Source organism: Mirounga leonina, unplaced genomic scaffold, assembly GCF_011800145.1.
Source record: "Mirounga leonina isolate KUSES-001 unplaced genomic scaffold, KU_Mleo_1.0 Mir_95, whole genome shotgun sequence".
Classification (NCBI taxonomy): Eukaryota; Metazoa; Chordata; class Mammalia; order Carnivora; family Phocidae; genus Mirounga; species Mirounga leonina.
The window spans coordinates 10508599-10580687 of record NW_023270865.1 but is presented as its reverse complement, the minus strand read 5'-3'; positions in this window follow the sequence as shown (position 1 = coordinate 10580687).

Here is a 72089-nt window from a genome sequence, read left to right as displayed (position 1 = left end):
TCGAGTGCCTCTTAGCTCATAATTATCTTTGAGAGTCATGTTTTCAGTTGTATTCCCATACCAAAATAAAAGAGCTTTCCAAGTTTCCTTAGTATGTTTCCACTGGTGAAATACTCATCGAAATAGTTTCAAAAATTGGTTTCCTTTCTTATTTTAAATAGTATTTTTGTTATATACCTTTATTTGGTAGATAAAGTAACTGCCAAATTCAGAATTCCACTTTTAAATTTATCCAGATCCTTCATTTTCTGATTGAAAGCTACAAAAATGTTAACTATCTAGGGAAGCCAGTTGTCCACCAATCCCCATCATCCTCTCTCCCTTAATGAGCTCTTAATTTGGGGAGATGGCAATGTATTCAGCTAAAATTCAACACTTCCTAACCTCTGTTATAAAGCAGGGATGGCCAACGATAGGTCAGAACATGTCTTTGGGAGGTTTCTGAGAATGCCTTTTAAAAGGGCTTATGCCCTTTTAAAAGGGCTTGGCCCTTGCCTGGCGTTGGCTGGAATTCCAGCGTTCATTCTTGTGACCATGAGGTGATCTTGAAGATGGAAGTCACAAGCTAATGAAACCAGAACACAGACACAAAAGCTTGGGTTCCTATGACTGTGACAGTCCTGAACTGCATAATGTTATATATGAGAAAACTAACCCACTATTTTGCAAAGGCACTCTTTTCTTGGGTCAGTTCTCCATGCCAACAGAAACAGACTTTCAGAGCCAAAGTGGGTCCTTACAGTGACCTATAAGGGCACTATTTGATGTGGTTTCCCCCCTTCCCCTCCTATATCTTCCTGACCTTATCTCCTACCATTCTCTTCTGCATATACTATATTCCAGCCCCATGGCCTCTTCATTATGCACATCAGGTACACTCCAACCTCCACGGCTTTGCACTTGCTGCTCCCCTACCTGGAGCACCACTGCCTTACAAATTTGCCTAGCAAGTTCTTTCCCATCCTCCAAGCTCTTACTCAAAATCCCCTTCCCAGTGCTTCTTCCCTAGTCTCCCCTTCACTTCAGCCTCCTATCCCCTGACATTTTAGATCTCCTTTTCCTTAAACAGCAGGAAATGGCCACATTTGAAAGTTTAAGTCAAGAGGGAGACAACACATATTTCCAAGAGCGAAGGGATAAAGAATAAAGTAGGGAAATGTAGAAAGATGATAGGCAAAGAGCTCAATTAGAGGCGACTACTGCAGTCAAAGGGATGGATGTGCTTTTCTTGAGAGCAGGAATGAAAATACCTAGAGATTGAATGCCAGACAGATTTTGTGGTGGCTAGGATGGAAGTAGAGGGGACTCGATTTGGACAGCCCTAACCTTCTAAGAATAGGATGCAGGCAATCTGCTGAGTGTGGAGGAGGAAGTAGAGGGGGAAGGATGGAGTGAGGGATGGAATGTTCTCTGACACCTGCCACTATAGGAAAGGGAAATAATGAAGAACTGAATGAAAACTGGCAGTGAACATTTCTGAAAGCCCAAGTTGAAGTAGATATGGGAATGAGACTAATCAAGCCAACTGCCATGGCTTTATTTTGTTTCTCATAATTCCTGGAAGCTCAGAAGTAGGAGTGGGAAATAAACAAGAACAGGTGGTCAGCTTTCCCCAGGGTCAGTAAATGGTAAGGTGGGCACGGTGGAAAGATGATGTGGTCATGTTTGAGTAGGTTGTAAAGTGACTGAAAATGGCATTCAAGTTAGAGAAGGCAAGTGGAGCTAGAAGGAAGATAGTAGTTGGGTTGTGAAGGCAGGACATGCCCTAAAATCCCAGGGTGTTCCCTGACCATAGACTCCACCTTTTCATTCCACTTCTGCCTGTATCATACATAAAGTTTATATTCAAGGACTCAGAGCATTTTTTAACCCATGTACCATTTGGCCTGATATATAAATATGACCCAGCTGAAAACCTCTAGGTCAAGGTTTATGATGCCCACTCTCAGGTACTCCTTTCAGGAAAGATGATGACAGGTCATCAGTGTGAACTTTAGTGTGTGGCTGGAGGAGAAATGCTGCTTGTTTCTGCTCAGTTCTAAGTGTGTGACCTTCACTTTAGCTCTTGTTGCTCCCACCTCTTCTTTTTGTTCATGTGCTTCATACAATACCAAGACAGAGAGGTTGGGAGTTGGGGGTTTGGGATCTGGAGTCTGCCATCTGGTATCCAATTCAGTTCCAGCACTACCTAGCCATGTGATCTAGGGCAAGGAACTTTTCCTCTCTCCAAACTGATGTTTTCATCTGTGAAATGGGGTCGAAGTGAGCACACACCACGTAGGATTGTTATGAGAACTGGTGAATTATCTGTAAAGCACCTAGAATGGAGCCTGGCACATAAAACATGATTAATTAGCTATGATGATGATGATGGTGCTGATTAATTCAGTAACTATAAGAAGTCAATCAAAGTGCATAAGGAACACACCCATCATTTTCTAGAGTTGGAGTGGGACTTTTGTCCCCTGAGCATGAGCAGGGTATAGTTAGTTATTAAAATTATAAACTATACAAGTTTTTAATTAGTAGTACATCAATAAATGTCTGGCCTAAGGCTTTAAACATGGTACCTTCCCATGAAACAAACATAAGCTTCTAAGAGACATCTAAATTGTCCAATGGCCTTTAACAATTTTCAGATAAAAAATAATTGATTCTCAATTTGAATCATGGTAGTTTCACTGTAGAAAACATGGGAAATAAATAAAGCAAAAATATGAAAATAAGACCTGTAATTCCACTATCCACATATAATCATGAATAGCTACAAGTAACCAAGGATGCCTTAACCTTTGTGAGCCCTTTTCCACATGTATACACCTCTGTCTTCCAATTTAAAGGAATTTATTGCAAATATTAAAATGCCTAGAAATCCAAGCCAGGGCAACTAAAGAGAAACAAATGCTGTTGCTTGTACTCATTAAGAATTTGCACGTGGAGGGAAAAAATATCAGAGAGATTCTTAAAAAATGCTGAATCCAGAATGAACAGGAGAAGGATGTTCAGCCCGCACATAAATTTCCTTTATTGTTCTTTTTTCCTTTGTCATGTCTGAAGATTTCTCAGCTTTCATGTGTAGTTTATATGGTTTAAGTCAGACTTTTAGGATGGATGTAAGGTAACTTGGTGTTCAAACAAAGAAATTATAAAGAGCCTGGTTGTACTGGGCTCTGGTTTTCTCTCAAGCCTGTAATATAAATATCAACCCATCCAACTTGAATGGATAAATATCATGACCTTTTAAATAGGGATGAGAGAAATCTACTGTAGTATATTATTCATATTATATAGATCACTATAACCAGAGCTGTTCAATTCTGCATCTACAAATGATTTGCTGGAGCATGTACTTAGTTTTCTTTTTAAAAAGGTTTTATTTATTTATTTGAGAGAGAGAGAGAGGGTGAGAGAGCACAAGCTGGGGGGAGACACAGAGGGAGAAGCAGACTCCCCGCTGAGCAGGGAGCCCAATGTGGGGCTCAGTCTCAGGACCCTGAGATCATGACCTGAGCCGAAGGCAGATACTTAACTGACTGAGCCACCCACAAGCCTCTCTACTTAGTTTTCTAAATATGACATCATGTGGTTCCGATTCTATGAGAGCTATGTTACAACTATATAAATTGCAGGTAACTGGAAGCAATGTGATAGAATTCTTGTCTGTACACATGTAAACGAATTCTAATATTAACTCCTGAAACTGGTTGTGACACATCTCCAGCTTCCTCATTAATGAGTTAAAAAAAATCTGTAACATGTGTTCAATTTTACACCTGTATGAGAGCCACAATTTTACTTTTTTCTTTTCTGAAAAATTATCCTTTGACCAGGTGATTTCTATCTGCAGGAACAATCCAGGATAGATGTTTTTCTTTGGTGGTCTCTCTTCCTGAGTTGGCCAGTGGTGGAAGAGGTTGACACTGTTCCTTACTCATAATCTCATTTTAACTGCATTATTTAAAAGTTATAGCTCCTTGACATTTGCAATGTGCAGGTAAAATGCCTCCTGACTTTTCCACAATGGTATACAATTTTCTCAAACACTTTCTCTTTGTTGGCTTACTTCTGCAGAAAATTAGGTTGGTTGAGTGTCTTAGCTTGGGTTACCAACTGGTATGGTAAAAAAATACCATAGACTGGGTGGCTTAAACAATACATACTTATTTCTCACGGTTTTGGAGGCTGGGAATGAGTGATCAGGGTGGCAGCATGGTCAGATTCTGGTGAGGGCCCTCTTCCCGGCTTGGAGACAGCTCACCCTCTCACGGTGTTCACATAAAGCCAAGAGAGGACTCTGGTCTCTTCGTCTCTAATATGGGCACCAATCCCAACATGAGGTCCCATCCCTAAGACTTCTTCCAAATTCAGTTACCTCTCATAGGCCCCACCTCCAAATACTGCCACACTAGGGCGTCACATTCAGTGTGAAGCCAAATACATACATTTGGTATATATCACATTCTCAAAGATCTCTATAGTTAGAGATGTAAATTTCCTCTTTGACCTAGGAGTAGTTTAGAAGATTTTTGGTTGTATTATAATCACTTACCTTTATTATTTTCGTCTTTTGAGCTTTCATATATATTTGTTCTTACATTACTAAAATTAATGCATTGTGAGTTAGAAAAAGTTCTGCTGATGGGACTGTATTGTGAACTTCTTTACAGTCACAAATATGATCATTTTAAGCCAGGTGAAAATAAATATGCCATCCATAGGTTATAAAATATATTGTTACATATTTTAAGCATCTAAATATTTCTCAAATGCCCCTATCTCTACCTTACCAACTTAACCATTCCACATAATTCAGAGTTCTGCTCTTTCTTTCTTCTCTTTGAAGATTGATTGATTGATATATACTTCACAGAACTGGTTTATATGATTGCGGAGTTGGCAAGCTCAAAATCTAGAAGGAAGACAGGTAGGCTGGAAATTCAGGTTATGTTGTAGTCTTAAATCCAAAATATGCAAGGCCGGTTAGGAGTTTGGGAACTCAAGCAGGGTTTCCTTCCTTCCTTCCTTCCTTCCTTCCTTCCTTCCTTCCTTCCTTTTCCCTCCCTCTTTTTTAAGATTTTATTTATTTATTTATTTGAGAGTGAGAGTGAGCAAGAAAGAGAGAGAAAGAGCACTCACAAGCTGGAGGAGAGGCAGAGGGAGAGGGAGAAGCAGACTCCCTGCCTGATGAGGGGCTTGATCCTAGGACCCTGGGATCATGACCTGAGCTGAAGGCAGACGCTTCACTGACTGAGCCACCCAGGTGCCCCTCAAGCAGGGTTTCTACGTTACAGGTTTGAGTCAGAATTCCTTCTTCTTGGGAAACTTTAGTTTTGCACTTATGGCCTTCAATTGATTGGATGGGGCTCACTGCTTTACTTAACATCAACTGACTATAAGTGAAAATCATAGCTACAAAATACGTTCACAGCAACATCTAGACTGTTTGACTAAAGAACTGGGTGCCATAATATAGCCAAGTTGATGCATAAAACATCATACTCCCTCAACTAGGACAGAACCCCTAGGAAATGTTTTCTGGCTACTTTATCTTCCAAACATTAAGAGTCATTAAAACATTAAAACATAATGAAAATTGCTTTAATTTTTTAAATATGTATTGCACGTTTCTTTTTTTATGAACATTAATCTATGGTATTTTATGTGGGTATAGCTTGTCTCTGCCTCTTTGGCTGCTATTCTGTGACATTAGTAAGTGACTTGTGGTTCCCTTGGAGCCTATTATATTTCTTCTCTCTCCTATGCTTCACTATGTCCATCGCTGGGGGCTCACAGCAATCCAGGCAAGAAGGAAAATCAAGACCTGGTTAGGCTTCAGCCTGAGCTGTGTGGGCTCTTGTCCAGCGTCACCAGGAATTTTGTTTTGGAAGTGTTTTAGGCAGTGGCTAATATTAATAAAATGCCTTTCCTTTCCACTTTTCCTATTAATCATCGCTAGCCTTAGTGAAAAAGCCAAATAGGAGGATTCTTAGCTTCCTGGAATAAAATATCATCAAACATCACCAGATTGAACCCAGATTCCTAATGACCCATTTCATTTCCTAACTCTACATAAGTCATTTGTATTTGCAACTGAATCGATTTTCTTTATTTCTAACTACAATGTGCCTAAAGCCTTTAGTAAGTACTTAAAGCATAGTTACCACTTAGTCAATTTTTTAGAATTATCACTTCATCCTTAAATACAATAAATATTAGAATATCATTTAGCTCTTGAAAAAATTATTATATATTATAGCCCCTCAAATAATTACTGTAGTGCTGGAATTTGGGCTCTGCAGTTTCTTAGACGTTTCTAGTTTACCTGAGGGTCACCCACAAATGAAGTGAAATTACTTAGACAAGAACCCCTATGAAGAGGATTTACAATTATGCACCTTTAGTGGACTTTTCAGTGTTGCCACATTGCATTGTTTGCCCTTTTGATTGTATACCATTAGACATTCCACAACTTGCCACACAAACTTCTTGCTTGTTACACTAAGACTCAACAAAGTTCGAGTTACTTTGATGACTTTAAGCAGGTTACAGCAAAAGAAAATAAAATGTCTAAAATATGACACAGTGTAAAGAAAAAGATTTTGAAGTCCATGAATGCATGTTTCATGGATGTCAAGCTGTTTACAAGTTTGAAAGTAATGATAACTATGATGCTTTACATTGATAAAGAACAATTTCTAACATTTATTTTGTTTTGTGACTTAAATATATTCATGTAACTATTTAAATGTGTCATACATTTCTATTTTTATGAATGTTATTCGATGATATTTTAGGTCGGTGTGGCTCATCTCTGCCACAATTACAGGTAAATGATGAAAAACAATTGGAAATACCTTTTAAAGTATTGCAGTTAGAAAGAATAGTAATAAAAGTATAAATTTGTGGTTGCTATGTTTCTTTATTGATAGAATAAATCTAAATTCAAGATTGAACAATTAGTTTTGATCATTGCAGCACATAGTTTTTCAAATGAATTAGAAAAAATTGATTTCAAATTTCTCAGGCAGTGACAGATAATATACTAGTTACTTATATCTGACCTAAAATATGAAGTGAGTTAAAATAAAAATTTTATAGCCTGAGTCAGTATAATCTCACCCACAAAATAGGTTAGTGTTTTCATGTATGATTTAATCAGAACACCAAAGGCATAAGGTATCACATATTATCAAGGTTTTATTTTACTCAGGGTGAGACAAAATGTCAGTAATAATATTTTAAGGTACTGTGAAACATGCAAAGTCTGTCTTTTTTTCTCTCCTCCCATTTGACATCTCAAATCAGGTAACTTTTATTATTATTATTATTATTATTATTATTATTATTATTATTATTATTATTATTTTGAGAGAGAGAGAGGGAGAGCATGTGAGCAGGGAGGGGCAGAGGGAGAAGGAGAGAGAAAATCTTAAACAGGTTCCATGCTCAGTGTGGAGCCCAATGCAGGGCCTGATCTCATGACCCTGAGGTCAGGACCTGAGCCAAAATCAAGAGTCAGATGCTTGGGGCACCTGAGTGGCTTAGTCATTAAGTGTCTATCTTCGGCTCAGGTCATGATCCCAGGGTCCTGGGATTGAGCCCTGCATCGGGCTCCCTGCTCGACGGGGAGCCTGCTTCTCCCTCTCACACTCCCCATGCTTGTGTTCCCTCTCTCTCTCTCTCTCTGTCAAATAAATAAATAAATAAAATCTTAAAAAAAAAAAGATGCTTAACAGACTGAGTCACCCAGGTGCCTCTCAAATCAGGCAACTTAGAGTGAAGGTCTTGGGTTAATGTCATTCACAATAGCCTTGGATATTCATTTCATCACTCACTTAAATGAAAATGGTAACTTACTTCTGCATAATCCTTTAAAAGGTAATAAATGCTTCATGTAATTTGTCTGGTTTGGTCTACAGAAGGATCCTAGGACAGTGCAGCATGGTGATCAATGGCACAACTGGTGCTGAAATCCCTGGACTTGAACCTTCACTTGTCTTCTCCCTTCCCTATGTGACCATGGGCAAGTAGCTCAACTGCAGTTTCCTTACCTGTAACTGGGGGGGGGGGGCGCCTCAAAGAAGTGAGGACTGAGTTGGTGGTTGTGAGTTGCTTGGAGCGCCCCCTGGCTGTAGCAGGCACCACCCCAGCCTCTGCTGCCCTTGTTCTGCACAGGAGGAGCTCCAGGCTCAGAGAAATTACGTGCTTTTTTCAAAGTGCTTTTTCCTTTCCTTTTTGGAAAGGTAGCTCTTCGTTGTGAAACAAAGAGAAAAGAGCTGATGAGTGCAACAAAGAACAATGAATAATTAAGGAATTGTGCTGAAGTTTAAGTCATTTTCAAGAATCATTTGTATAAGAAAAGCTTTCTGTCTTATTTACTTCTGGAATAATTTGACTTCTTACATAGCCTTGGGAGGCATACAATTACAAAAGAGCTAATACTTAAATGCACCAGCAAAAAAGAAAGTACATTTCTATTTTCTATCTATGATATCAAAAGACTTTCCTTAATGATGGATTATTCCTGTGATAAGGGTATTTAATACACATAGATATATTTTTAATGTTTTATTCTTAATTTGGGGACTATAGCTGATGTTTACTATATAAACTACTCAGATACATTTTTTTCCCATTTCAATTCAGGTATATAATGTTTGTGTTCCCTCCAAATTCATATATTGAAATCCTAACCTCCAAGGTGGCTGGGACTATGGGAGGTGATTAGGTTAGAAGGGTGGAGCCCTCATGATGGGATTAGTGTCTTTGTAAAAGAGAGGCTGCCAGCTCTCTAGGCCCTTCCACTTTTGAGAACATAGGGGCCCTTGCATCTGGGAATCAGGAATCAGCCTCTCACCAGACATCGAACCTGCTGGTGCCATGATCTGGGATTTCCAACCTCCAGAACTGTGAGAAATAAATGCTAAGCCACCCTGTCTATGGTAGTTTGTTATAGCAGCCTGAATGGACTAATGCACAGAAGTGAGACTTTCCCCCTCTTTTTGAGGGTTACTTTAAGATGGAATGAAATAGTTGGGTATTAGAAAATTTGAACTGCTAGACAACTTTTCTATAAGCCTTCAAACTGACTTCAGTCATAGGGCAGTTTATGGTCATAATAAGAGCTTCTTTTTTGAAATATAATGACAACAGGTGGGGAAAGATTGGAAGGCAGCAAGAAGAAGGGGTGTGTGGGGGGGGAGTTGTCCGGTTTTATTTAAACTCTTATCTTCTCAATTTCTAAATTCCCTAAAGTTTGGCTCAACTTCTTACCTGTTCTCAGTCTATGAGTCTGCCTTGGCTAAAATTTTTAGTATTTTTGCGTCTTACGTACTAATTAATAAATAATATATGTATATCACACACCTATACATATGCATATACCCATATGCATATATACATATACAGACCCACCCTCTGATGGGGGCTTCAGTCACTGTCTTGACTGGCCCTCCGACCTGAGTGACTTCACAACGACTCTGTTTCACAGCACCCCTGCTCATGCCAGGATCTGTCTTCCTTCTACGCCATTTGCTTTGGTGCGCCGGTATCCCCGCTCTTCGAACGTCTGCCTACTCCACTTGCATTTTACACAAGGCCTGCGTTAGTAACGTCCCCTTATCCGCGGGTTCGCTGTCTGTCGCTGGCTTCAGATACTCGCGCTCAGCCGTGGCCCGGAAGCAGATGCTCCCCTTCTGACGCAGCGTCGGAAGGTCAGTAGTAACCTCACGCTGCGTGTCAGCGCCTGCGCATTTTCCTCACTTCCTCTCGTGGCCTGGGCGTTGTATCACCTCACGTCACCAGAAGAAGGGTGAGTACAGTACGTTAATCTTTTACCGCTGTTGATCTGCTGTGCTTAACTTATAAGTAAAACTTTGGGGAAAAAACACAGTATACAGAGGTTTCGGTCCTCCCTGTGGTTTCGGGCATTAACTGGGGCCTTTGAATGTATTCCCCGCAGGTAAGGGGGGACTGTTGTTCTTGTTTTTGCCAACTGAAAGAAATCCGAGGAGGCTCACCCCCTGGACGGTGAGAGGTGGAAAGCGCCAACAGCGTGCAGCCTTGGTTGGTCTTGCCGCGAGCCTTGCAGAGCAGTGGGCATGCGAGCAAGGGGCTCCTTCCCCGGGAACCACGCTCAGCGTCCTAGCCTCCAGCCTCAGAGCCTTGACCTGTGACCGTGAGCATCTGGGCTTTGTCTCCATTTATTTTGTGCGTCCGTTAGCAAGATGTGTCCGCAGGTATCAGAAAACCCTGAAGGAGGTTATTTTTGGGGTCTGAGAATGCTCAAAAGTTTTTCCATAGAAATTACCGGTACTTGCGTCTTTCCTTATGTCATTTTGGGTTAGGAAAGGTTCACTGGAATACTCTACTGTGAGATAGCTGGGGAAACCTCTAGTTGTTCCCTCATCGGAATGCTTTTTCTCTCCGTGTCCTCCTCCTCTCCTGACCCTGTGCACGGGGCTCCTGATCTTCTCCTTTGGACTCCTCTTTCAGTCCCTGCCTCGGATCTCGTTTTGGCTTTGAATTATGCAGGGCTTTCTGCTTAACCATTCCAAACATACCCATCTTTCCCCTCCACTCACACTAAAGCCTAGGTCAGTGAAGACCACAAATGTACTACCACTATGTTAAATACTCAGTGATTATTACCTGAAAGAATAAATTTCATCCAGGCCATTTCAAATGATGCAAAGGAAACAACTTTGAATCAGGATAATTTTAGCCTTGCAATCTATTAACTACAACCTATCTTTTGACTTTAACCATCCAACCACCCACCTATCTATCTTTTCTCCTATGTATCTGAAAGGCACTGAAACCTCTCATTTGACACCCTATGTAAAATACTGCGTCCAGATGTGCTCACATTTATAACTGCTTTTTTTGATATAATTCTTTACTTACTATCTAATTCTCATTGGACTGTAGCTCCATGAAGGCAGAGATAATGGGTATTTTATTCACTACTGTGTTCCTCATATCTACCAGAACCAAGGAAAGAAGGAAGACAGGAAGGAAGGCAAGCAAGCAGAAAGGAAAGAATGAGAAATCTCCAGTCTACTGCTAAAGCTTCAAAGGCCATTATCCCCTTAGCCGTATGATTTGATTTTTCTTTGTAGACTGCACTAATATTTCCAAACAAAATTGCTTTTAAAATTTAACACCAAGAGCAATTTCCATTTCAAAATTGTGCCAGTTATTGGAAATGTCTTCAGTGGTGTTACAAATGGTCTTGAAGCTTCCCCGAATGTGCTAGGCATTTAGTAATGGGTGTCTGTGACTGTTTTCTAAAAATTACTTATCTAGTTTCTCTAAACAAAAAAAGGACGGAGAAAAAAAAAGGCCTGGAGGAGTAATCATCATTCTGCGTGTAAAATAAGTGCAGCAAATAGCTCTACAAAATAATATTTTTCAAAGAGTCTTTTTGTTTTGTTTAATATTCCAGAACCTTCCAACTGAGAATTAGAAGAAACTGCCATAGCGAGGAAAGTTGGGTAAAATTATTTCAGGACCAAACCACAAATGCAGGAAAAAGAAATGGAGGAGATCCATAGACGTATACATCCTAAACAAGGAAGTATGCATAGATATCAAACTCTTTTTCTGGCCTATAATGAGACAGGTTCCTCCCAAGGCAGTCGTCAAACAGAAGGCTTACCCAGGTGTGCTGGAAACAACTTTCCATTATTACTGTCCAGAGTATCCAGAAACATTTATTGTGAAATGTTTCTCCTAATTCTTGTGATCTGTGAAATCAGACAGATTTCCTCACTTCTGTTAAAGAAGTTTCCCTCTACTCCTGGATGCTGGGAGATGATTCAACTATGCTAGTGTTTGTTCTACCCATGAGGTCTTGCAGGTAACCCTTTCAGCGGGGCCTCTCAACTTTGAGTGGGGAGCTCTTTAAAAATCAGAGTCAAAGCTTCACCCCCTAGACAGTCTGTTTCAATAATTCTAGAGTGGGGGGTCCAGGAACTTGTTTTTATTTTGTTTTATTTTTAAGGTTCCATAAGTGATTCAGTTGGATCACCCCAGGTAAACCTTATATGGACATAGCACTATGGTCCTTAGCCCTTGAGAGAAGCTGTATATACCTAAGCGTTATTGGTCCAATTATATCAGCAGAGACTTAAACTGTTTAGCATACTTGCTGTTTCTTCTTGGAGTAAAAAAAAAATACCTCCCTCCTTCCCTATTTTCTAGTGTAGTCTTTCCTTCTTTCTCCTCTTCCCCAGAGCCCTGTGTCCCTTCCGCCTCACAGATCTCAGATATTTTAACTTTACTAAGCAGTCTGATCACCCCAATTCCTCTGATTTTGTTCAGTACATTTCCCTATGCATCTCATCCTGACATCTTTTCCCTTTCCAATAGCTCTCAACCTCCAATAAGTTCCCCTTTTTCCTCAACTAATTTGCCTTCAGGACCATCAGCCTTCATTGTCTGAGAGCCCTGACTTCACAGTGTTTCTGTCCTTCATGGCATTGTGTTTCCTTGAATCCATGTTTTCCTGCTTTTAAATCCATTTACATTTTCTCATTAGGGAGGACACTGTGAACTCTCTATCACTTTGAGTTGGGTAGGGGAGTGTGATAATGAAGGCTGATAGAGATCAATATTTCTCTCTGTCTTTGCTAATAATCCTCCTAAAACTGTGCTTCCTACATCTGGTTATGATGGTTTCTCTGTGATGGTCTAATCAGAGGACAGAAACCACTCTAGATGGTTAAACAGGAGAAGTTTAATTTAGGGAATTTGTTCTTGGGTAGTGGAAGATCTGAGAAGCCACTTAAGTGGGGGTGGTTGATGCATCAAAAAGATAAGCGACAGCAGGGATCTGTGCTCATAAGGCTGGAGAGATAGTGGGAGGCAGTGGTATGACCAGAACTTGGGACCCAGGCTCACCTTCAGGGAGTGAGAACCATGGCCAGGACATGGTGAATCTGGAGTGACAGGGAAGACACAGCCATGCTGAAGGTGCTGCATGAAGCCGAGCAAGAGAGGGAGAAATTCCTGAGTTCTCTCCTCCTGCCCTCCAGTCTTTGGCCAGTGCCTCTCCCTGGCTGCAGTTACATGGAATCCAGATGCCAAGGGAATCTTGGGAGTGAAATTCCTTAGAAAAAGAATGGAAAATGGATTTTACAGCAAGAGACATACAACTGGCATAGTTTCTGTAGAGGATGATCTCATACAATGTATGAAGTCTCTCTTCTCTATCCAAGAAGTAGTTTTCATATCAAGGTACTTGAATCTATGCCAGTAGATAATAAATGAGGGACTAGAGAATAATAAAACTGAAAAGTAACTGAAGTGACACCAAAGAATAGAGACCTGTAGCTAAGTTCTTACTTCTTCCTCTGTGGTGCCGGACAGAGGCCTATGTCTGTCCCTCTTACAGCTGTCAGGGGTCCTGTCATTATCCTGCAGTAAGGGGAGCAGGCCTGGGGCTGTGGGGAGGGGGGAGTGTGGTGGTCACCACAAGTTTTTTTTTTTTTTTTAAGATTTTATTTATTTATTTAATTGACAGGGAGAGAGAGAGAGAGACAGCATGAGAGGGAACACAAGCAGGGGGAGTGGGAGAGGGAGAAGCAGGCTTCCCGCCAAGCAGGGAGCCCGATGCGGGGCTCGATCCCAGGACCCTGGGATCATGACCTGAGCTGAAGGCAGTCGCTTAACCAACTGAGCCACCCAGGCGCCCCTCACCACAAGTTTTTAACTTCCAGAGGGGGCAGCACCTGGAGGGCAACTCGAGGCAAAGCAGGTAGCAGCAAACTCTCTTGGGAAACTGGAGGCAGACTGTGAGTCCCTGTTCCCTGTTCTCCAGCCCAGTTCTCCTGCTTCAAGCCTATGAAAAGGGAGCTGAGTGTGTAAATCCCAGCTAGCCACAGAAGCCAGAATGGTCCCCTAAAGATATTTATGTGGGAACTAACAAAGGGCACCCAAGAACACTAGACTGCAGAAGGGACCAGACCCACTGAGATGATGCAGACCCCAGGAAGAGCGAAGACAAGCTGTCTCTCACACACACACACACACACACACACACACACACACACACACAGCAACTGTGTTTGATGCAGTTTACGTTTTCGACCCAATGTAATAATGCAGTATCACTGTTTCACGCTAGTGACTCATCACCTTTTCTACTTTCTTGCCTGCCTTTCTATTTTCAGCCCTTTCTAACTTGGGTTTGGTCAATCCTGCCTCTGAAAAAGTCCTCTCAGCATGACCAGCTCACTGCCAAATCCAGTGGTAACTTTTCTCTGGTCAGTTATTTCGGATGACTGTTGAGCAGCGTTGAAACTGCTGAACATTTGTCATCTTTGAAACTTTCCAACTTTCATTTGAGATAATGTGCGCTTTTTTTTCTCCTAAGTTTTGACTACTCTTCTCTGTTTTCTTTCTCTAATTCCCTGTTCATCCTAAATAGCTGTGTTCCCGGGGATTCCAAAATTGGGCTCCAGCCTCCTCCCAGTCCACCCCTCTCTTCTCTTGATATATGCTCCCTGGATGTTCTCACGTATGCATTTAACTCCAGTCCGTATCCTCCCGACTCACATCTCCTTCTTTAGACTAGAAGTATTTCCTGAACGTCAGGCCTGATTTTCCATTTGTCTACACCTGGATGTTGTACCTCAAAGGCAGCACATCCTAAACCAAACCTCTTATTTTCCTTCCTTGAGCAAATTCATGCCTCAAAAAAGTTAACAGTAGCATGTTAACTAGAACATCTACTGGTATCTCTGACTTCCTCCAAGTTGGATTAGCAACTGCCCTCTGTGCTACTGTAACATGAAATGTATTACTTTCAATACTTATTGCAGTGAATTCTGAATTCTGATTTGTCTCTTATCTTCTTTTATCAGACTCTAAATTTATCAGAAGCAGGGACTGTTTATTTTTCATCTCTGAATCCCCAGGGCCCAACTCACTGCACAGCTGATTCTCATCATCTCCTTCCTTTTCAAATATCCTGATCACCCTCCAAAAGAAAATTACACGATTTGTACAATTTGTACAAAGAGTCACTTGTTTGGAGGATTCATGTTATTTTTCATCTTCTTAACTGTGTTTAGAGCAGTTGTTTATGTTCGCTAATTCATTTTAGAGAGTTAGAGAGGTTGGACATAGCTATTTTATTTCCAGCTGCCTGAGGATATGAATTCCAGCCACTTAAGAAATGTGCAGGTTTTGAGCCCCAAGACATCAATTTGTCGAGACTATAAAGTTCATTGTAATGGGGATTGTACATGTTACCTGTACTATATATTATAATGTTGATGTAGAGGAGGAGTAATAACCTTTGACAAGTTTTTGGTTGTTTACCCCAGAGTTTCAGAGATAGATCTTTGATTTTAGCTTTGTTGATTTTTTGAGAGTAAATTTTTATTAACACTTTTTGGAGTGCTTGAAGGAGGATAGTTAATTACAAAAATTTCTTAATTTAAAATTGGTGAGTTTGTATATATATCTCTCTCTCAATATTTCCCCAAGGACTTGACACACTTAATTTGAATTTACTCTTAGTTATATTTTAAGTCTAAAATTTGGATGAATGAAATAACTGAAAAATTAAGTTTAGGTGAAACTTCATAGATTGAGTTTTAGCCTTGGTTTCTTAGAAAATAAATCTGAGGCAAGGATTTAAAGTATTCATGTATTACTTGGGAGGTGCAACACTAAGGCAGTGAGAGTGAGGGGAAAGTAAGCAAAGATGTGAAGGGGTGCATTACCAGACCAGCTGCTGCATCATGAAATGCTGTGAAAAGACACAGCTCGCCCTATAGGTGCATTTCCTCAGCTCCAGAAGACAAAGAAGCCTGTGTGAACACTTGGGAAAAGGAAATCAGCTAGAAAGTTTCGTCCAAAGAGCATGGTGTCCATGATGGGGTAGGATTTTGTTCCCTGCTGTTTCCTTTGGACCATTGCTCAAAGTTCACTCCACAGAGAGTTAATTTCCCTGTACTTTGGGTTGCATTATTCAACTCTGACTGTGGCCATTAAGGATGTCAAAGTCTATCCTGTGAGATAGCATTCCTTTTATTTTCCTGTTTTGTACAAGCTATATATACATCACCAGTGGCCTCATCTGAGCCATGTTGTTTGAATTCCGGAAGCAGGCAGGAGGCACACACTTCAGCCAAGGCTGATGGGCCAAGCTGCTGGTGGTAATAAAAGGCAAAGGACTGGTTGGCCCGAAGGAGAGTCCGGGAGGCAGGAGATGCACACATAACTTGAGGAAGTGGCTAAAATTAGTGTCTAATAGAACTGCTGACTCAAAACTCTCCCCTTCCAAGTTTATAGAAAGGGAAGGGGAGCAGAATACTTCAATACAGAAGTTGCATCAATCATGGACAAGTTGTCAGGAATAAGTCATCACAGATTTTTTTAATTGAGATATGATTGATGTATGATGTATTAGTTTCCGAACAACATAATGATTTGTTATATGTATATATATAGTGAAATGATCATCACAATAAGTCTTGTTAACATCCATCAGCACAGAGTTACAGTTTGTGTGTGTGTGTAATGAGAACTTTTAAGATTTACTCTCATCAATTTCAAAGATATTAATACAACATTATTAATTATAGTCACCATCCTCACAGATATTTTGACTTGGGGTAAAAAGCAGTGAAAGCTACAGTGTCCTCATACCCCACCACTTCCTCCCCCCTCTTTTTTTTTTTTTTAACTCTGGGTATTATGCTTGGAGAAGTCTGGGCTATCCTTTGACAGGAGGTGACTCCATGGAATACCTCCATGACTCTTTGGATGAAACTTTCTAGTGTGATTTCCTTTCCCCAAAGTGTTTTAAGAGAATCTAGGTATCTTGCCACTGGCTTCTACTCTAATAAATATAGGAAACTGGAAAAATTATCAAAGTATAGTTTTTCAGTCATAAGAGTCATGCATAGGAGAGCATTATTCTGAGGACTTCTGATTCTGCTACTTTGCTGAGCTTGAAGTATTGTTTTTAGAGAAATATATGTTCTGGCCCTGAATGAACTTCAGATTTTCTATTTGTCTTTGGTTGGAAAACAGAACTAATAGGAGGTTTTATTTTCATTGGACATTTTGGGAACAGCGTCACCATGGGTAGCTCTCCACAGAGTCACACATAGTCAGTTGGTTCATATGTGCATTCAAGAATAAGCAATCAAAACTTTGGCTAGAACCACTCGTCCAGCCCAGTTCTCCATGTTTGGACTTTGGACACTGACTCCAAGCCTGACTAAGCCTGAGTCAAGGTGTTGGTACTCCTGACAACACCCTTCTTCTGTGGGTAACGTTGGACCACTGGAAGGTATTTTTGAGACTCTTTCCACAAGGTCCAGGAATCCTCTTCCTCTTAACTTTGATCTCTAAACCATTATAATAATCATCTTCTAATAGTTTATTACCTTTGAATTTTCCTCTCTGAATTGCACTTCTCTTCTTTGACTGAAAGAAGTGGTATCTAACCTGTGTCTAAAACTGGGCCGGGAGTGCTCCATACTGTGGGGTAGCTTATGTCCCTCAGGTAACTCAGCAACTCGCTGTCAGTTCCCACAGTGTTGCTGCCTTTCAGCAACTGCCTTTGGGAATCTCTCCTCTGGAATTCCAAATGATCATTTGTGAACAAGAACAGCTGCGTGGAGTTGGTTGATGGACTTCCTGTGGCATTCCACTCTACTTAGAAATAGCCAGTAAGTGAGAGTTCTTTTGATTTCCCTGTTTGTACAGGCTGTATCACTAGTGGCTTCAGCCATATGGCTTGAATCCTGAGATGTACATCTCACCATTTTTAAAGTCAGTGCAGAGTAATATTTTCCCAATATCTTGCTGACAAGGGGCAAGGTTTGATACAACAGCTTTCTTACCTTTCTTCCTGAAAAGACTAGTGCTACAAATTCTTGTCCAGCTTGACAGAAATCAATGAAATTCATTACTAGATATTCACATTTTACCCAACAATGTGAAAAAGCAAATAAATAAAAGTCTATTCAATTTTGTAAGTGCTTTGCAAGCTCTGTCTTGAAAGAAAGATAGAAAGAGGATCGCTTTGATGATTTAAAATTCATTAGGATGTTTCAATCCAGGTTAGTTCGTGGTTTATCATGGAGATTTCAGTTACCTTTACAGTGAATAGCTGAAAATTGTACCATACTCTTAGCCTTTGTAAAAGAGTGAATAGTTTGGTTTTATTGGACATTCATTCCTCTAATACTAGTCTATTTTCTGGCAAGTGTTTTCCCAAGTATTGTGGGGGATAGGACTTGCTATCTGCCTTATAGGGGTAATACTCAGTGTGAGAGAGAAAGGCTGGATGATATAAAGATGATAATGTGCCATTAGGGATGATTAGGCTTGGACACCATAGCAATTATGAATGGACATGGCTTTGCCCTCATTTATTGTTTTCAGCTTATTGAGATATAATTGACTTATAGCATTGTGTAAGTTTAAGGTATACAGTGTGTTGATTTGATACTTATATTTTGTGACATAATTACCACCATAGTGCTAGCTAACATGTTCATCACATCACGTAATTATTATTTCTTTTTTTTTTGTAGTGAGAACCTTGAAGATCTACTCTCTTAGCACCTTTCAAGTATATAATACAATATTATTAACTATAATCACCATGTTGTACATTAAATCCCTAGAACTTACTCATTTTATAATTAGAAGTTTGTACCTTTTGACCACAATCTTCCCTTTACCTTCATTCCCCAGCCCCTGTAACCACCATTTTACTCTGTTTTTATGAGTTCTCCTTTCTTAGACTCTACATACAAGTGATATAATACGGTATTTGTCTTCCTCTGTCAGATTTATTTCACTCAGCATAATGCCCTCAAGTTTCATCCATGTTGTTGCAAATGGCAGGATTTCCTTCTCATGGCTGAGTGATATTTCTCTGTCTGTGTATGTGTGTATATATATAATATGTATGTATATACATGTATTATATATTTCTTTCTATATATTACAGAATATATATATTACAGAATTGTCTCTCTATGTAGTACACGTTCTTTATCCCTTCGTCTGTTGACAGACACTTAAATTGTTTCCATATCTTGGCTATTGTGAATAATGCAATAAACGTGAGAGCGCAGATATCTATTCCAGATCCTGTTTTCATTTCCTTTGGATATGTAAGCAGGAGTGGGATTGCTGGATCATGCATTGCCCTAATTTATTTATTTATTTATTTTCATTTTCTAGAGTTTTTATTTAAATTCCAGTTAGTTAACATACAGTGTAATGTTAGTTTCAGGAGTACAATATAGTGATTCAACCCTTCCGAACAACACCCAGTCCTCATTGCATTGCCCTAAGTTTAGATCTTGAAGGATTCTCCACTGATTGTCTCATTTGGCTAAAGTCGTACAGTAAAATAGTAAACCATTGTCTTAATTAAAAGATAAGTGCTCTCAGAGCTATCTCATAAAGTAGTCATGTACTTGAAAACACAGAAATTACAATGAGTGAATAAATGACTAAGTCAATGAATAATTCATCTTTTCTATTAAGATCATGGCTTCTAAACCTTATCTAGATGTTTGAATGTTGAAAGACCCTCTTTAGGTCAATTCTTTTTCTATTCCTGCAAAATGCACTCATGTTTTCACAAGCAAACTTTAGAGTGTAGTTTTTGCTATTGATTTCGTTTTATTAGCTTCCCCCCCCAATGGGAAATGTAGGGTCTGTGGGGGATTATTTAGGGTCTTCTATCAGCACACAATATTTAAAGTACACTTTGACTTTCATTGGGTCATTTCCAGTTCATCCTTATTCATCCTTGTTATCTTTTACTTAGCTTCTATTCTTGACTCTACTGTCAGTTCCCCACTTCATTTTTCACTGTTTTTGGTTCTTGGATCTATGGTAGAATGCCTTCTGTCTATCTCTAGTACAGAAACAAATCCTGAGGTTTCCCCCTCCTCTCCAAAGAGTCTTTGCTACTAGGAACTACATTGAAATATTTAAAGGCAACAATTACTAATTAAGTGAAAATTTAAAATTTCCTAGAGATAAAGCCGCTGCAGGGGCACCCCAGAGCTGGTTCATGAATTGGCACCACCCAGCCTGCTCTCCTGCCAGCCTTATATACTGGGAGTGTATGGAGAGGAATCAGAATGACTTGGTGCTTCCAAGAATAACATGAAATTACAGATTCAAGATGAAGCAAGAAGACAATTTTTAGATTTAGTGGACTAAATTGTTGCTGGTGTTCATCGAATATAAATGGCTGGGGCTCCAGGTGAAACATTTTTTTTTTTTTGGTAGAAATGATTATTGGGATTTTTAAGACACCTTTGGGTATACATAGTAGATGCTTTTGAGTGGCTGGCATTATGGGTGTTCTTTTTTTTTTTTTTCTTTTTGTTAATCTGAATATTCTGGAATGAAATGCATTGTTTTTATAATAAGAGAAAGTAACACTTTAAATTACAAAACAAAAGCAGTAGGTAAGTTTAAAATATAAATTTTATCAGATATGTCTGCTCTATTCAGCAAAGTTTGTATAATTTTTTTAATTGTACAAATTGGAGGATAATTAATGTTGTCAACCACTAGTTTGTGTTTCTTTTTCTATGACCTTTGTTTAAACTGTTTGTCCATCTTTTCATGTTGCGTATTATAATTTTTTAAAATTAAGGTATTTCTAATAAAAATTTCAGAGAGAAGGAATAAAAAGTGACTAGAAGTTGAAAAAGAGGAGTAGGAAGTAATGCTATGAAATGACATGAAGGGAAAAAAAAAAAGAAATGACACGAAGCATTGCAGAACTTCCCTATGATGCCCTAAAAATTTAGCAGTTTATGGAAAACAAGTTCTCAGGGAATGTATGTTTTCTATAAAGCCATCATTTTAAACTATTCTTTTGATCTATTTAATTTGTCCAACTCTTTTTTAGGGCTTTATATGTATTTTTTTTAAATTTGAGTGTAGTTGACACAATTTACAATAGATTCAGGTGTACAACTTAGTGATTTGACAAGTTTATACATTGTGCTCTGGTCACCACAAGTACAGCCACCATCTGTCCCATTACACAGTTATTACAATATCAGTGACTATTCCTTATACTCTGCTTTTTATTCCCGTGACTTACTCATTCCATAACCGGAGACCTGACTCTCCCTCTCCCTTTCATCCATTTTGCTCAACGCCCCACCCTTCTCCCCTCTGGCAACCATCAGTTTGTCTCTGTATTTATAATTCTCATTCTGCTTTTTGTTCGTTTATTCATTTTTTTTTAAAGATTCTATTTATGAATGGAATCATATGGTATTTATCTTTCTCAGTGTAACTTATTTCACTTAGCATAATATCTTCTAGGTCCATTCATATTGTTGCAAATGGCACGATCTCATCCTTTTTTATGGCCATGCAATATTCCATTTTGTGTGTGTATGTATGATATGTGTGTGTGTGTGTATGTATATGTATATATATATCTGTTTGTCTATTGGTAGACACTTAATCTGCTTCCATGTCTTGGCTCTTGTAAATAATGTTGCAGTAAACACAGGCGTGCATATCTTTTCAAGTTAGTGTTTTCCCTGGTAAATACCCAATAGTGGTATTATTGGATCATACAGTATGTCTATTTTTAATTTTTTTGAGGAACTCATACTGTTTCCCACAGTGGCTGTACCAGATTACATTCCCACCAACAGTGCAAGAGGGTTCCTTTTCCTCCACAACCTCACCAACACTTATTGTTTCTCGACTTGATTTTAGTCATTCTAATGGGTGTGAGGTGATATCTCATTCTGGTTTTGATTTGCATTTCCTTGATGGTTAGTGATGTTGAGCATCTTTTCATGTATCTGTTGGCCTTCTGTACGTCTTCTTTGGAAAAATGTCTATTCAGGTCCTCTGCCCATTTTTAAATCAGATTGCTTGTGTTTTTGGTGTTGAGTTGTACAAGTTCTTTATACATTTTGGATATTAACCCTTTATTGGATATATCATTTGCAAATATCTTCTCTGATTCATTAGGTTATCTTTTTGTTTTTTTGATGGTTTCCTTCGCTGTGCAAAAACTTTTTGTTTTGATGTGGTCCAGTAGTTTATTTTTGCTTTTGTTTCCCTTGCCTTAGGGGATTTATCTTGAAAAATGTTGCTACAGCTGGTATCAGAGAAATTACTGCCTGTGTTCTCTTCTAGGGTTTTTATAGCATCAAGTTTCACATTTAGGTCTTTAATCCATTTTGAATTTATTTTTGTATATGGTGTTAGAAAGTAGTCCAGTTTCATTCTTTTACATGTAACTGTCCAGTATTCTGAGCACCATTACTGAAAAGACTGTCTTTTCCCCATGGTATATTCTTGCCTTCTTTGTCATAGATTAATGGATCATATGAATATGAGTTTATTTCTGGGTCTCTATTCTGTTCTATTGATCTGTGCTTTTTTGTGCCATTATCATATTGTTTTGATTACTACAGCTTTGCATTATATCTTGAAATCTGGAATTGTGATACCTCTAGGTTTGTTCTTCTTTTTCAGGATTGCTTTGGCTATTCTGGGTCTTCTGTGGTTCCATACAAATTTTAGTATTATTTGTTGTAATTTTGTGTTATTATCTGTATTATCCATTGGTATTTTGATAGGGATTGCATTGAATCTGTAGATTGCTTTGGGTAATATGGACATTTTGACAATGTAAGTTCTTCCGATCCATGAGCATGGAATATCTTTCCATTTGTTTGTGTCATTTTCAATTTATTTCATCAGTGTTTTATAGTTTTCAGAGTACAGGTCTTACACCTCTTTGGTTAAGTGTATTCCTAGGTATTTTATTCTTCTTGGTGCAGTTGTAAATTTTATTGTTTTTAAAAGTTTCTCTTTCTGCGACTTTGCTGTTAGTGAATAGAAATGCTACTAATTTGCGGGTATCAATTTTTTATCCTGCCACTTTACTGGATCCATTTATTATTTCTAGTAGTTTTTTGGTGGAATCTTCGGATTTTCTGTGTATAGTATTATGTCATCTGTGAACAGTAGTGACTGTTTAACTTCTTCTTTACCAATATGGTTACCGCTTATATCTTTTTCTTGTCTGATTGCTGTGGCTATAACTTCTAGTACTATGTTGAATAAAAGTGGTGAGAGTGGACATCCTTGTCTTGTTCCTGAAGTTAGATGGAAAGCTCTCAGTTTTTCACCATTGAGGATGATGTTAGCTGTGGGTTTTCCATATGTGGCCTTTATTATGTTGAAGTAAACTCCCTCTAATCCCGTTTTGTTGAGAGTTTTTATTGTACATGCATGTTGTATTTTGTCATATTCTTTTTCTGCATCCATTGAGATGATCATATGATTTTTATTCTTCATTTTGATGTGGTTATGACATTGATTGATTTGCAAATATCGAACCATCCTTCCATCCCAGGAATAAATACCACTTGATCATGGTGAATGATCTTTTTAATGTTTTGTTCTATGCAGTTTGCTAATATTTATTGAGGATTTTTGTGTCTATGTTCATCAGGGATATTGGTCTGTAGTTCTCTTCTTTGTGGTATCTTTGTCTAGTTTTGGTATCAGGGTAATTCTGACTTTGTACGATGTATTTGGAAGCTTTTCTTCCTTTTCTATTTTTTTGGAATTGTTTGAGAAGAATAGGTATTAACTCTTCCTTAAATGTCTGCTAGAATTCATAGTGAATCCATCTGGTCCTGGACTTTTTTTTTTTTTGGTAGTTTTTTGATTACTGATTCAATTTCATTACTTGTAATTGATCTGTTCAGATTTTCTATTACTTCTTGGTTCAGTTTTGGAAGATTGTATGTGTCTAGAAATGTATCCATTTCCTCAAGGTTGCCCAGTTTGTTGGCGTATAATTTTTCATAGTATGCTCTTATAATCTTTGTATTTCCGTGGTGTCAGTTGTTACTTCTCTCTTGTTTCTGATTTTATTTATTTGGGTCCTTTCTCTTTTTTTCTTGATGAATCTGGCTAAAGGTTTGTCAATTTTCTTTATCTTTTCAAAGAACCAACTCTTGGTTTCATTTTTTTTTTTTAAATTTTTTAAAGTCTCTACATTATTTATTTTTGCTCTGATCTTTATTATTTTCTTTCTTCTATTCACCTTGGGCTTTGTGTGTTCTTTTTCTAGTTTCTTTAGGTGTAAGTTTTGATTATTTATTTGAGTTTTTCCTTGTTTCTTGAGGTATTGTTGTATACTTCCCTCTTAGAACTCTTTTCACTGTGTCCCAGAGATTTTGGGCCATTGTGTTTACATTTTCATTTGTCTCCATGGATTTTTAAATTTTTTCTTTGATTTCTTTATTGACCCATTGGTTGTTTAGTAACATGTTATTTAGTTACCACATGTTTATGTTTTTCCCATTTTTTTTTGTGATTTATTTCTAGTTCCATACTATTGTGGTTAGAAAAGTTGCATGGTATGATTTCAGTCTTCTTAAATTCATTGAGGCTTGTTCTATGTCCTAATCTGTGATTAATTCGGGAGAATATTCCATGCGTATTTGAAAAGAATATATGCTCTGTTGTTTTTGGGTGGAATGTTCTGTATATATTTGTTCTGTCCATCCAATTCAATATATTACTCAAAGATATTGTTTCCTTATTGATTTTCTGTTTGGATAATCTGTACGTTGATGTAAGTGGAGAGTTAAAGTCCCCTACTGTTATTGTGTTACTATCAATTTCTATCTTTGTGCCCATTAATATCTGCCTTATGTATTTAGATGCTCCAGTTTTGGGTGCATAGATATTTACAGTTGTTATATCTTCTTGTTGGATTGATTCCTTTATCATTATGCAGTGCCCTTTATTTCTTATTACAGTCTTTATTTTGAAGTCTATTTTGTCTGATATAAATTATTGCTGCTGCAGCTTTTTTTTTTTTTTTTTTGCTTTCATTTACATGGTGAATGTTTTTCCATCCCTTCGCTTTCAGTCTGTATGCGTCTTTAGGTCTGAGGTGAGACTCTTGTAGGCAGCATGTAGATGGGTCTTGTTTTTTTTTATCCATTCCACCACTGTATGTCCTTTGATTGGAGCATTTAGGCTATTTACATTTAAAGTAATTATTGATATGTATATATTTATTGCCATTTTTAAAATTTGTTTTTTGGTTGTTTTTGTAGTTCTTCTTTGTTCCTTTCTTCTCCACTTGCTCTCTTTCTTTGTGATCGATGAGTATGTGTAGTGTTTTATTTGGCTTTCTTTCTCTTTGTGTGTATCTGTCATAGGTTTTGGGTTTGTGGTTACCATGAGGTTCATATATAACATCCTAAATAAATAGCAGTCCATATTAATGTGATGGTCATTTAAGTTTAAACATAAAAGAAAAAACCAGAAAAAGAAAAAAATCTTTCCTTTGTCCCCTTCTCTTCCCTTTTTACTCCTTTCTCTGCATTTTATGTATATGTTGTCATATTTTGCATCTTTTTTTTAAAAAGATTTATTTATGAGGGAGAGAGAGAAGGGGGGAAGGGCAGAGGGAAAGAATCTCAAGCAGACTCCCTGTTGAGCCTGCAGCACAACACAGGGTCTGAGCCTGACCCCCCTTGAGATCAAGCCCCAAGCTGAAACCAAGAGTTGGATGCTCAGCTGAGTAAGCCACCCAGGTGCCCTATATTTTACATCTTTTTATTCATATTTTTCCACTTAATGAAATCTCTTTAACATTTCCTATAAGGCTGATTTAGTGGTGATAAACTCTTTTATCTTTTGTTTGAGAAACTCTTTATCTTTCCTTCAAATCTGAATTATAACCTTGCAGGGTAGAATATTCTTCATTGTAGGTTTTTTTCCTTTCAGTGCTTTGAATATATCATGCCATTCTCTTCTGGGCTGTAAAGTTTCTGCTGAAAAATGAGTTGATAGTCTTATAGGTTTTCCCTTGTCGGTAACTTTTGTTTCTTGCTGCTTTTAAGATTCCCTCTTTATCTTTAAACTTTGACATTTTAATTATTATGTGCCATGATGTGGACCTCCTTCATCTTGTTTGGAGCTCTCTGTGCTTTTTGGATTTGGATGTCTATTTCCCTCCCTGGGTTAGGGAAGTTTTCAGTTATTGTGTCTTCAAATACGTGTTATATACCTTTCCCTCTCTCTTCTTCTTCTCAGAACCCCATAATGAAAATGTTTGTTCTCTTGATGTCCAAGAGATCTCTTAATCTATTTTTATTTTTTCAAATTCTTTTCTCTTTTTGCTGTTCGGCTTGTGTGCTTTCCATTACCCAGTCTTCCAGATCACCAATATGTTCTTCTTCTGCATCCTCTAATCTACTGTCAATTCCTTATAGTGTATGTGTTTTTTAATTTCAGTTATTGTATTCTTCAGCTCTGATCTGTTCTTTTTAATATTTTCTATCTCTTTATAGAGGGTCTCACTGCATTCTTCCATTCTTTTCTCTAATCCAGTATCTTTATGATCATTACTTTAAATTTTTTATCAGGCATATTGCTTGTCTCTGTTTAGTTCTTTTTCTGAGTTTTTGTTGTTGTTGTTATTCTTTCTTTTGGAGCATATTCCTCTGTCTCCCCATTTTGCTTGACTTTCTGTTTTTCTCTTTTGGCCAAATTAAATGCTACCAGTGGAGCTAGTTCCAATTTTTGTTTACTCCAGGTACTAACAATCCATGTTTTATTCTTACACTAAAGGAAAAACCAAGCTTTATTAACCCTTGTGCATCTCTTTTAATCAAGGGTCTGGTGCAGTGGCATCATTCTTTCTCTGGTAAGGAAGTATCAATTCCAGGACCTACCTCCTGCTTCCTTCCCTTCTCTTCCCTTCCCTTCCCTCCTACCCCGAGTCCTGCTGTCCTTTCCCCTTCTCTCCTCCTTTCTCCTCTCCTGGCTCTACAGCTCTCTTATCATCTTTTCCTTGTCTTTTTCCTTTCTGTCCTTCCCTTTTCCTCTGCTTTTTTGTCTCCTTTCTCCTCTCCCCCCTTCTCTACCCTCCTCTCTTGTCTCCCCTTCTCTTCCACCTATTTCTAAAAAAATAGAGGAATTAAAGGAAAAGAAATGAAAAGAAATACAAGTACTAATTATAGGCTTTTTCTGTTACCTGTGAATGAATGGGAAGATTCAGTTACATCCTGATGGAAACTTTTAACCACTTAACTCTATTCTAAACTTCATCCCTGTGACAGAGATTAACTATCCCCAAGATGCTTATTGTCACATTATCTTATTTAACCAGGTCATGAGTTAATTGAACATTATGTTAAAAAGTCAATATATGGTTTTAGTTTTATTTAATCATATGTTAATGATTAATGAACTTTTGTATCATATAAGTTAAAAAGTTCATAGCTTCATAGTTCTCACAACACAATGGGATAAATATCAGAGTGATGAGGTTAATATAGAGTAATTAATATAGGTCAGGCTTGCTCTGGTTTGCTTTAATTCAGAAATTACCTTAAAATGATTGAATTTGTACAATAGTACTTATTTTTTGTTTCAGTCACCATTATAAGCTCTCACTTCCCACACCATCTGTCACTGCAAGAATCGTTTTTTCTCACTACTCTGTACACCCCTGAATCTGGCCCTAGCTCATACTGCTCTCCACTTCCCCAAACTCCCCCACTGTGTGCTCTTGCACAGCCTCTTTCCTGATAATTTCTTTCATCATTTCCCTCCTGACTGAAAACTGGCTATTCTCCAAGGACACCTTTCTGAGAAGGCTATGATTTCTTTGAGCACCTTAGGTACCTCAGGATCTGGTGGAGGGATCACTGTCCTCCTTGCTCTCTTTTGCTGCTTTAATTTTTTTTCTTTTTCTCCTTTAGAAATTTCAGTTCCTTAAAGTGTGGTATATAGGACTTTCCACTCATTTCACATTTTTGTCTCTTTCATCTGCTGGCCTCATTCATTGATGACTTCAGTACCTGGCTTATTGTCTTCTCCTCTGACCATTCCTTCATCTTTCCTCAGGACTTTCCCAACTGTATGGATGATCCATCCAGGTTTTCTCAGTCCACATATATTGTACCTAACTCTCTCTAAACACCAAAAGTGGTGCTTGCCCTGGGCTTGCCCCTGACAGCTGTGTAATGTTCAGAGAAATCTCACAGCTGGGCATTTCAGACTTCAGACTTCAAATTCACACTCTCTGAGAAAACTACCTCGTGTTCTCTCTCTCTCAATTAATTCTAATACCCCCATCCCCTAACCTTTCAGCTGATACGTTCTCATTCTTCACAAAGGAAATGGATTTAGTTGGACAAGAACAATGTTAACTTTCCATTCCTAATTTACTAGCCCACATGGTTTGTAAATACCAGCTCTTCACTTCCTTTTGTAATGAAGTGACCTGCAGGTATGTTGGCTTCTGCCTGAGATCAAACTTGTCCTGTGCTCTGGATCATGTCAACTCTTGATTTCTCAAGAACTTTGTTACCCTCTCACATCTGCCCTCTTCTGTCTCTCCTACTCTCTTTCCAGACCTCTTTTTCTCATCAGTTATTCCTTTTTTACTGGCTCATTGCTCTTATCTTGCAGATATGCCCGTCTTCATTAAAACGTTCTTGTCACCACATTTTCCTCCACCTCTTGACTTCTCTGCTCCCTTAACAGTAATGAATTGCTGTCTGTATGTTCTCATCTCTTATTGTATCTTCAACCCATTCCCATCAGTTTTTCAATACTACCATTCCACTGAAGTCATTATTACATGCCCTCCATCTTTCCAGATCCATGGTCAGTTTTCTATCCTGTGTACAACCACGTATACAACTGCTTAGCAGCATTTGACACTGTTAACCATTTCTTCCTTCTGTAAACTCTTTTTTTTTTTTCTCAGCAATACTACCAGACAAAATGCTAGGATTTTATCCTAGGTTCTTCTTTTCTATTTGTAATATACACCTAATCTATCAAGATGTTTGTTCAGCTCCAGGGGCGCCTGGGTGGTCAGTTGGTTGAGCGACTGCCTTCGGCTCAGGTCATGATCCTGGAGTCCCTGGATCAAGTCCCGCATCGGGCTCCCTGCTCAGCGAGGAGCCTGCTTCTCCCTCTAACCCTCCCCCCTCTCATGTACTCTCTCTCTCTCTCAAATAAATAAATAAATCTTTAAAAAAAAATGTTCAGCTCCAAAAATATATATTTTATCCCGTCCTACGCTGTTCTATCCATGCTAGCCCAGCCTATCCCCCATATCTTATCTCTTCTTGCTATTTTCCACTACTTCTCCTATTTATTTTATAGAAGTAGCAGGTAACCTTCTTATGTGTTTTCCTATTTCCCTTTAGTCCCTTAGAGCCCACTTTCTATACAGCAACCAGAATGATCTAAGATGCAGCTTACATCATATAACTTGTTGGCTTAATACCCCTAACCCCATGATTTCAGTCTGGCCTCTAACCCCAGGCCATGGATGGTAGTGATACTGACACCAGATGGGTTTGGAAAACCCAGGAACAGAGGAGAACCTATTTCCCTGTTTTCAAGGGGAGCTTGGGGAGGTGGCAACATCCCAGAATCTCAGGAATCTCTTGGTGCTGGGACAAAAGCCTAGAAATGGTTGTGTGGTCTTGGGACAAAAGAGCCTTAGAAGCTTAAATCAGTTTCTCAGAGAGACGTGGAAGCCTAATATTTTCCTTATAAAAGAGAGGGACCTGCAAACAGCTGAGAGGCAGTTTGACGGGGAGAGTTCTTGCAGTTAGGAGGAGAAGAATAATCAGTGACCAGCTTGGGCCAGCAACCAGAACAATGATGTTTTAATCCACATTGATATGGGTAGATAACAAAGACCAAACAAGGGCCACAACCCTGCACTGTACACACACACACACACACACACACACTCATGTTTGGCATCGTGAAAGCTCTTACAGAACACAGATGCTACTCTGGGGACTTGGGGACATGGACAAGTTCTTGAATTGGCTGCGATTTAGTTTATACCATCTGGTAGAGTGGGAGATCTAAAACAGAAATTAAATACAGTGTAGAATTAAAGTTAAAAATTTACATTCCATGGGTACATGTATTAGTGGGTTGTTATCTGTACTTGATGTTTTATAAAATTCAGTGATAATATGTATCAATGAAGGTTGAGGGAGAAGACTCTAGTTTTGACTATATCTGTGTGTACTTGGTCTGGCTTTTCTAATACCTTTAGGTTTCATTTTCCTTATCTGCAAAATAAAGACATTGGGCTAAATATATGGTTCCCCTAGGTCCCTCTCCCCCTTATCTAATCAATTACTATCAATGATTTGTTTTAGAAGAGTTATTTCACACCTACTAAGCATAGTATGTATATCTAGATCTAGCCCATTGTCCCATTCATGGTGAGAAACTCTCCTCTAATTACAAAGTTTTACTACTTTCTGATTCTTATTTAAGGGATGTTGATTATATACATGTGCGTGTGCACGTATGTGTGTTTGTGTGTGTGTGTGTAATTGTTAATTCCCTGACCCTTTTTTTTGTGGCCACTTTAATCATCAAGGAAATGAGAAATCAAATGAGTTTGGCTTCAGGGTAGTAAGTATTCCAGCATATGCAATGGAAATGACACCTGTATCTAAATAATCCTTTGAAAACACGTATTTTGGCCCACCTGTATGTTTTAGTCTAGCTTTCAGAATAGATTGCCTCATCAGAAAATGTCAATGTTAACTAGACAAATATTTCACAGATTGGAGACAAATATGTAAACGAGGCCCAAAATATAAAATCTGCAATAAAGTCTTATTTTTTAACTAAGCACAGCGCAATATTAGTATGTCATGCTGAGCATAAATGATACTTTAGATCATTCAGTTTCATTTTCAGCACACCTAGGGAAATTATCTTTATAGACAAATGCAGTTGTTTGGGACGCTTTTGCATAAAAATGGAGAGATGACATATGAATGAAATCTAACAAGTATTACCTCTTTACCTCTGATCTTTTTTTGTACCCTGGTCTTAGGAAGGCAGCATTAATATTAATAATGCAAAACTCAGTGGAAATACAGATGATATTTTAGAATTTCACTGAGCCTCATTACTGCAAATGTGACTTCTCAAAACATATCTACAATCACTTGATTTTTTTTCTTGTTTTTAAATAGCTGGGAAACCACACCAAATGTCAAGTGAAAGATGAAGCTATTGATTAAGTATGCTGAGTCCTGGATCTTAGTTCTGGTTCTATCGCATGCTAGTTGGGCCTGTTACTCACTCCCCTGGGCCTTAGTTTTCTCACTATAAGATGAAGGTGCTGACAGATGTTTGTTCAGCTCCAAAAATATATATTTTATCCTGTCCTACGCTGGTCTCTAATGGATATTCCAATTCTGATAATTCATGATATGACATAACCAGAATTGCTGAACTCCTGTAAGTTAGCCCACTGATGGTTATATTAGATGAGGCTGTGTTTAGTATATTTACTACCAAGAATATTGGTTGTCTTGCTGTCTTACGGTCATTGACACTTCCCTAAAGATTATCAACCTCCTACGTCTACCAAAAATTCGTATTTCTTAAAATGTCAACCTTGTTTTGGCCTTTGTATCTAAAATACCTTGAACATTTGTCTGTCAACAAACAGGCTGTGCTGGCAAATCTTGTGCCAGTTATAAGGTGTCTTTGTGGTCTCATCAGTGACAGTGTAGTTCCCAGGATCATTATGATCCTATAGGAAAGAGGACAGATTTGGAGTTTCCAGGCCTCGGTTTGAATCCTGGCTTCAGTCTTTTGCCCATGTCATAGGTTTATTCTACTAAGTGAAGCTTCAAGAGATACTGGAAAAAGGTTCCAAAGGGAATTTCTAGATAGAGAGGAAGATTTTCAGTGGAAACCAGAGTTGCAAATCCCCAAACTCATCCCCTGAACGGAGGATATGAAAAGATTAAAAAAAAAAATGAGAGAACAGTTGAGAGAAGGATGCCTTTCAAGAAAGTTCTTAGAGTTCTGTGAGTCTCAACCCCCACTCCACAAGCTATGAATAAGATTATTTGAGACTTTAACATGACCACTTGAATAGCATGAAGTTCTTCTGAGGTTGGGCACAGTGGCCTGAGATTGTCTCTTGCTTGAAAGATCTCTTGCCTCAGAGAGAGTGGCTGGTGAAGTGTTCTGAGGGCTGCATTGATGGAAGAGGGGCTATCATGGGTCTTTCCTGTGGTCCCAGTGTGAATCATTTTACATTTTTCCTGAGAGGACCTCTTTGAAGAATAATGGGATTACAGTGGACAGAGCATTTCTATAGAGTGAACCAACAGAAATCGAGGGTGGAGGGCCAAGAAACACCAAGAGGAAAGTGTGCATCTCCTGGGTCTTGGGAGTTGTCAGGGAGTCTATGAATGTGCGTGCTGGAGATGGACTCAGCTTTCTCATGTGCCAGGTCCCTAGCAGGCAGTCGGCATAGGACAGGGCCAGCAGGTAGGAAGTTTCTGTGCCCTTCCCCTCCTCCCTCCCTATTCCTGGTCAAGAGGTAGCCACAGTGCAGGTAAATAGGTCACGTGGTAGACAAGAAGAAGGGGAAAGAGCAGCCAGGAGAGGAGAGGATCAAGGTTTTTCTTCTGTGCTTCTTACTTAGGGAAGCAATCAGATATGATTACCAAATTGTGACTGTCAATTGGCTATAAGACTTTAATTTCCTTAGAGGGACCAACAAAGTCTTGAGTCTGCCTGACTTTTCATCCATTTTAAAGGGCTATTTCAAAGGGGCAAAGGGATACAAGAATAAAGTTGCATTTTTTATATTTCACAGGTGAGATTGTTCTGTGCCCCAGTTACTCTTAGATGGTGCCATCTAAGGTGATTTAGTTGACCCGGTAATCTGTTTCCTTATGTCTAAGTTAGTGATAATAATACTGTTTCTGTTCAGGATAAGATAATGACAGTAAAGTGTTTTACTCTTGGTAGGAGTTTGATCAATGCTATCTTCTTTCAAACCTTCTTACTTGATTCTAAATTATTTCATAAAATAATAGTTTTGATTAGAACCTTCTAGGAAAAGGAAGAAATTTAGGGTAAAAAGCGTATTGAAATGCCTCAATTTTATTCTGATGAAAGGGTTTCTTCACTTACATTCACAGCGCTTTTCAGTCTTCAACAATGGCAGGCAGGTAGTGTGCACATTTCCCCTTTTGTTCGGACAGCCCAGTGGGAGCCAAAGGATTTCCATCTTTCCTTCTCAAAAGAGATGGGAGCATGGAACTAGCTCGTCTCCTATGAGAGCACCTGACAAAAAAGATGTCTATTTTTAATACCCATGGAAGCTGTAAGTTTTCTCAGGATTCTTAAGAACAAGGGAAAGAGAATTTGTGCTCTAGCAGGGTCTTAGAAACCGTCACCTCCTCCTCTGCTGGCTCTCAGGGTGACAGTAAACAAACAGGTGACCACAAAAGCAGACCTTCAGCAGAGGCTGTAATTAGATGCCAGAAAGACTCAAGTATCCCCACCCCTCTCCTCCATCTCCTCACATAGTACAGAACCGTAGCAAGTCAAATGCAGTACAGCTGTTCATACTGAAGAATAGTTCCTGTAGATGTCTTACCGCTTAACTATGAGAAAGAGTATATATGTAGTTCTGTTTTGAGTTTGCACCTGTGTTGGGTGCAGATAGATGAGTAGTCTCCATATTGGAATTTCCAGGGGCTATAGAACTGTTTTTCATTTTGCTGTGTAAAGGAGACCTCTGTGAGTCCTCAGTGGTTATGAATGAAAATTCAGCACAAGATGATTTAGAGAATGTAGCTGATATTTCTGCTGTTGTCACGCTATGCTGGGCAGAGCCCTGTCACCATGGGTCAAAGTAAAAATGACACAGAGGCCATTTGTATCAGAATCTGGAATGATAGAACCTGGGGCCTCATTTAGAGTAGAAGAAAAGCCCCTGCTTTCATTCTCAGCAGGGACTAATTTCTGTAGCATAAATGTTCAGGAACTAAGGCAGAGAAGCCAGGTTCTGTATGTGTCAACTGTTTCTGGATAGTTTTAGTCCAAAATTAAAACCTTAGTTTCATCAGAAATTCAGTAGAATTGACTGTTGAAAAGCCCATTTTGGTGATACCATAGCAAATTTATCTGTCAGTCTTTCTCTTTTTTCATTTTCATTTTCATTTGTTGTTGTAATATGAGTATACAGATTAGTAAGTCGAATAGTACTGGAGGAGATTTAATGAAAAACAGCTGTCCCTGCCCTCCCCTTCTCACCCTTAAGTTCCACTTCAGAGGACTAACCATTTCTAAACCAATAGTCCTTTATTCTCTCTGTCATTTATTTCTGTGTTTCTAAAGAAAATGCATATGCTTGCTGTTCTCATGTTCACCCATTTTAGACATTATTATCTTGTTATCATAGAAGAAAAAAAATTGAGAGGTACCTTTTTTCCCCTGAGAACTAACATAAGATGTCTTTTTAAATGATTTCACAGTTTAGGAGCTGTCTGGATCTAAAATTCTGGATTGGAAATCATGTTGATTTGAAATTTTAGGCCTGTTGCTCGATTTCCTTCTGGTTTCCATGTAATTTCTAATTTTTTGATTGCAATAATTTCTCCAACTCCCTAACCCTCAGAAACTTATAGGGTCTTTGTCCTTGGTTTCTGGGCCTTCATGGTGATAAGTCTTGGTGTGGGTCTTTTCTCTTTCATTGGGCTGGCACTTGTCATGCCCTTTCAATTGGGAAATTATTTTTTATAATTTATTTGATAACCTCTATTTTCTTAAGTATTGTAACTTGGGCAGATGTTGTTCCCACTTTTTTTTTCCTCTGGTGATGTTTTCTTGGCACCTTTTCCTTCTACTTTTTCTAGTATGTAATTCTATTTTTGTATGATTGTTAATTTCTAAGAGTGAAATGATATATATATATATATATATTTTAAAGATTTTATTTATTTATTTGAGAGAGAGAGAATGAGAGAGAGCACATGAGAGGGAGGAGGGTCAGAGGGAGAAGCAGACTCCCTGCCGAGCAGGGAGCTCGATGCGGGACTTGATCCAGGGACTCCGGGATCATGACCTGAGCCGAAGGCAGTCGCTTAACCAACTGAGCCACCCAGGCGCCCATATATGATATTTTATATATGATATTTTTCAATATCTCATCTTTCTGGAGATGTTCATGATTTTTATGAATATTTGAGAATATTTTTATTCTTTAAATCTTTAATGAATATTTCTTCTGTATCTCATGTTATATCTGTTTCTTCTCAGTTTTTATGTTGATTTGTGTTGGTCGTGGTCATGTCCCTCACTTGTCTGGTGGCCTGACTTGTCTGTTTATAGGTAAGATTGAGGCACTCACTAAAAATCCAGTTTGAAGCTCTATGGATGTGAGTGAGTCATGTTGATTGGAGGATTTTCTGGCTCTTAGTCAGTACTTGTTGGACTTTTCAGTAACAGTCCTGAGCTGGCTGCCATCTCTGGGAGCCAAGTGGGAGAAAGCGCCTGGAGATCTCCCTTTATATTACTCCCTTAACTTGTGCTTCTGTTTTTGGTAAGGCACTTCTCTCCTGGTGTTTTTTCAGTCTAAAGCCCCATCTGGTTCAGTATTCCCACAGAATAACTATTCCCTCCTGTTAGGCTGGAGGAGGGTAGTCATAGTGGGAGGATGTGCTGGAATAGGGCAGTATGTGAGTCTCCTTACATAGACATTCCATTAATTCATTTGCTTTGAACCTCTTACACTACCCTCATCCCCTGTGTAGCTGACAGCTCCAATACTTGAGCCTTTCCTGGGTTCTGAGTCTCAAACTGACTTTCTTATCTTTGGTTTCCTCCTCTGCCAGTTCTTAGAAATCAGCTTTTATAAATCTATCAGGTCCTATATAATTCCATGTTCTAAAATGTGTTGCTCTCTCCCTGTGTCTTTGTCCTTTTCTTTTAATTTCTGTATATCTATGTAGGTTTTAATTACCCTTTTGGCAATTTCTCTGTATTATTTTAGGGAGTTGGGGAAGGAATAATGATAAAAGCATTATTAATCACCCAAGTTTTCCCTCCTCCTTATCTAAGATTTCTTTACCATGGAGTCATTCTGGCCTGAGACTTAGTCCTGCTCTGTCACTGTCTATCTGTTCTATCACTTAATATTCCCATCTTTAATGTAGATACAATAATGCTTACTTCATTAAATTTGTGGAAACACCACCTAGCATAATATCTGGAACAATGTCTAACCACAGTAGTTTGAACATTAATAAGTACTTTGGTTTTGACCAGTTCTCCACTCTGTTTCTACTCACAAGTCACTCTCACAACCAGATGAGACCCAGTGGCTCTAGTCCCTCCCTATGCATGTGGCAGACATTTCTTACCCTGATGCGGGCACTGTCCTTGCAAATAAAGTCTCCTCCTCCAGGACTTACATTCTAGGCAGGGAGGAAGACAAACAAATTTGATGGAAAACTAACAGTATGTCAGATGGTAACAAGTGCTATGGGCAAAAGTAAAGGAAGGTCAGTGCTGAGGTATGTGTGGAGGGAAGCTGTTGTTCAATGTAGAGTGGGCAGGGAGAACCCCATTGAGAATGTGATCTTTAATGGAAACCTGGATTAAAGAGGCAGTCCACACAGGCCTCTGGCAGAAGAACCTTCCAAGCAGAGGGATCACACCATATGAAACCCATGGTGAGAGGGGCACCTGGATGGCTCAGACAGTAAAGCAGGTGACTCTTGATCTCAGAGTTGTGAGTTTAGGCCCCATGTTGGGTGTAGAACTTACTTAAAAAAACAAAAACAAAAACAAAAATGAAAACAAAGAACAAAGCCCAAGGTGGGGAGCATGATTGTCCAGTTTAAAGAGTAGCAAAGGGGCCAGTGTGGCCCAAGTGAGCTCAAGGAAATGAGCTCAAACCTTGTAGGACCTTAGGTCCTTTTGATAATAACACTTTGGTTTTTACCTGAGTGGAGTTGTGAGCTATTAGAGGGTTTTGATCAGAGGAGTTACATAACCCCTTATGGATGGTTGGACCCCCTTTCACTACAATGTATAATTTTTATACAGTAATCAGTGGCATCATGTTGGCTTCATATCTGTTGGGTCTCCACTTTCTCATGCTGGCATTGGCTGTGACTTAATGTCCCGAGACCAGGCTCTTTACCTTGTTGATTTTGCAGGCTTAACCAAGGTCAGTTCTAGTCTTCTTTATGCCCAAGCGTTCCTACTTCTACTTCAACAAATTTCATTCAATAGTGTTTCAGTGTTTTGCCTAAACTTATAGTGCCATTTTTGCTTGAGGGTAATGAGACTTTACACTTGCTTTCTTCTCCTGTCTCCTGTTTGCTATAAAGTTTCTGCCCACAGATTCCCTAACTTAATGAAACCTGTTATTTGATTATATTATGTCTGACAATTCACATTAAGCCAGTCACTAAGATGAGGTTGTGCTTTGGGATGGAACCAAATAGTTTCAGTTCTAAACAGAATACAAAACAATATGCTCTTACCTGAAATGGTTCTACAAAGACTATATGGATGCTTGGGAACACTGCTTGGCTACTTAACATAGAAAAGCAGATGTGTTTGGTGAGATATGCTGCCTATCTAGTCTCGTGTTAGACAGCTTTAATGTTTTCAGTGTCAAAATCAGTGTGGACCACCAGGCATTTCTTCGAGCCAAGGCTTTTATGCACAGAGAAGCTACATGGAGGGGTAGAATGGCAGAGGTCATGTGACGGTTTCCCTTTGGGAAAGCAATGTCATACTTCACAAAGGTACCATTCATGGAAAAGCACTCTTGTTTGTAGTTTGGGAACCACTCCATTTTCTTGTGTTCTTCAGTGGCCACCCCTTTACTCTTAGTTTAATATGAATAATAATGCCATTAATTAGCCTTAAGTTTTCTGCTGGAGTCAGTGCTCCTGGTGGAGGGTCCAGGAACAGCCATGGTAGATATTTCAGATATAGGTAGGCAGTAATTTTTTTTCCTTATCTTAATCATAACCACAAAGCCTTGAAAGAGACTCCAATACTGCACCTATAGGATAGTAATTTAGGGCTCAGGTAATCACCAGGGTCCATGCTTTGGACCTATATATCAGTGCCTCCTTTGGTATTATGCTGACTTCTGGGCACATAATGCTGAACAAAGCACAGTCTTATGCTCAGGAAGTTTACACCCTGAAGGTAGAAACAGACCAGTAAATGGGTGGAAGACGTGTACGCAGGAAGCTTACACTCTGGAGGTAGGCACAGACGAGTAAGCGGGTGGAAGACATGCACAGGTCTGCACCAGAGATCAGTGTTTTCTCCTGTAAGTATAGAGTTGCTGCTGGGAAGTGCGTTCTTGGCCTGAGACTACATTACCCAGCCTGCCTGAATATAGTTATGACCACATGGCATGTTCTCCTCAGTGGAATATGATTGGATGTGATATGTGTTATTTCTACAGTCTCTCACCTGTTTGCCTTTTCTATGGTCTCTCTCCCCATCTCCTGTGTGCCTCATGGTTTAAGTAACTTTGAAAGCCACATATTATCAATGGTGGGGTCTCTCTCAATCTGAATCCCACAGGACTATATGGATCAGAAACTTACCATCTTCTGCTTAACAGGTCACCAGCATCAGCTGTTACTGTTATTTTAGTAAGCACTACATTTACATTTTTTCCCTGATAGCAGGTGGAGTTGCTCTAAATAATTCCATTGGGAATTTTGGGAACACATAGGAACTAACCCAGGCTCGGAGGGTGAGGAGAATCTTTTAAAATGGCAATTATGCTGAATGCCGTTGAGTCAGTGCTTTGATTTAATGGTTTGGAATGCAAGGGATCGATCTGGTCTAGGGGTATATGTTTGGGGGTTTTCAGGATTTTTAGCTTCTTGACTCCTGAGAGGGGAATGAAGTCTTTGGCAATGTTCATATCATTTCATTTGGTAGATACTTTATCTCTGAATAGTGAGTCCTTGGAATTTCAGAGTCATTTGACAGTTTTTGGCTAAGCACAGCTCAGATTCTTCTGGTGAAACATCAGATGTAATAAATAATCGTTAATGTTCATTGTAATGTAAGTTTTAAGTCTGTGTATCTGATGAAATTTTCATTGTTCTAAATACCAGTCAATTATCTGCCTCCTTAGCATCCCCATTTGAATGTCTAATGGCATTTCAAATGTGTAATGGCCAAATAGAAATTTTAGATTTTGCCACCCTTCAAAATCTCTGTTCCCCATATCAGAAAACCTCAAGAACATCTATCCAGTTGCTCAACCACAACACCTATGGGTTGTTCTTTAGGGCATTCTTTATTCATTTTTATGTTTAATCCCTCAGCAAGAACTTTAAGCTCTACTTCCAAAATAAATCCCTCTTCTTTTTTTTAAAAATTATTATGTTATGTTTTTTTTTTTTTTTTTTAAAGATTTTTATTTATTTATTTGAGACAGAGAGAATGAGAGAGAGAGAGCACATGAGAGGGGGGAAGGTCAGAGGGAGAAGCAGGCTCCCTGCCGAGCAGGGAGCCCGATGCGGGACTCGATTCCGGGACTCCAGGATCATGACCTGAGCCGAAGGCAGCCGCTTAACCAATTGAGCCACCCAGGCACCCGATGTTGTGTTAATCACCATACATTACATCATTAGTTTTTGATGTAGTGTTCCGTGATTCACTGTTTGCGTATAACACCCAGTGCTCCATGCAGAATGTGCCCTCTTTAATACCCATCACCAGGCTAACCCATCCCCCCACCCCCTCCCCTCTAGAACTCTCAGTTTGTTTCTCAGAGTCCATAGTCTCTCATGGTTCGTTTCCCCCTCCGATTTAAAATAAATCCCTCTTCTGTCCACCACTTTATTCTCCACTGGTATCACCTAGTCCAGGCCACCATCCTCACTTGCCTAGACCACTGCAATAAACTGTTATCTGTCTCCCTGAAAAGTTTGCTGCCCTCCTATCCTCCATTTTCCACTCAGCATCAGCGTAGCCTTTTACAACTTAAGTCAGATTATTTCCATTACTTTCCTTTTGCATTCTGTACCCAGTGTACAAGGCCCTGCACTTTTGGATTCTGTCATTTGCCTACTAGGAGCCAGTTATACTGGTCTGCTCTGTTCCTCAAAACACCAAGCTCATCACCACTTTGGGCCTTTGCACTAACCCTTCAGTCTGCCTGTAGAGCTTTCTCTCCATACCTTTTCATACTGGCTCCTCTGTGTTGTTCAGATCTCAGCTTAAAAGCCACCTCTGCCTCTTTGGGGATAACTTCCTCACCACATTCTGTGTGACCTAATGCCTCTGCAGTATTTATCTCTATTTGAATTATCTTGTTCATTGATTTCTTTGCATGTGTTTGATTTATCTAACTTAGGGCTTCGCAACCTCAGTACTATTTACATTTACAATCAACACAGATGATTCTTTGTTGGAGGGGGTTCTCCTGTGCACTGGAACGTGTTCAGCAGCATTCCTGGCCTCAGCCCACTAGCTGCCGTTAGCATCCTCCCACCCCCACTCCAGTTATGACAAGCAAAAATGAACATCTCCAATCATTTTCAAATGTCTCCTAGAGAAAATTCCATCTTTCTCTATTATTGAGAACCACTTGTGTAACCCATGGGCCAACTAGATTTACAGTAAAGCTGCTCTTTCCCAAGGCCCTGGGAGGGATCCCACAGTGTGTCCGTAAGGGGAGTGTCTGTAAAGTTGTTCAAAGTAAGATACTTTAACTATAATCAGTTAAGGATAGAGTCTCTTGCCACCTTACATTTTCCTCCATTGCCTCATGTGGTATGTTGTGTTGGAGTGTCTATATGCATGTTGGAGATTCAGCTAAATTAGTTTACTTGAGTTTAAAGGGATGTGTGAGTTTGGTAACTTCCCTGAGTATGAAGTTATTTCTAGTTGTCCAGGTGTAGGAGAGGCTTCCACTAGTAACTCCATAGCCCATTGTGCTGGCTTAGCTGGCATAGGGAGCCAGAGGTTTCGGGTCAGATATCCTACCCTGATATAAACATGTCCTGTGGCACCCGGTATGAAGATTTGAAATGTATGAAGAAAGAGGAAAGAAGCTAGTTTGTAGAAAATTATGCCGATTATCAGACATTAAAAACTCTAAAAGGAAGATTTGCTTCTTATCAGCTTTCAAAATGAGTATTCTCCCCTGTCAGGACTATGGCCAGTGATAAACTGTATAGTGTCTTCTTTTTGATGGTCCTCACACAATATGGAAATTTTCAGAATTCCTTCTGTTCATAATGCACAACGTCTGTAGCAGAATTATCTCTAACAGCTCGTATGTGAAAGAAGCTTGATAAAGGTTTTCCCCAAATGGACAGAAATGCTAAAAATGTCATTCCCAATATTAAGTTGTGAAGCTGAAATAAACTTTGGCTGAACTATCAAAAACAAACACAAATATTTTCAACCACACTAGAGGAAAGACTAGGTTATCTTCCTATTCTATTTACAGGAGAAGATATTTGAAAGTCATATGAAAAAATAAAGACTATGCAGTCAAAATGTAAAGAAAAAATACTCATAATGCATTAAGTAGGTGATTAAATTGTTATATTATTTTTCAAAAAATATATATTTTTCAATATTTGTGGTATTTGCTAGGTTTTAAAAGTTGCAGATTTATTTCATTCTAAATTAATATTCTCAACCTAATTTTATATTAATAACCTTTGGTACTCTTATTTTAAAAAGATCCCCCCAAATTGGATAAGCTAGAGGCCCACATCTGGACGAAGCCCTGGCCTAACCCTTCCAGAAAGGAGATTACTTGGGAATAGGGACTTTTCTTGCCTTGTTTCCTAATGTATTCCTGGTGCTTAGGAAGGCTACATTGCTCATAGCACACTCTGAGCACACAAGTGTATGATTGCTGTTAGGTATTATGTGCAGAAACCTGGGAGCCTCCTGACTCGCATGTATGTTAGGTTGTCTACACCCTGAGCTGAGTGGGGTAAAGTCTGGCAGCTTTCATGGGGTTTGTCAGGAGTAATACTGGGAACACCAATTCTGCATTTGTTCTCCTTCTCCTCTTTATTTTTTCTTAAATGCATAGCTTTCATAGATTTCCTCCTTTATATTTTTGTGAGTTGGTCTATTGTCTGATCATATTCGTTCAACTGAAATCCAAAAGAACAATCTTGGATAAACTATATGGCCTCTCTAAGCCATGGTTTCCTCAATGGGGAAGTATGGATTTAAAAGTATCTACTCTATGGGATTTTTGAGGAGGTTAAATGGGATAAAGTATGAAAGCCCTCAGTACAGTGGCTGATATATAGTAAAAGTGGTGATTAAATCTTAGCTACTATTATTCTGATGTTATTCATGGAGCACTGGTCTCTATAAAGTCATAGTAACTGGTGGCATTGGTGCAAAGTCTATTTTTATATTTCCACATGCTCATAAAAGCCCTACTATGAGGTTAATCACAGGTGGAGGGATTCATGTTAAGGTTCCACACTGAGGAACATAATTGCAGTTTCTATTTAAGGTCTCCAAGCTAGCGTGAGAGACTCTAAGCATCCTTAGTCTTCTGAAGCGGGCATACTGACATGTGACTCATTAGTATCTTCAAGAGCAGTGCTTAGAACTCTAAATTGGCTAGAATTGCATCATACATATCGAAATAAATTGTAGCACTTGAGAATAGATTTAACGTATTGTCCAACTTTCTTTTTATTGGGCCCCATTTTTGTCAGAATATTTTGTACTGGGCAATTACACAAACAGACAATGAGATTCTTTCAAAAACAATTGTTTATTGAATCCAAAGTCACAAGGTGAAATCCGCCTCACATTCCTACAACAAAGAATGACAGAACCTAAAATAGAATAGAAACACTTAAAATCAAATGCTGGTATTCCCTCGTTTTAAAAATAAACACCCCCCAAAATTTCCTTTCAGGCTTAATAATTGAGAATTGACCTTGAAAACTACAGTATACATTAGATCAACACTGCCATGAAGATGAAGTAATGAAAACACAGTAATTTGTTAGAAATTAAGGAACTAAAGCTTTGATGTTACAGCTTTGATTTTTTTTTTTTTTCCGGCAAGATATTGAACATCAAACAGTGTATCATTCCAGAACGTCAAGTTTCTACTTTTTACTTTTTTGGTGGAAATTTGAGTCTTCAGACTCTCACATGGAAAGGCAGTGTGGCAGAAAGTTGGCCTTCCTGAATTTTGCTCTTAATTAAGTTAAATAGAATTTAATCCTGCATTGCTGCTGATGCCCTAAAATAAGGAGATCTTTTGCAATTTAATATGAAATTCATTAATTAACTCCACAAATGTTTATTGTACCCCTAGCTAATGCCAGATACTGTGCTGGGTGCTACAGATTCCACTGCAAAACCCAATTCATCCTTTAAGGAGCCCACCATCTAGAAGAGACTAGAGTGTATGAGCAGGTCTTTGCAGCCCTGTTAGTTGGAGTAACAGGATCACTGGGTGTAAACAACAGAGTGGTTAGTAAAGGCATGGAAGGGAGATGTTTAAGGTGAGGCTTGATGGGGATTTGGTGTTTTTCAGGTGTCTGTGGAATGATATGGGGGGAATAGGAGGGGCTTGGAGAAACAGAAATTAAGAGGTGAAGCAAGATCATGGAGGTATCTGCTATCCATCTGGTGCCGTTTTCAAGTACCAGAGACATATGATGGTATTTGTAATGCAGAAAGATACTGTGGCCATGGAGTGAGAGCAGGAGAAAGCAGCAAGGACAACCAAGTTGGAATGTTGAGCTCCAGCTGGCTAATGGAATCAGTGTTTGTACAAATGTTCATCATCTGAAAACGGAAACACACAAACCAATGATGAAAAATGAACCTCTATAAATTAAAATTGAGTGATAATTTACATTTCAAAGCTGTAACTCTCTTGATTTAATTCAAGAATGACTTTTCAGTACCTGAAAGAGAATTTGATCACTTCACTCACATTTTTAAAACCTGTTTCTCTTTCTCTCTCTTTTTTGTAAGTCAGGTACATCTAGGTTAATAAACTATAAGCAAGGATTTTAGAAGGAACCCTGAGGGAAAAATCTAGGAAGGGATGACTGCATTTATTTCTGTTGTCCTGCAATTATTCTACTTTAACCTTCAGGGTAATCATTGATTGCTTTCCCCATTAAGTAATTCCCCTGCTCATACTCTCCAGGGAAAGCACCCAACTCAGACCAGCTCTTCTACTTATATATTGCACTTTACTCAGGTTTTACTCAAGTTTTCCATTTCCTTGTTTCTTGGCCTTTCTGACATACTCCTGATAAGGCAAAGACAAGAGACAGGGAAGTCGAAAACTACCAGGTGTGTTATCATCCATCTGCACCATGGCCATGTCCTCCAGCTGGTCCATTTCTCCTGGGAGATACAGTGAGGATAGGAGAGAGTGAAAGAGATTCAGGCTTATATGAAGTACAGATTTGAATGGCAAGCGAAACAAATTTACTCTCTGTATGGTAACTACAATCCCAGAGGGGCCAATCCATCAAAAAACTGTTTGTTAGGGAGGTGAAGGCCACTGGGCAATTTCCCTGGGAGATGGAACTATGAGTCTGGGGAGAAAGCTTTGCAGTGGAAGCAGAATGTACCGGACTTGGAACTGAAATGGCAGACCTTCACTCTTCGTGGACAGCGCACACTGCCGGCAGTGCCTGTCTGTCTTTGCAAAGCCTGCCACCCTCTGTGGCTCTATGCCCTCTCTGGCTCTTGATGCCATTTTGTGTGACATGGCTCTCCTCTGGGATCACTAAGGCTGCACCGAGAAGAAGGGAAGCAGCAGAATTTTCCCTCTGCTTCTCCTCTCTTCTCTACCATCTTCCAGGTCCATCCCTACAGGCCTCTGGCTAAAGGCCTCTTGATAGATCCTTAACTGGTCATGTCCCCCTTGCCATGGGCATACCTCTCCATTCTCCTTCCATCTAAACTTACCCCTGTGTCTTGAGTCAGGGCTCCTAGAAGCAGAGCCAGGGACTCAGATGCATGCCATGTACTGAGGGCTCATGGCATGTACTGAGCTCTCAGGAGAAGGAGAGTGAGGAAGCAGGACAAGGTGTGGGAAAATGCTGTTGGATGTGGTCTTGGCTTGGATGCTCTGGAGCATGACCTGCATCATAGGCTCACTTCACCTTGAGGTATGGGAGCCAGCCGTTTGTACCGTGTATCAGTCAGTGATTGGCTATGGGATATCCCAGCTGGTGTGAGGGCTGCCTAACCTTTCAGGCAAGGCTGCTGCCATTAGACTGAGGACTATCTGCAGGCAGCCATTGGCGGCCAACACTCAAAGCATCTGCAGGATAGGTTCACCTGGAGGATAGGTTAAGCTGGGTGCACTGCCTGATACAGGGGTCAGGGCAGAACACCAACTGTATCAGCTACCTTGCTCTCTGCTTTTAGGCCAAGGTTTTATACTAACCTCCAGGATATGATGAATGCCTATCACCTTTTCTTCCCAGGAGTGTTTGTATTGTGTCCTAGGCTGGAGGAAAGACCATGATGGTCAGCCACAGGCATTGTGCATGACTGGTGTGGAGAATGTTTTAGGGAGTGGTTGGGACTGTTCTGGTATCTTCTTTTTTGTCATATTCACATTAACATAACTGGGGGCCTAGCTGCGAGTCTGGTGGCTCTGTCAACTGCAAATATTTCCTGGTAAACATCAGGGCAGCGTGATTTGATCTGTGCTTTGTATGTGTCTTGAGAGAGCTGCTCCTCCAACCCTCCAGTAAGCACAAATCCGTTACTGACATGCTGAGTTACATCAAATATGGGTTCCCTGAAGCTAGTCCCTGTGATCCTCTAGTAGAGATGGCTGCCAAGGATTCATGCAATTCCTTCCATGCTGGAAGTGCAGATGTGATTTTATACTCCCCACCTTGGAGCAAACACTAATGAGGCAGCAGAACTTAATGAAGACTTTCACTGAGTTTTTGTTATGCTTACAAGCATCGATGTGATGCAGGTTGATACATGATCAAGCCTGGTCATTTTTGTTGATGATGTTGTAAAACAATTCCGACTTTGCAAAGTAGCTCAGAAAAGATAAAAGAGAATGTTGATCACCTCTGAAATAAATGCTGCAGGACTTGGCAATTCACTGTGTAGATATGATGCCTCAAGCTTCATATCTATACTTCTTTTGTGTTTTTAGAACGTTTGCAAGTTCTCTTCAAAATTCTCAAGAGATTACATTGTATGATGTAATTCCTAGTTATTATTTATCCATGGAGAGATATTAAATGAAGTCCTGAAATAATAATGTTACTTTTCCCCAGTTGCAGACTAGGATTTCTCATCATTTGGATTGAGTTGGTTGGCCTGACTTATTTACCAAGATAAAAGGGAAACATTTTAATTACGTATTTGAGAAAATGCATCATAGCTTCATAATATCACTGGAACAATTACTTGTCTCCTCTGTGCCTTATGAAACCAAATTAGGAGAGAGGAAGTGGGTTTCTTATATTAAAATCTATTTCAAAATCAGTGCTGAAGGCAACTATTAGAGATGCTGCACTGCGAGGAAATGGTGTTTCAAAAAGAAAGCTCTATTTTTTTTGAAATTCTTACATCATTTCTTTATTTTGGACTTCGGATGCTAAGCATTCACTCACACAATTTTCTCCTCAAACGACATAAATAGACTAAATATTGGCAAAGTATTGTCAGAACACTTAGAAACGAATTTTTTCTCCTTTTTTGGTTTAAAATCTATAAAAGACGTGTGTTTGCTTATTGAAAAAATGCAAGCAAAACTGCACTAATATAGTAAAAAGTAGAAGTTCTCCCTTCATTCTCTGACCACCTTTCCCGTTCACAGGATAATCAATAGTATCAACTCAGTGTATATCCTTCTCAGTACAGGATATACAGTGTACTATATATTATGGTATACATTGTATATAGTATATAGCATATACTATGTATTATAATATATAATTGTTTTACAATATATAATTGTTTTATGGATAACCACTGTTGTGACTGGACCAGCCCTTGTGGTTCTTATGATTGCAAGACACCCTTAGCAATAACCATCAGGAAACCTTGGGAATAAAGGTTTATTACTCAGAAGTCCTTGGAACTTCATGGCACACCTAGGGGCCACCCAGCAAGGTTGTGGAGAGAACTCATGGGGCTGGGTTCTGCTTTTATTGGGGTTGAGGGTTGGGGGGGTTAGGGTTTCAAGGGTTCATTCTTTATTGGTGAATTTAAAATGGAAGAGCAGGAATTTCAAGAGTGAGAAGAGAAAAAATATGCAGTCCAAATGACCAGTTAATGGAAATCAACCAAGATCTCCAAAAGAAAGTTGCTGAGCAGGTGGGGAGGAGGTATGGCTCTTGATCGAGTCCTGTGGCTGGCAGTGTGCTTTTTCCAGCTAGCCCTTTCTGAAGTGCTTGCTCTTTGAAATGGAGGCCTTGAATATCAAAGCTTAAGTCAGGTACTTGTATTACAGAAAAGAGAAACCAACTGTCAGGGGTTATATAACAATAATGTATGGTGTATATTATATATATGAATACAGTAACTATATCTATACACACAAGTTTTTTTACATAAAGTATATTTTACACACTTCTGTACAGTTTGCTTTTTTGCACCCAAGAACACCTTGGACAAATGACAAACTGGGAAAAATACTTATAATCACAGAAAATGTGCTAATATCCCTAATATATATTACTCTTCTAAAGCTTGGGAGGAAAATGCTGTGCCACCATTTAGAAAAATGAGTAAGAAATATGAACCTAAGTCCCATAGAAAAAGAAGTGCAAATTGCCATTAAATATGAAAATATGTTCAACTTCATTCATTATAAGGTGGATAAAAACATAAATTAACACTGTGAGAACATTTCTCACTTACCAGATAGACCAAATTCTGTAAGTTTGACACATCTTCTGTTGGCAAGCAAATGAGAAACAGGCATGTTCACACATTGCTGGTGGGAATGAAACAATAGATAGTCTTATGGAGAGCAATTTGGCAATAACTAGTAAAAGTACATATGGATTTACCCTTTGACCCAGCAATTTCATATCTATAAAATTCCACTTCAGTGTCTCAGAAGATACACTGGAAAAAAAATGCAAATTTACATCTGAAAAAGATTTATTGCAACAGTATTTATGAGAAAAGACTGAAAATAATACAAATTTCTGTCAACAAAGGACTAGTTAAATAAGCACACAATGCAGCTGTAAAAAGGAATGAGTAGTATCTTCACATAGTGGTATATATGGTGTACAGGATATATAGGTCAGTGAAAAAAAATTATGGGCATAGAAAAACTATGTATACAGAGTATATTGCTTTTTTTTGAGTAATCTCTATGCCCAACATGGGGCTCAAAGTCATGACCCCAAGATCAAGATCCACATGCTCTACTGACCGAGCCAGCCAGGTGCCCCTAGAGTATATTGCTTTTAATTTCTGGAAAGGGAATATATATATAGAGAGAGAGACACCAAAACCCATACCAATGGCAGTTACCTATTTGAGGAGAGGGATTGTTATGGACTGAATTTTTTTTTCCTCCAAAATTCATATATTGAATTAATGTGATGGTATTAGATGGTATTAGAAGGTGGACCTTTGGGAAGTGCTTAGATCATAAGGGTAGAACCTTCATAAAAGGGATTAGTGCCCTTATAAAAGAGACCCCAGAATGCTCCCTTATCCCTCCAGCCATGTGGGGACACAGTGAGATGGCCACCTGTGAACTGGGAAAAGAGCTCTCACCAGACAGCAGTGCTGGAGGCACCTTGACCTTGGACTTCCAGCTTCCTCTGAGGCTGTGAGAAATAAATGTTTGTTGTTTAAGCCACCCAGTTCATGGTGTTTTTGTTATAGCAGTCTGAACAGACTAAGACAGGAGAAGAGCATAAAGAGGACAGTGAAAGGAAACTAGACTTCTCTGAATGTGTCCTTTTATTTTTAAAATAGTTTTGACTTTGGGAGCATGAAAATGTTTTACATAATTACAAATAAAAATTAATTAAAAACTCAAAAGGCCTACCTTAAAATAAATAGAGGAAAAAAGGAAGATAGGAAGAAGGAAAGTAGTTTTGTTTTTTTTTTTGAAACAAATATATACAATGACAAAGCAAATATGTAATTATATTAATATCATTAGCATCCAACAATTTTGTCATAAGAAATCATAATATGAAAAATATCACTATTAACTCATGATTTTTCTTTGTCAATGTGTATGTTTCTGGAGAAAAGAAACAGAAGTTGCAAACAACTCAGTAACAAAGAGCATCCCTAGCACTTAGACTCCATTTTCTAAATACTACGTCATACTGAAGCTAACTATAACAACTTGGGGGAAAAATGTATAATTGATGGTGTGGGGACGGGAAATGCACAAGATATGCCTAGAACATCTTATTATGTTAAAAAGTAAGGAAGGTATTGAGGACTGCTGGTGTTTGTCACAAGATAAAGAAGCCATCTTGAAAGGATGCCTACTAGTCAAAAATAGGGCAGTGTGTCTGTCAGAAAGAATAATGATGACAAAGGATTGAAATAGGATTCAATTCAATGGATTAAAATACAATGGATTCAAGTAGGTTAAAAATCTAGGGCATCATATTGATCTCTGGCCCCCCTCCTGAAAAAAAGCCTCATTGATCATCATTGGAGGTTGTTAAGGCATGTTAAGGCAACAACGCATTATTCTGAAAGCTGGTAAATAAAGGAATAAATCATTCATTAACTTTTCCTAAAGTACTGTATTTCAGGGGATCCAAATAGTTGATAAAAGAAAGATTTGTTTTTGTTTTGTTTTGAGAAGAATTTCATTCAGTGTATGAGATGGGAATAATAGAGTTTAAGTATCGCTCTTTGGAAGCTCTATTAAGAAAGAACAGAAGCAGGAAAGTTAATTTAGAGGCCAGAGCATGGCCAGAAAGAACCAGATAAGAGAGAGCAGAAATCTGATACTCTGAAAGGAAAAAAAATCAAGAGTTTTGGCCTTCTGGGTCCAGGTAATATCAGATAAGTTTACCCTATTGCCTGTTTCTTGTTAGCAACAATGAGTAACTCTGGATTAAAATGAAAAAAACAACTATCAGAAGGCTCTGGAGGGTAGAAAAATGTAGGCACATTGGGTGAAAATCTCTAGACCCAAGAATGACCTGACAGTGAGTTCTTTGAATTGTTTTCTTTTGCCTCCCATTTAACTCTATTGGGTGCTAGAAAGACCCGAAAGCCAGAACTGCCATTGGGAGAAGACCTTAAAAGCCCCAGGAAGAGCCCATTCTTTCCAGCCAGATGACCAAGAAGAGAAATTCCTATGGAACAGAACCTTTTTGACTTTACCTGCCCTATTTGAGGTGAAGAGCAGCAAAGAAGCGATGCCTTGTCCCCACACCCAAAGTTTCAGCTTTGGATCCTATGGGACAGAGCCCCATGGGTTCTCCCCACCCTGCTGTAGGAGCAGAAGTGTGTTCTTCCCCCTCCCCACGGGCATGGTGTACCCTGTAGGACAAAGCCCAGTTGACTGCACTAAACACCAGCACCTCCCACCCCAACCCCTATACACACACTCTGCTCAATTTTAATAATTTATCTTTGACCATGGGGAACATGAAAATGGTTTTAAAAGTTAGAGTTATGCAAAACGGAATAATCAGAAAATATTACCCCACTTTACAGTTTTACCCCAGTTCCAATTTTTTTTTTAAAGATTTTATTTATTTATTTATTTATTTTAAAAGATTTTATTTATTTATTTGAGAGAGAGAGAATGAGAGACAGAGAGCACGAGAGGGAAGAGGGTCAGAGGGAGAAGCAGACTCCCTGCCGAGCAGGGAGCCCGATGCGGGACTCGATCCAGGGACTCCAGGATCATGACCTGAGCCGAAGGCAGTCGCTTAACCAACTGAGCCACCCAGGCGCCCACCCCAGTTCCAATTTTATCCCATTTCCATTCTCCCATTTTTTCCACCCTGTTTTCACTCAGTCACCAATCACATTAGTTTCTAGTTTATTCTTTCACAAATGAGCAGATAATGTGTGTACTTTCTTATTTTCCTTTATTATGGTTTGAAGTCTTTTTTTGAGTAGAATAGAAGCACACTAATTCCATGGGATTGGTTGTTGTCTGGTTAACTGAAAAAAGAAACAGTGTTCACAAACAACAGATTTGATATTTGATTGGACCCATTTTATTCTAACAACATACACACAGAAATACATTTATAACTTTTGGTGTAGGGACAAAGACTTTTTATGAGAATACATCAACTCTTTGGAGCTCCAAATTACTAATTTTTTACCTAAAGCACTATGATTTGTAAGACTAATGGGGAGAGAGGTCTATTTGAGAAGTACTCAAAAGGTCAAATTCTTGGTTCAATTTCTCAAGCTCACATTTTCCCCTCTTTTCACCACTTTCTACTCTCATTTTATTATTGGCTTATATTTGTATGTTGGTTTAGTTTTGGGGGAATACTTTTTCTAGGTTTCTGAGCTGAAGGTTTTTATATCTTAGTCTGGGTACCCAGAAGCAGAGTCTGAGATGGGGATTCTTGTAAAGCTGGTCTGTTACAGAAGTGCTCACAAGAACCTAGAGGGAGTGAGGTAGGAGGGAGAGAATGAAGTCTAACCTCACTCAGCCTGATTCTGTGGGGGAGTTTTGTAGCATAAATGAAGCATGAATTGTACTATAGCCTGTCCTAACTTGTAAAGATGCAGGACTTTTGTGTTCCAACATTACAGTGTAGTCCCTCCTTTTTTTTTTTTTTTTTAAGATTTTATTTATCTATTTGAAAGAGAGAGCACGAGTGAGCATGAGATGGGGGAGGGTCAGAAGGAGAAGCAGATTCCTCGCTGAGCGGGGAGCCCGACGTGGGGCTTGATCCTGGGACACCGGGATCATGACCTGAGCCTAAGGCAGCCGCTTAACTGACTGCACCACTGAGGCGCCCCCAGTGTAGTCCCTCCTTATCCATGGTTTCGCTTTCCACAGTTTCAGTTACCTGTGGTCAATCTTGGTGTAGAGGCAGATAATCCTCCTCTGACAAATCATCAGAAGGTCAGTAGTAGCCTAATGCTATGTCACAATGCCTACATCATTCATCTCACTTCATCTCATCAGGTAGGCATTTTACCATCTTATATCATCACAGGAAGAAGGGTGAGAACAATATAGCAAGATATTTTGAGAGAGAGAGAGACCGTATTCATGTAATTTTTATTATAGTATATTATTATAATTATTCTCCTATTATATTATTGTTGTTAATCTCTTACTGTGCCTAATTTAGAAATTAAGCTTTATCGGGCGCCTGGGTGGCTCAGTTGGTTAAGCGACTGCCTTCGGCTCAGGTCATGATCCTGGAGTCCTGGGATCGAGTCCCACATCGGGCTCCCTGCTCAGCGGGGAGTCTGCTTCTCCCTCTGACCCTCCTCCCTCTCATGCTCTCTGTCTCTCATTCTCTCTCACAAATAAATAAATAAAATCTTTAAAAAAAAAAAAAGAAATTAAGCTTTATCATAGGTATGTATGTATAGAAAAAACCTGGTATGTGTGGGGTTCAGTACTATCCGCAGTTTTAGCGGCATATGTTCCAAGACCCCCATCCACTGGGGGTCTTGGAACATATTCCCTGCAAATAAGGGGGGACTACTGTAGTCAGCCTTTGGCTCCAGTGGAGCCAGGGGGAGCTGGGACATAACTCCAGGCACCTTTGGGTGAGGCAGTCATCCAAGGGCAAACCACTGCAGATGTGTGCAGGTGTAGGTCATTAGTAAGAGCATACTCCAAGGCTGATAAAGGATCCCAGAGGATCTGGGCAGAATCTGCTGCAATTAGTTTATGCATTTCATTCCTTCTTGAATAATAAAGGCATTTAAGACTCTCCCTGGCTGAGAACTACTGAGATAAATAAAATATATTATTAAAAAAACACTATGAGATCTTTATTTTTTATTTTTTTAAAGATTTTATTTATTTATTTGACAGAGAGATAGAGAATACAAGTAGGCAGAGAGGCAGACAGAGGGAGAGGGAGAAGCAGGCCCTCCGCTGAGCAGGGAGCCCAATGTGGGACTCAATCCCAGGACCCTGGGATCATGACCCGAGCCGAAGGCAGCCGCTCAACCGACTGAGCCACCCAGGCACCCAGATCTTTGTTTATTTTTAACTGTCTTCCTTAGGTTTTGATGTTTGGTATTCTCATTTTTGTTAAGTCCTGAATGCTTGAGCACTTCCTGTAAGTCAGACATTCTGTGAAACACTTTATCTCCATTATCTTGTGTAACCCCCATAGTAGCTCATGAGGTAAATACTTTTCTCATTTGCATTCTTCATTTGAGAACACTGAGGCAGGCAGGAAGTGTTGGATTGGAGCCTGAATGTGAATTCAGGCATTTTGATTCCAGAGTCTTCCTCTCTGTCAGCCTTGACCATGGGAGTTACTCTCAGGTTCTCTGTGGAAATGTCCTTTGTCTAGTCCAGTCTTATGCCTGTATTTTAGGTTCTCTTTGTGGGGCTTTGTCATCAGTTTGATTCCATCAGTTTGAGAAATCTCTTTCAGAAATCTTTCTTTGTTTTGGTTTGCCAGTAAAGCCCTCTCTAACTCAGCTTTAATTTAGCCTCAGTTGTGTTTTATTTCAGTTACATCGGTGGGATATTGATTTCAAAGAGAGGTGAAAGCTTGTGATCTGTCAGCTCTCTGGAACTGGAAGTTCCCTATTTTTTTTTTTCTTTCAAAATATCTGAATTAAATACTCCCTTTAGTTTTTGGTGGTACTGAACATTGTGCAGGAGACCTTCTCCTTGTGTGCTGTTTGAAACCTGATTTCACCAAAATTTTTAGTAAATTCCGGAAAGGCTTACATCTGGCCTTTCTTATTATATTGGTTGTAACTTCCAAAAGTTAGTATTTCGGTTTCTGTCTTGTCAACATTCATCTCAAAACAAAAACTCATCTTTTTTATTTTATTTTTAATTTTTATTGTTATGTTAATCACCATACATTACATCATTAGTTTTTGATACAGTGTTGCATGATTCATTGTCTGCGTATAACACCCAGTGCTCCATGCAATACGTGCCCTTTTTAATACCCATCACCAGGCTAACCCATCCTCCCACCCCCCTCCCCTCCAGAACCCTCTGTTTTTCAGAGTCCATCGTCTCTCATGGTTTGTCTCCCCCTTCGATTCCCCCCCTTCATTCTTCCCCTCCTACAATCTTCTTTTTTTATATGTTAAAACAAACAAACAACAACAAAACCCCCAAAACTCATCTTTGAAGTAATTAGTGATCTAGAAAACACTATTATGCCCAAATAGGACACATTGTAGAAAGCAGGCCATTATGGAAAGTGGCAAATCTTTCTGCATTGTGAAGAACAAGCCCTTAATTTAATTGTTTATAAATCTTTTGATCAATTAGGATTATCCTTATTGTTGCTATTGTTGTTTAAACAAGGTATGCTGGTTTGCTACTGAGACGGTGATTCCTACTTACAAAATACAAACTAGATGTAACAGAAAAGAATCTCCTTGGCCTATAGCTGCACTTTTCTGCTTTAACCGGTTTACTTGATTATTAACCAGTTATTCACATTTTTTTCAACCTCCAGTCTTAAGAATTTTTAAGCACTATGCAGAGGGCACCTGGGTGTCTCTGTTGGTTAAGTTTCTGATTCTTAGCTTCTTCTGCTCGGGTCATGATCCTCAGGGCTGTGGGATCTAGCCCCGCATGGGGCTCCGCACTCAGCATGGAGTCTGCTTCAGATCCTCTCCCTCTCTTCCCCCTCCCCCCTCACACGCATACGTGCTGTTCATCTCCCTCTAAAATAAATACATAAAATCTTAAAAAAATAATTTTTAAGCACTATGCATCTCCTAAAATACTGTCACAAGTTTATATTGCCCATCCTTTTCCATGGAGGCAGCTTTCATATAAAAGAAAATCTTGTGCTTTATCCTGCCATCATTTTAGTGGCAATACCTGATTTTATGAAATGCTCTATTACTCTTAGATTTAGTTAAAAATATTTTGGGAAATAGAATTTTTCTTGAAGGTATAAGCTCTTAAATGGTTTAGAGACTTTTTTTTTTTTTTTTGCCTCCATCCCTACAAAGAAAAAAAATTGTCTTTCTGGTGAAAACCTGGTGAAAATAATCCAGATCTCGACTAACATTTAACTGAGACCTCAGCAAAGTATGGGTGCACCACTATGGCTAAAGATTTCTTCACTTTTTTCTTCTGACTTTTGGGTGTTTGACTGCAAATTTCTTCTACTGTAGGTTTTCCTTCTGCAATATTAATAGCTACAGCAGGTTGCTGCCTTCCCACTGCAGGGACTTGGCACCAAAAAGAGCTGTGATGGCAGATGTACTCTCTCCTCTCCTCACATAGAGTTATTCCACTTTTTTCATGAAAAAAAAAAGTTCTAGGATTCAAAGTTAAAGAAGGTGTGGGTTTTGAAGAACAAAGCTCATACCAGCTGCTTAGCAACAACTCACCATTCTTTATAATAATACTAATGGAAAGGATCAATACTCTATTTAATACTGCTACTAATAAATAATCATGTTGCTTTCCATTTGGAGAATGTGAACGTGGGAAGACTGCCATTCCCACTTCGCTCTTTGGTGCTTGAGTCTTCTCTGTAACGTTATTGTCACTGGCACTTAACAAGCCAGGTGCATCAGCTGGAAGTCTGTCAGGAAAAGAATTCTGCTCAGTTTGATCAACTAGAAAGATCTTAATGAGACTGGTAGAGTCCTGGCAAGGTTAAGAAAACCAAAAGAGGATTTGGGGCACCCAGGGGCTGGCAGAGGGAGAATTATGAAGGACAAATGGAGGGAAGAATCTTCCTGGAGTCCTATAAGAACTAGAGCAGTGGAGAAAGCCTTGGTGTTGAGAGAATGCTGCCACTGACAGAACTGCAGAATGGAAGCAGGGAAAGGACAGAGAAGAGATGTACCAGCCCCCGTCTTCCTGCCTCCCTCTCCTGCTGTTGCCCCCCACTGGCTAAGAAGCAGAGAGCAAAGGAACCCTGATGATGGAGTCTTTAAGGATCAGACTTCTGGAGCAGAAAGCCAGCAGCCAAAGGAAGAGAAAGAATGGCAGATGGGGGAAGGGGAGGGCAAGTGGAGACTCAGCAGCACACAGGGTAGTATTTTAGATGCTTTAAATTAAGTTCCCTCTGTCATTTATCCCCAGAACAACCTGGCAGGTTCTGTTGCCATTTATAAATGAAGGAAGTAGAGATCAGACCCCTTCAAATGTGTTCAAGATACATGAGTAAGCAAGAGTGGAGCTGGAATGCATACCTAGATTTGTATGTCCTCAAAGATGATGTTTTTAGACTCTATGTAACACTGATTTTAATACATTTTAACATGGGACCGTACCATTTGCTGCTGTAAATTATTCAGCATAAATAATTGCCTTTGAGATAAAAATCAGACTCCGTCGCTTGGCATGAAAGGACCTTCAGTATCTGGCCCATTTCTTCTTTCCTAGCCTCATCTTTCCTCTTACCCCAGCACATGAATCTGCTGGACAAATAATGAAAGGTGACCCTCAGGGGACAGGAGAAGATATGACAAGTTTTCAGTTATCTGGATAGGGAGTAGAGAGTGAGAGACAAAAAAACCCCCAACATATAAACTTGGAGATATTGGGGGGAGAAAAAGGCACAAATGTGCAATAAAAAAGTCTCTGAAACTTAGTTAATAGCCCTAGGACAGACATTTGATTTTCTTCCTTTCTTGCTGCTTTGTGTGCCTCCACCACTTCAAAAGGGAGAAGAAAATGAGAGGCATTGCGTGAAGAGGTGAAAGATGGAATAGGACAGTGGGTTAGGAAGATAGATAGGGACCGATGAGAAAAGCAAAACTGGGTGCCAGGAAGGGGAGTCATGAAGGAGGTGCTCAGACGGGGAAGAAGCTGCTGCACTTGGGGAGGTTGGGTGGCAGAGAGAGGAGGGGGTTCCAACTGTCTCCCTGATTCTTTTTCTTACCTTAACTGAGCCGTGGTCCCCTTAGAGTTTCCATGGAGTCTTAGAGGCTAAATGGGCTGGAATAAAAACTGTGGAGTGTTATGTAAATGAGCCCAGCCGGCAAAAAGACCCAGTGAGAAGGCAAAACATTTCTTGGAATACGCGTTGATGCAGCAATGAACAGAAAGATTGAATGAAAATAGCCAGTTCAGGCTATGGTTAAAAGGCCTCTTAGCTGTTACAAAATTTGGCTACTTAAATCTGCTTTGGTTTCATGATTTCCCTAGGGAAATTAAAAATGTTGTGAATATCAAGGTAAAAAAGAAGTAAAACTACGAAATTTTGCAAGTGTCTTCAAGTGTTGGGAACATTTTGTTATGTAGAATTAGTGAGGAACTTTAGTTGACTAATAATGTGAGAACAGTAACAGCATATTTGGCATATGTGGGTTTAAAAATATTATTCATAGGTAGCATATGTCACGGGGGACTTCAGAATATGAAATAAAAAATTTAAATTGTGGCAGAATTTGAAGGAATTAAGATTTTCATTTAAACATGTAAACACCCCCATTCTTTTTCCCTAGTTATAGCATAAGGAGATTTGGTGTAATTATAGTCTGTGCTGTTGTGGAAGAAAGAAAAAATTAACAGACCTTTTTTTTCCCCCCTAAGAAGAGACAGAAACATCTAGAAAGTTTAAGAGCTACTTTATGTGCCAGCAGTAATAACATATGTAAGTTTAAATAAAGTATTGAAAGCAACTTTTGCCCTCTAGTGATAAGGGATTTTGCTATGCATTTCAGTATGGTATTTAAGTTTTCATTTGTCAGTAGATGGAAAATCTCTCTTTTCCACAGTGTATAAAGCTTTGACAATTGTTCTTCAGAGGCTGCATTGTAGATTAGGAATTAGAGTCTCAGGAATCTGGAGGAGGCCATATGCCAGAACCTAAACTGCAAAGACCGGTTTTTTAAAATATGTTAACAGCACATTTGGAGTGAGCACTTAAACTTGGTTTGAAGAGTGGTAAAATTGAATCCTAGGCCATCCTATTTACCTCCTTATGTGTGGAAATGGATACTAGAAGATTGTTGGGTCTTTTGGTTTGTTTTTGTTTTACCACTACATTATCAACAGTTTTCTTAAAAGAAAGTAAGTGGCTACAAAAAGGTATATTCTTTAATTATTTACATGATATTATTATTGTTTTCCCATTTAATAGCATTTACCCATATCCCGAGCAAATAGTGTGCATGAAAATCAAGGGGTTATTTTAGAATGGAAAAATACATCAGAATATAGGAATATTGGAAATATTAACTATTATTTCTTTTCCCTGGGCAATTCCTGATTGCTAAGGGTAAGCCTGTAAGAGGTGAGCTTTGGACAAACAGGATGGGCTTGTTTTCCCTTTTCTGCATTAACAGAGCCCAAGTCTGGATTTGAGTGTGAAGGTTGAATTGTACCATAGCTGGTAGAATCTCCCAAGGATCCAAAAGAGAGATAGTTATGCCAGAGCAATATCACATCCAAGACAATATGAGCAATGATGATTTAAAATGAGGTGATTTCTTCAAATATTTGAGAAGCAATCAAGCAATTTTTCTATTTCTATACTGTACTTATTTTCTGACACAGGTATCAACCTTACTAGACGATAAGCTTTTGGAAGTCAGAACCTGTGTCTTATTCATTTTTGTATCTGTAGCTCTTAGCCCAATTCCTGGCACATGTGTGCACTTGATAACAATTATTAGATAAAATAATGCCTGGTCATAGGGAAAAGGAAGCATGGAAGTAGAACTGAGTGACACACTATATGTTCTTGTTCACATGTAAGATCTCAACCTCCTGGAAAGATAATTTCACCCACTACATCCCGAGAGGGTAGCATAGTCTCCCTGCTAACCATCAGGCATAAGTTTGGTTTCCAGGAAGGAACTCCTGGGCACCTAGGGCAGTCCTAGAGGGAGATGGTAGATGGAGTCCCACAAAGGCAGATGGTAGAAATAGTGGAAGTCATATGTAATTGAGTGGACTAACTCATGTCTCCAGTGTGGGAGGCTAGCTCCAGAAATCCTTGGGAGTGAAATTTCAAGGGGGTTGGGATATCTGGGTTATTGATATCAAGTTAATTCCTTTGTACTATTGGATTGTGAGATCTAGGAAAACTTCCCAATACTTCATAATAGATTTGTTATTACTTCCTAAGGGCTAGACCTCACCCATGGCATCAATTCAGAGAAACTTTCAAAGGGCACATAAGATTTTTCTTTTAAACAGCAGGTTAAGCCTACATTATAAAGAATTAATATGGGGGGCTCCTGGGTGGCTCAGTCGATTAAGCATTTGACTTCCACCAGGGTCATGATCTTGGGGTTCTGGGATTGAGCCCTGCATCAGGCTCCCTGCCCAGTGGGGAGCCTGCTTCTCTCTCTTCCTCTCCATCTGCCCCTACCCCCACTCATTCTCTCTCTCTCAAATAAATAAAATCTTAAAAAAAACTAGTATGGTTACCACATATTGATATTGACTAGACTTATCTGCTCCTAATTATAGAATCCTGGCTTCTGATTTGCTTAGCCTCATTGACCTGGGGACGAAGAGCCTTGTTAATGAAGATGGTTCTCATCATAAAATCCCTGATGTTCTTGCCATAGCATTTGTTTTTCTTAAACAATTGTTTCCTAGCACTAATGTCACTAATTGCAATATTGAGGGTTAATAACATTCACATGCATTAGTTGATTCACATACATTTATTTGTGTGCAAACTGTTGATAGAAAACATTAATAGAAGAGTACAGATTTTTTTATTTAAGAAAATCTGATCTGTGTACATGAAATTTATAAAATAAGTGATTGCTGAATAATTGATTATAAGAAGATTCTCCATGATAATTTAAATATTGATTACCAAATATATTAGAAATACAATTAAAAAAATTTTATAGCATTTTCTACAAAAATAACCTCAACCTCTTATGGAGGTAGCCAAAGATAGATCAAAAACAATGTTAAAAAGCATGTAAAATATCCAGGAATATTTTAAAAATATGAAAAGAAGTAGTTATCTTCTATTATAAAGGCACAACATTTTCTCAACTCTAAAATGTTATCTACAATTTAATTATGGCACTTTGAAAAACCAGAAATACTACCATAAAGATATACATGTAATGTGTTACGCATTCAGAAGCAGTGTAAATATGCACTTATTAGAAACTGTGGAGAACCTAAGTAAATGGAGATCTATTCTGTATCCTGGAGGGAAAGACTAAATATAATGATGATATTAATTTTTTCCAAAATTAATCTTAAAAAGCAATGATGTAGAAATAAAGACTAAGGAAATTTGCATGGAATCTGACAAACTAATGCTAAAGTTTATTGTAAACAATAGCCAAGAAAATTGGGAAATCCTGGGGGTGGGGAGGATGCCCTAACAGATTATATTTTAAAGGCAGATTTTTAAAAAAACAATAGATAGTCACATAGATTAAAGAAAACGAAGTAAAACAGAAATGTGTGTGTGTGTTTGGAATACGGCAATTTTGTATATAAAACTGATATTTCAAGTTAGCAGAGAAAATTCAGATTATTTAATAAGTGGTTTAAGATAGCTAGGCACTTATTAGGAAAGAAATTAAGCTATTATATCACAGATAATTACATATTAATTTCAAATAAATGTATAAAATGTAAAAAATGAAATTATAAATATTCTAAAAAAATGTAGGCATAAATTTATAAGCTTAGGTTGTGGAAGTCCTTCCTAAACATGACTGAACACCAGAAAGATAAAACGAAGAGGGCAAATTGATTTAATTATATAAAAATTAAAAACTTGCCTACAGAAAAGATATCATAAACAAAGTTAAAAGATTAACATTAGGATGAGACAAAATGCATGCAATATATACCACAGATAAAGATTAATATTCTTCATAAAGTATTCCTACATATAGGAAAATGAGAACAGAATGCAAATAATACATTGTATAAGAATCACAAATGGCCAGAAAGTAAATGAAAAGAATACCAAACTCATTACTAATCAGAGAATTACAAATTAATGCAATTAAATTCTATCTTTACTTTCCCTTTTGGCTTTTCAGGATACAAAAGTTTAAAAACCCTAATCACACATAGTAAGGATGTGGAAAAATGGGACATTGTACTGCTTGTTAGTGTTTCAAAATCTACTTCTAGAAATATGTTCCATGTAAATACTTGCTGTCTTGTGGTTCCCCTCTGGAAGGACATGTTCAACCACCCACCCAAATTTGTTTCAAATGTCTAGATGCCACACATGTACTGAGAGACTTATTACTCACATAATCAGGCTTTCTAGGGACAGCAGGGCAGACTCCCAAGCAAGTCTGAAATGGATTGAGAGAACAGTGAAGTCAGTGGCTAGGGATTTTTATTGTAGTTAGTGGGTCAGACTGGGGAGAGGGTGCTTGTGTGGGAGACAGAAGGTGCATGTTTTGGACTTCTTACTAGGGAAGGGAAAGCATGGTCTTTTTTTTTTTTTAAGATTTATTTATTTATTTGAGAGAGAGTAAGAGTATGGAGCGGGAGGGGCAGAGGGAGAGGAAGAGAATCTCAAGCTGACTCTCCGCTGAGTGTAGAGCCCCACTTGGGGCTTGATCTTACACCCCTGAGATCATGACTTGGGCCGAAACCAAGAGTCGGACGCTCAACCGACTGCACCACCCAGGCGCCCTGAAGCGTGATCTTTACTATTAGCTTCCCCAGAGAAGAGGGTGATGTGAGGCTTTAAAGCCGTCAGCAGTCAAACATCAAAAAGTGGAGTCAAACTCTTCATTATACTTGCACATACACTCATATATACATTTACCAGGACATTCATTATCGTATTGTTTATAATAATTCAAACACAACAACAAAGTAAGTTCTGGTCCATGCATATTATGGAATACTATGCTGTAAGAAAAAATATATAATGGAGTACGTCTGTGAGTCCTGACATGGGAAGATGTCTATGATATATTATCAAGTTAAAAAATACATAAATATAGGCATATGCATGTAGTATGATCCTTTTTATGCAAAAAATAAAAATACAGTTTTTAAGATGATTTTTTATATATGATTAATGTAAAACCAGGATTACTTGGGGGCCTGCTTAGGGTTGGTGTCTGATGTAAAGAAACACAAAACCCAGCATGCAAAATAATTAATTTATATCTTCACCATCACCATTGGAGGGAAAAAACAAAACACAAGAGTAGGTGGAGATGAGGAGATGGATGATGCATTCACAGCATTCAGTAACAATAGAGCAAAATTTTGGAAATCTTTGCAGGCCTTTACCTACCAATTTTTCCTGACATTGCAGTGACTTTCTGATTTTTTCTCCTGTGTCCTTCTCCTACTCCTCCAGGATACCCACAGCACAATGAAGCTAGCTAGCCAAACTCATTTAAAAATCTCTAGGAGCTTCTCATTTTTCTATGTATTATTTCCTTTCTCCCTTCAGAAGCTCACTGCTCTTCCTTACGTGAAAAATCCACCTACCCCTCTGACATCTCCCTCACTCACTCGTGACTCCTACCACCCAGACATAACTACCATGATGTTTTATATTTCTAAACAAGATAGTTTGCAGAGGGAGAAGCAGGCTGTCCCCTGAGCAGGGAGCCCGACGCAGGGCTCGATCCCGGGACTTGGGGATCATGACCTGAGCTGAAGGCAGACACTTAACTGACTGGGCCCCCCAGGCCCCCCATAGAATATATATTTGTAACATGGTTTCCATTTTATGTTTTGCATTTTTGATTTAACATTATTGTATTTTTCTCTATATCATTCAATAGCTGGCCCTAATTGAAAACAAGTTGTGTGACTGTATTATCATAACTATATTATCATGCTGTAACCATAATCAGAAGAGAAGACTTAGTCAAACAGAAATTTAAATTAACTTGCCCAAAGTTGGGAAGTTGCTGAGTGGAGGAGCCACAGCTGACCTCATGTAATCTGCCTTTAGGACAAGGTCAGAACCCCTGTGCTCTACTCTTCCCTGGGGGCAAGTTCCTATTGAGAAAATTCTCCATTTGTGTTTGGGAATTACTTGAGGGATTTTTTTAGAGAGTGTTACAAGATGTTTCTGTTACTCATGACACCCCTCAGTTATAATTGCACCCCTGCCTTAGGGCACCCATTGGCAGTGACATGTGGCCAACCTCTTTTGGCTTTTATAGTCTAAAAGACAGTGCATAGTGGGGCACTGGCTGACCTACTTTGTGCAAGACTCAGGAATTAGTATGGGAAATTCTTCTTGGGTAATAACAAGAAATCTCAGTTCACATCGTCGATGAGAAGTATGAATACTAATCCCAGATGTGTGCCCTTCCGAGGGAGATTTGTTTTTATTGTCATTACTTTGTTTTTGTTTTTAAATATAACCGTTTTACCATTTTTTATACAACTCAACAGGCACAGGTCATTATTTGGAAAATATTAAATGCTGTAAAATGCTTATACCACACTCTCCTTTATTTGTCCTTTGTTATGTATTTAATGAGTTATACTCATGGGATAGTATTTACTTATGCACATACAGGAAAACCAAAGTAGCTCTTTGTAAAGACTGATAATTTTTATGTACAGACATGCTTTTTGTTCCCCAAATTAATTAAAAACATGCACAATTTTTTGTTCCTAGTTGTCATAATTGTTGTATACTGTAGGACAGTTGTAGCTAACAACAAACCTGACTTTCCATTATAGCATTGTTTTTCTAAGGGTATAACTCAGTTTGTCACATTTCCCTCCAAGGCTGAAATGTAACTTATTGTACAAGCTATTAAGCCCAGGAGCAATTTTTTTTTTTTTGGAAAAAATTAGTTTGACCATTTTTTTTAAGCTGCAAGAGGGAAAAATAAATATGAAGGACTTTTTTTTTAATTTATTGCTGTTCTTTTACAGCTTTAAAGAATGGCTTTGTTACATTGTATGATTTATGCATCCATGTAGAGAACAAAAACAAGAAATTCTTTTTAACAAACAACTTTGTCTTTTCTGAAATAAAATACAATGGAGGAAATCCATCAGTAGTTGATAGCTAGAATCTTTTATTTGAATGCAGCTGGAGAGCACTGATTTTATCATAGGATTTAAACCTTTATTGGAGCAACTCACAGAGAGTTCAAGGGGTAACTAATATTTATTACCTGCTATGAATTACCATGTTAGACATAGGCAGAAAGACCTTTGATGTCTGGGACTGGATGCAGCTAAGAAAATGACAATTCATATTTTAAGACACTTTTGTTTATGTTAATTTGCCAACCTATTTTTAAAAAATTAATTATTTTTCTGATGTAGTGTTCCATGATTCATTGTTTGTGTATAACACCCAGTGCTCCATTCAATACGTGCCCTCTTTAATACCCATCACCAGGCTAACCCATCCCCCACCCCCCCTCCCCTCTAGAGCCCTCAGTTTGTTTCTCAGAGTCCATAGTCTCTCATGGTTCTTCTCCCGCCTCAGACATCCCCCCCCTTCATTTTTCCCTTCCTGCTATCTTCTTCTTCTCTCTCTCTTTTTTTTTTAACATATAATGTATTATTTGTTTCAGAGGTACAGGTCTGTGATTCATCAGTCTTACACAATTCATAGCACTCACCATAGTACAAAGCCTCCCCAATGTCTATCACTCAGCCACCCCATCCCTTCCACCCCCCCACCACTCCAGCAACCCTCAGTTGTTTCCTGAGATTAAGAATTCCTCATATCAGTGAGATCATATGATACATGTCTTTCTCTGATTGACTTATTTCGCTTAACCCTCTAGTTCTATCCACGTTGTCACAAATGGCAAGATTTCGTTTTTTTTTTTTTTTTGATGGCTGCATAATATCCCATTGTATATATATACCACATCTTCTTTATCCATTCATCTGTTGGTGGACATCTTGGCTCTTTCCATAGTTTGGCTATTGTGGACATTGCTGCTATAAACATTGGGGCGCACGTACCCCTTTGGATCACTACGTTTGTATCTTTGGGGTAAATACGCAGTAGGGCAATTGCTGGGTCATATGGTAGCTCTATTTTCAACTTTTTGAGGATCCTCCAAACTGTTTTCCAGAGTGGCTGCACCAGCTTGCATTCCCACCGGCAGTGTAGGGGAGGGTTCTCCTTTCTCCACATCCTTGCCAACATCTGTCATTTCCCGACTTGTTAATTTTAGTCATTCTGACTGGTGTGAGGTTGCCAACCTGTTTTTATATGTATTAACTTCGGGCAGAGATTGCTTAGATGACATGGACTCGGGACAGTGCTCCATTCTTTTCTCAAGTTAGACATAAGGATCACTTAAGGACTACTTAATACCTTGTGGGTTTCATTTAATTCTGTCCATCAGCTACTACCCTTAAGCTGAATTAATCAAAGGATTCTTTAAAGACTAGAACTGGTAAGCATAAAAATCTAAGTTATGCATATTCACTTTCTTGGTTTAATCAGCTCCATGAAGGGATCACTTCTAAACTTAGGGTCATTTCATTCTGAACATGGTGAGTTTTCCTTCTCTTTTTATCCCATTTGTGCAAAGAAATAATTACCAAGAAACAAAGTAAGAAAGGAAGAAAGGCCAGTGTCTGTTCCAGTCTAAACACCCTAAACAAGATTTCCAATTTATTTCTCGTTCACACTGGTATACAACCTTGACTTAATTGTCAGAGCAGTGGAGAACAAAGTGAAGCCTGAGAGAAGTAGGGCTCTGGAGAGGCAGGGACCGTGTTGCTGATTTGGGTTGAGAGGTTGCCATTAAAAGGCAATTGTGCCCTTTCTGTGCTCTGGGCAGTCAAAAGCTCTCAGAGCACAAAGGGAAAAAGAGAGCTAAGGGACAAAGGAGAAGGGACAGGAGGGGAATAAGGGCTGTGTAGAGTGAAAGGGGGGTTAAGACCCTTCAGCTTTCTTCTCTCCTTCCCTCCTTTCTTAATCCCTCCCTCCCTTCCTTTCTTTGTTTTCAGTAGTCTACCTGTTCCTGTAGGAGAAAGCAGGGGATGTCTTTGGATGTTCAGCTTTAGGAATGGAGCAAATTAAAACTTCGATCTGGGGCTTATTTTGTTCTTGGTATCTCTGCTTATACCTAAAAACATTGAACTGATTTCTTAAGGTTTTTCTGTTTCTGAATGTACTTTATTAGTAAAATTTGTAATATAAAAATAATATTTCTATTTTTTTTAGACTTCTAGAGATACTGGTTTGAGAAGAGAGGAGTATAGTTTTTCAATAACAAATACAAATATCAGTATCTCTTCTTTCTTTCATTCACTCATCAATTAACTTACTAAACAGACATTTATTGAGTGCTTACTGTGTTTCAGCCACTGCCTTAGGCTCTGCAGATTCAGCAGTGATACTGTGTATGTAACATTTTAACTGTCTCATTGTTTCTGAAGGGGAAAGGTTGATATAATGGGCATTTTTCTGTTAGGCATTCTTTGTATCGAAAAACAGTGTTAGTCATTCCTGCTCACTGAACTCAGGAGGGTCAAGCTATGTTTATTGTGAGGGTACATGTGGCAATGAAGGAAGCTGGGATGCCCCAGGAATCCAAGTACAGAAACCTTGTTTCTTAGCCTAATAGAAGCTAGAACTGAAAGTGAGGCAGCTCTAGACTTTACTGATCTCCATACTGATGTTCCGTCATTAATGTGCTCTACTGGTCTGCACTTCTTGTCCATGTTCTTCTTCCTTGGCATCAGCATCTTCTCTGTCCCCCAACACCATAGGGCTTTGTAGCTCCCTTATTATTTTTGATTTCCTACCTACTTCCAACTTTAGCTCGTACTGCTTACTATTTGATTTATTTGTTTCCCAGTTTATTTCCAAGACAGAATATCTGGCTAGCTCAGCTAAGTCTAGCCGTACTCTGCATGGGAAGGGCTATGTGGAGTAGGCTTCATCATAGGTCCTCTGAGCCCCACTGTCTTTGTGTCTTTCTGCCTTTGGCCCAATCATGTCTCTGACACCGGGGGGTGGAAGCAAGGGCTCATTCTTTGACACAGAACAGGTGTGTCTAAGGTCATTCCTCAGCAGGGCAACCTTGGGAAGGGTCTGGAGCATGCTAGTCATGTAATTGTTGAATAAAAAATATAAGAAAGATTTTTGTCTACATTGGAATAGATAGGAAATATTTGACGTTTTAGATAGAAATTTGGTCCACTTTGAAAAAATAAACTATCTTGGGCTATAATGTAGAGGTCATTGAGATTTGTGGTTTTTCCTGATTAACTGTCAATATATTGAAGCATCTACTTTTCTGAATACATTCATATGCATATGACAAAATGTCTGCAAGTTTGACTTGTGGTATCATCTGAGTGATGCTGGGAAGGTACATAAATATTTTGTCAGGGAACAGCCTGACTCTTTGAAATTCTAATCATCATAGATGGTGTGCTGCAGTAGTCCTAATTTCCCTTCTTATACAAATAGCTAAGGAGGGATAAGGTCCAACCTTGAGGATACCAGCATCTGCCTGGAATGTTCTTTGCTAGCCTCATTGAATGGCTTGTTCATTAACATTCAGGTTTCAAAGCAGTCATTCCTGATCACCCTGTTCAGTTGAATTCTCATCTTACTGTCCATTTCTGGTGGACAATTTTCTTCCTAGAACTTACCACAGTTTGTAGTTACCTTTTTATTTATCAGTCATATGTTTATTTATATCTTTATCACTAGAATATGATAAAGTGAGGGTAGGTCTCTTGACAGTCTTAAGAATGGGTCTATTCCAGCTGAGTGCCTGGCACAAAATAGCATGTAATAGATATTTGTGGGGTAAAAGAATTGAAGAATCAATGACTGAACACAAGGAAGATTGAGTCAGATTCCCAGGGGTTTGGGAGTGCCTGGAGTTACACACAGACACTTGGGTGAGAGGTAAAGGAGTGAATCATCTCTTTTTGTGCCCATTCTCCCCAGAGTGCCCTAGCATTTTTCACATTTCCTCTGTGCTATTCAAAAGTATCTCTCATGGCATAGGTCCCCAACATTGCTTTTAAGTCATGAAGTCAGATTTCTTGGGAATGATTACAAAACCCAATATAGTCACTGTTCCTAGTTAAATGCCCTACTGAGGACATGGTAATATCCCTGCCTCATCTTTTACATCCTATAAGAGTATAAGAATATTCTATAAGGATATGCCTTTGTATAAGATAATTTCAATATACATGGAAAGAATATCTTCTTGCCAAAATGTGCTCTGTCATGCAATATAGCCAATGATCATTTTAAGTAAAATTTTTGTAGAGAATTTAAATCTCATAAAATTCAGTTTATTGTGTACAAAATGCCTAGCATATGCTGAGACCAGTGCAGGAAATTTTTTTTTCTTTTAGAGAGAGAGAGCCCGAGTAGAGAGGGGGAGAGGGAGAGAGAGAACCTCAAGTGGGCTCCATACCCAGTGCAGAGTCCAGTGCAGAGCCCGAGGCAGGGCTTGATTTCATAACCCCGAGATCATGACCTGAGCTGAAACCAAGAATCGGTTGTTTAACTGACTGAACCACCCAAGCTCCCCACTGTGCGGGAAATTTTTAAAAAGAACTTATTGCTGTTACTTCTTGGTGAAATAATTTAATTAAACAATTATAATATTATTTAGGAGAATCTAGAACATAATGTTAAAATGAGTATATACATAATATGTGGGTGAAGAAGTCAGAGGGCAAAAGTATTAATGTAGATAAGAGTTGCTAATAGCAGTCATTTGAAGAGTAAAGCTTGAATGTTTTTTAAATGGAAGGAGAGAATGAAACAAGATGTGGGAATCCTGTTGAGGTCTGTAATGGTCAAATGAACCTACTATGGGTTGAGATCAGGGTCTCCTTTGAAATACAAAGATAATCCTGACACTGGCCATCTATTCTTAGAAAGGCCTATAGGACTCAGTCTCTCTTGTTTTACCAGGGAATTCAGATTACCTAAATTCATGGCATTCTGTGTTGATTTCCTTTTTTTTTTTTTTCTCCTTGGACCCTAATAAAGTCATGCTCCAGCTTTGTTTCAGCTAGGAGTGAGGAAAAGGTGGAGGGCATCTCCACTTAGGACGATATAAAATTGAGAGAAGTCCTACTTCTGTGCTCAGTATGAGGACACAGTTCTGATCTGTGAGAGATTCCCAAGGGAAATGTGATTTGTGGCTTTCATTCAGAGACTGAGCCTGGCTGTCCTTTCCCATCTGGAATGCTGCGTTTTGTTCTTAGTACAGAAGTCAGTGATGCTATAAACTCCACCTATAACCAGTTTGGGTCTTTGCTTCCTCTTATGGATATTTATTTCAACCAGAATTGTTTTGTTTTCATTCTTATGATATCTGATATCTCATGTCATATCTCCCATCTGATTACCACCTTCTGTTTGGCTCTTACGCTGCAGCCCATGTCTGTCTTGGCTGGAGCTACCCACACCTGGTGTCCTGCCCCAGGAAAGTTGGTAAGCTGGTCTACCTGCCTATATCTGTAGCCTTGGATTTTGAGACCATGTGGATGGTGGAGAAGCTTGGCTTGACTTAAAATATAAACTCAGTGATGTTTTATTAAAAACTGTTACTAAGCTATCCCCTTACAGGGAGGAAGGTTGCATCTATCACGTACCTCAGTATTTTACTTGTTGATTAATTGTATTTTTGTATTATTATTTTATGTTAATTATTTTATTATAATTCAGTGATATTCTAGAACACATCTGCTAAATTAATTTCACTTTGCTTAAGAAACATGTGGCAACAATGTGTTAGGGAATGTGTATAATTGAGTATATGTCTGTACACACAACACATATGCACCCACACATATTTTTGCCCATACTTAGAACAAAATCCCAAGTATTTTTATATTGTGATAATTAGAAAAAAATGACCTATATGGTTCTAAAAGAGTTTAATGTTCTTGAATTCCTTAGCCACAAAATATTTTCTGATGTGTTTATCTACAGGCTTTTTGAAAATGATGTGGTTCTCTTGATAAATCCCTGGCCTACTTGTTTATCAGTTTGACATGAAGTAGATGGATTTCATTATAATCGTAAACAAATTTGAAACTCTGTGTGAACAATGATAAGCTGTAAGAAAGCACCACTGCTCATTTTTCCTTCTCTTTGAGATGGAATTAAATCAATAAATTTTACACTATTGATTTAAGTGGATGGTATTTTAAATCTCCGTGTATGTATGATGTATATGACCTTGTAAATATATTTGCCACCAGGTTATTGAACAACAAAAGTGACAGTTTAATATTGATGCCTGAAAGAGGTATAAATATTGCACTAATTCCTAAAGAGTAAAAGAACTTAACTTTTTTTTTTTTACTAAGTCAGTAAAAGAATATATGCTACAAGAATTTTAAATGACTTTAAATAATCAAACCATTGTTAATCAAATCAAACCATCATTTTTTTTTTTTATGTAGACTTAGTTTATCTACATGGACTTCTATCAATTACCTGATCATTTGCAAATTGATTATTGTTTTAAATAACTGATTGACAGTTCTTATATTTGCTTCAAAGATAAGTTTGAGTCCACTGTGGATGACTGGTTAATATTTGATTTACTGACCATAAGATTAGCTCCATATGAAATTTCAGTTTCTTGTCATGTATATGTCTTTTTCATAAATCTCTGGGTGACCTCCTCATTGGCAGTCCTTTTCTTCTTTTGTAAATCATCTGAATGTTGGTTTGTAAAACTAGATGTAGTTCCGTCTATAACATGACAGATCAAAGTTGTAAAGAAACACATCTGTCAAAATGCTGATTTAATATTTTAAAGACCAATATGGGTGTTTTGCTGAATTCTCTGCACGGTTCTAAATTTAGCAAAACCAATTTTGTGTCTGGGCAAAGTCTAAATCCAAATTCACTTTGTTATTTCTGATTTTCTTTTTTGACGTGTTTAGGTACATTGGCTAAAATAAAATTCATGCGTTTTATCACACAAGAATGGAAGCTTCTATTTGCCTTTGTCAAAGCCAATAGGTAAAGACATATATATGTATTTTTTGCACATTGCCACATCTCAAAAGGCAATCAGACATGTTTGAAAATGTCTTTTAAAGTCTATGGAAGCGGGAAGAAATGTTACGAATTTCACCGAGTCACGCGTTTCTATGAATGCCATGAAATGATAGAGTTGATTATCGATACTGAAGACATTAAATTTCTATGAAAAACTTTTTGCATATATATAGAGCTGAGAGACTTCTTTTATGCTGATAGACATAAAGTAGCCTTGGCAGGAATCTGGCTTGGATCAATCCTTGCTACCTAAAGCTTTTTCCACTTTCAGCCTACGTGGTCTGAGGATCAACTCAACGTGAGAGAATCTACTCACCATTATTTTAATGATAAACATGGACTTGATCACATATGAGTCTTGTTTAAACTTTTTTCATTTAAATTTTTGAAGTTATTGTATTGACCAGCTTGGCTCTGTGCCTCAGAATAAGTTCCTTTGCTCAGAGCTGGGATTTTAAGACTTCTACTGGTATTTTTAGTCCCATTCCAGCCTTGGTAAAAGTCTTAATCTTAGTCACAGGGAGTTTTCTGAGCCTTTTTTCAGTAGCTTCAATGGTCCTATCCTTGTATGGTGTCCTCTCTTGTTTCTGCGATGATATCCTCTCACTGTAATCCCCCATTCCGGTTACGAAGTCTTATGCACCCATTCATGAAGTTCTGCTTCAGAAAGATTCCATGACCAAAGCTCTATGTCTGCTTATCAACATAGAGCTCATAATGGAACCATTACCTAGACTGCCCATCACAGTGCTCTGGTAGTCAGACATCACCTATTACTCTTTTCTAGAACATTCCTGATATCAGTGGTTTGCCTGACGGTCATTTTTACTCCCAACATTCTCTGTCAGTGTAAGGTTAGGTTATACAGCAGCAAATTAATTTCAGTATCTCAACTGGCAATACATAGAGAGTTTTTCTTGCTTATGCTATAACCAGTACAGGTTGTTGGTGGTGGACAGAGACCCAGACTCCCAGGAGTGCCATCATGTTGTGACCCTCGCATCTCAGAATGTGGCTCACTACAGCAGGGGGCACATGCATGAAAAACTCACACCTGCTTTTACATGCCTCAAACCAGAGGGAGCACATTTCATTCCTCTGTATGGTGTATTGTCTAGAATAGTCACACAGCCCCTGCTAACTGGAAGA